The sequence below is a fragment of the Thermobia domestica genome, chromosome 9, assembly GCF_964235325.1.
Source record: "Thermobia domestica chromosome 9, izTheDome1.hap1.1, whole genome shotgun sequence".
Lineage (NCBI taxonomy): Eukaryota > Metazoa > Arthropoda > Insecta > Zygentoma > Lepismatidae > Thermobia > Thermobia domestica.
The window spans coordinates 198,030,882-198,102,970 of record NC_137462.1 but is presented as its reverse complement, the minus strand read 5'-3'; the positions used below and the strand labels follow the sequence as shown (position 1 = coordinate 198,102,970).

Here is a 72,089-nt window from a genome sequence, read left to right as displayed (position 1 = left end):
ACGCTTGCGTAGAAAGTGGCTCTGACTCACCTTACGCACAAATCACAGTTTACACTAACAGAGTACAAGTAGCCTACTTGATCTGAAGCACTGAATGATAGCCAATCATCCGATAACTGGCGGAGTAATACTATTCTGCAATGTTTACATTAGGATCAGAAGATTCGTTGAACGAACTTTAGTTGGCATTTCTTTATCTTTTTTTCATTTTCTCCTTTTTCTTCATCTTCACTTTGAAAAGGTTTTTTTCTGTAACACTGTTAACAGTTACAGCAAGCCTGTTAACAGCTTTAGAATTTCGTTCAGGGGCCATTTTAGTTCTATGTGGAGTTGGTAGTAATCCTCCGAATGAATTCGATGGAAATTGGTAAACATTACATGGTTCTTGCAAGATGCCAGAATCTTCGAGAGCGTGTACCAAGCTCAGCTCTTAAACTGATGTGTAAGGTGAAACAGAAGATACGCCTTTTGGTCAGGAGTTATGTCAGGACGAAATGGATAAATTCCTGTGGTTGCGAAACCAAATTTTAAGTTTGAAGATGTGGCAACTTTGTTCCAAACACTCGATCCAAAACGTTTTGTTATCACACTACTCGTGTATTGTTTGAGGAAAAGTAATACCGCCCGGTTCCACTAACTTTCAAAGGGGACAAACACAGATTTGTCTATAAGTTAAAGCTCAATAGTTGTTTGGCTCGACAAACAAAATAGGGTTATTGCATATTTCTCAGTTCCGACAACAATCGAATAATACAAATGACTTGGCACCATCAAATGTAACAAGACAATTGAATCTCTCTCTCACTCTCTTTTTTTTTTTTTTTTTTTTTTTTGCAAAACAACAAGTCAAAAAAAATTTTTTGAGAAAAATTAGAAAAATTATACGACACAGTATAATTTCTCCAGAAACGTCTATTTATTTATAATATACCAAGTGTAGGCAACAACTGGACAGGTGTAGATATCTCACAAAATGTGTATCTATGCGTAGCAAACACAATATTGTTGTTAATTTCGTGTCTGACAAAACTTGACATGTGTCGATTATCGGTTGGTTTGTATCTCGAAAAATTCCACGAAAATTTCACACGTCATGTTTCGTTTTTGGGTTATAGCTGCAGTGCTTCCAAGAAGCAAACTATCCAATCATTCTGACATCCTTTTATAAGAATGAAGTGTCTAAGCGCGCTCCTACAAGCCACAATTGATACATTTTCACCATGTTCTTGTCCTATCAAATGAAGAGCTTTTGTGCCTTTTTTCTGTGTACACGTATGGCTCTTTATGCAAAAACAAACGGCTCCCTTTTCCTTCGATATTATAAATTAATTCTGGTTTACTCACTACACCTATATCGGCCATAACCTTCTGAGCTTTCTTAAAGTAATCCCCAGCAAGAGTACAATTCAAGTTTAAATCCATTCCTCCATTTAGTTTTTGGCACTTGCATCGTCCGATTTCTAGGTGGCGAGATAAGAACAGCTGCAATTAGTCCTATTCATTCTTTTTTTTTTTTTTTTTTTTTTAAATCTTGACTAGACCTATGCTTCAACTTTATATTGTTCACAGAAAGGTAAACACAACTTCGGATCACTTTTGATGTCAACAGATAGTCAATATTACCTAACCTTATTATTCTTTCACATAATCCATTCTTAAGTTCAGGTGATAAAGTACACTTTCTTCCTATTTTTGAGGTTGTCCTAGTCTTAACAATATAATATCTTAGTGTTCTTCTTGTTATATTAAAATGTTTTGCTACACCATTCACAGAGCTTTTATCTTCGCGTTCTTTTCTAGTAGTTTAGTGGCATCTAAAAGTGCCACTGCACAAAATATCTTCTTTTATCGAAGGGCCAAATGCAAAATTTGGCGTCGTTATCCCAATTGAGGTTGGCACTACAACCCCTAATAAACACGTTTCTCCTTTGGAATGCGAAATGCAAAACAAAGAGAATTTGCTACTAGTATATTTGGAAAATATAGGTACCCAAGCACAAAACTTATACAAAATGACTACATTCTAACATGCATAATAAACCTCAGGTCAGTAAGAACTTACCTCCTTAATTTTAAATCGGGACTTAACGAAAATTCGTTTTCAAGACTTAAAAGCACAATGACACAAAGAACTACCCGTATCTTACGTAAATCCGTCAAATGGCTGGTTTAGTTGCTAGTAATGCACATACTACATACCGAATTCATTAGAAACCATCTGAGAAATAGCCACTTACGTTATTTTCTCGATTGACGTTATTACTCCGAGTCACTTTAGTATTTTGTTCAACTGAATGTCAGTTAAGCAACCCATGGTCGAAACTTCTAGTTTTGGCAAGTTTAATTTATCGACTTTCTTAACCATTATGATGATACTATATAAATTTTAGAGGCTATAAAATGGCGATTTTCGTTTTAACCAACATTTTCCCTATCCGACCACCCGTAGTGGTTGGTTAACAGGCATCTACACGTCGGTCCAGTGCCAAAACCGCGAATGTGCAAATTTTGCTATTTTCACCTAAGTGCAGTTTCATGTTACTTGGGACACACAGATTCCAATATATCAAAATCCCATTTGTGAAATATGAGTATATTAGAAGTTATCGTCAATTCCTAAAACATGTACCTAGGTCTGTATTCTGATTTTTCGGGGTAAGTTGAATATTAAAATGCTTATGACTCAAAATCAAATTTAGCACATTCGTGGTTTTGTCATTGGATCGAGGTACTCTCACACTATAGTAGCTCTATTTAATAAGTTAAGTACTTTAGTATGTAAAGTATAGTCAATAAAATTACGCTATGCACGTAAGTAATCGCTGTTTTACATAAAATATTAAGTGCAGGCGTTCATTAAAGAGTGTGTATGCGTGTGTGTGTGTTTTGTCGCCCCTCCTTTCCCATCCCTTCGGAAATTCTGCGGGCATTCCTGGTTCATTTATTTATTTTTTTAAAAAATATATTTCTTTAAATTACTTCAAGTTGAAGTTTATTTGTACGGGTTATAATAATCTTCCGTGCTTTTACTTTTATGTAAATGAAGTACCTCCATTATAAGTCCAACTGAAGCCAATGTTCATGTTGTGTAAAATTTTTTGCATAAAAGAGTAGAACAAACCAACCGTTGCACTTGCATGTATTATAATGTACAGTGTGCAATTATTTATTGTATAAAACAGCATATGCTCGCACAATGTTATCCCACTGAAGATCGGCTAGTCTGAATTTTCCACTTTTTTCCTGCATCCGGCTAGAGTAGTAACAGTGGACAGGTGAGTATATATACCTATCTGTGTGTGCGTGAGTGTGTGTGTAAAGATGTAGCACTCTATAATGGGGCAGAAGCAGGTGTTCTCGAACAATACTCAAAGGGCGGTCGATGCCACAAAAGAGCAAAACGCATTGATGTATGATATTGTCTGTTGTGGTAGACAATGACATTCAACAAGAAAAACGGAGGTTAATAAAAGGAGAAAGATTTTTTTTTAAAAAAAAAAAAAAGAAGGAGGATGAGGAGGAATGACAGAGGGCAAGATAAAATTGAATAGCCAATGACATGCTGTGAGTGTTACCTGTGTATGTGATTCTTTTTTCTTTCTTTTTTTTATGTCAGTTTCACTCATTGGTCATGGTATTAATTTATTTCTAGTACTATATTTTATGTTCAACTCATCATGGCAGTCAGTGCCATAATACAACCATAATATAGTCTGAGTCAAAAGTCAAGTTACTTATCTAGATGTGATATAAAACAATGTTCTATATAGCCATCAGTGGCGGATCTAGAAGGTAAAAACTGGGGGAGGCAGCCAGAACCCAGACTATGATAGGTATATCATAAGTTTACTATAAACTTTCAAACATTGCTTCAATATTTTTTGTCATTCGAAAACTGGGAGACGTACTGTAGCTCCCTCCTCCGGCTCCGGCTAGATCCGTCATTGATGGCCATGACTAGTTGAATGTCTGCTTCCATTCAACATACCTAAAACATGAGTAGGTTAGGATATTATTTGAACAACGACTTTTGTAATCCTTGCTATCAGTTTATTCATGTATTTATTTATTTATTTTGTCATAATGTACGATGATACGTACTTCCCAAAAATACAAATTTTACGCGATATAGATCCGTTGATATTAGTGTCTCTTCTGCCATACCTCCATGTTCTATCAACTTCCTACGAACTAATGATCCAACCGCACACTTACAGGTTAGTTTTAATATTTGGGAATTATTAGGAATTCAAACTCCGCTTCTAAATATTACAATTAAGTTTATCTCGACACTTTCTCTTTGTGTGGATCAGACAAATATCGGGATGGTGCCCTTCAATATAAATCCTGGGATACTTCTTTTCTATTGTTGTTGTTGTTTTGTTTGTAAATGATTTCATGGAAAAATTGTCTTTGTATGTTTTATCTGCAATCTTGTTAAATAAATAAATAATAATCTTGTAGCCGAAATGGGGTTGAATACCACATAAGTAAACTGTAAAAACTGCTGGACAAACAGCGTGTGCATGTGTTTTCTCGGGTTATCCCGTTTTCTCCCACTTTCTCCATTCGATCATTTCATTCTCACCATCATTGTCTCTTTTAACCTACATGGTATAACCGAGGATCGTGAAAGTAAAATATTTCATTTTATTTCACGGTTTTGATTATGAGATGCAGAAGTCCTAAAAAAACATGTATTCTAAGTGCACAATTCCTATAACACATTTAGATACACAAATCCTCCTAAACTGCAGAAAGCCTACAATTTAGAACGTCTGCACTTCTAAACCTTCTAAAATTGTCGTATGTATTTTAAAACGTGTGAATGTCAAACTACATATAAAATGCATAAAAGTGTTTTACTTTCAGAAGTTATCGTATACCGTATAGGTTTTTACTCTGCAGTATGTTCGATTAAGAAGTTTTAAAACAAAGAAATTTCATAAGAACGTAAGGTCAGGAAAGTGAATTAAATCTGCAGGTTACTTTAACTAATGAGTGATGAGTTTTCAATAGATTCTAAATATTTCTAGATTTTGTGCAGCAGTCAAATTGACAATTAACCTTGAGCACTGCTCTCACATTCATCTGTTGGGATGTAATATAGGCAGAAAGTGCGTAAAATTGCACGTATTACATACCGTTATATGCTGGTTGTTACGGAAATAGTATGTATATTGTTTAGATCGAAAGAGAATCTAGATTATGTTGAGGTAATATGTATGGTTGGAGATTATTTAATATATATATATATATATATATATATATATATATATATATATATATATATATATTAGTTACAGGCAGTAGGGATTGTGTATCCGGTAAAGAATACTTGGATAGTTCTACCAACGAAAGGTTTGGAATAAAAGTGATACTTTGTGCAGTGATACTTTGTGTTTAAAGATTATCAACATCATCAACCCGCTAAAGCATTGCCAACATGCTGATGTGAGAGTCCGATTCGAGTAACATTCTGTACGTCTCAACATATCGCAATATTAGACTACTTAAAAGTAAATTCTATCGAAGATTTGGCAATAGCGTGACGTGAACTTATTAGTTCACGACTAAAGTCAGTTTTGATGCCGTGTAGTATAACATAAAGTCTCAGTTCAATTTTGTCAGTAAATGATAAATATTAAGGAGTGTTGTTTAGCAAGACTCCTTGATAAAACCGTGTCTGTCCGTGTGTTTGTCCGTCCCTTTGTCCGGAGACAAGAAATCTCAAGAACTACCAGATGGATCAACATTAATTTTGGCCAAGTTGCAGAGGATCAAAAATTAGGAATTGAATTTATTGATGGAGGTGATTCATCCACCGAGGTGGTACAAATCAATCATTTCCGGTTTTAGCGTTCATAATTATAGATCAAAAACGGTATTATATAGCAAGAAGCTATTTCCTTACATCGATTAAGAGTCCCTATCACTGCGAAATTAAAATACCGCTAATTTTACAGTAATTATGTGATATCTTCAAATAGATAACAGATAATCGAAAAGTGAATCAAGACCTCCCTAGACGATGTTATTTTGCATGAGGTACCGTTATCACGAGTCACTTAGTAGCTTTCCGTTTGCAGTTATTTAGAAACGCGGAAATTAATGCCGATTTTCTAAATGGCTGGAAATCGAAAGCAGATAAATGAGTCATGATAACGGTATCTCACGCAGAATAATATTGTCTAGGGAGGTCTTGTTCCACTTTTCGATTATCTTTTATCTATTTGAAGATATCACATAATTACTGTAAAATTAGCGGTATTTTAATTTCGCAGTGATGAGGCCTCTTAAGCTCTTCAAGAATACAATTCATCTCCATCCTTAATTCTCTTTCAAACTGTAAGTGATGAAAATTTAATAAAAATTCCAGTTTCAATATTAATTCAGAAAATATCACGCCATTCAAACCAAACATCTTGTTGATTTACATAGTTGTTGAGTTTGTTTTAGTTGATTTTTAGTTTAGCGTCCCTTTCAGCAGCGAAGCTATATGAGACGTGGACCTGCTGATTAACGTGGAATCCGAACCACATGAGCTCCTGCCGGGAATCGAACCCGGGTCTCCCACGTCAAAGGCGTGTACGCTAACCACTTAATGATTTACATAGAGCAAAAAATGATAAGAGATGGCGAAAAGTGTATTTTTTTAAATCGGTTTATCGTTCTAGGAATAGGTACCACCTTCTCTCTTAACTTGCTATTGAAAATGGAAGTGGTAGAAATCAACCACTTCCGATTTTAACGTTGATCGCTATAGAGTGAATCATAGAAAAAAAAGTCGTATTTAAAGAACTGAAAGAAAAATAGAACCGTTTACATTTGTAATTACATGAGCATTGTCACTATACCCACCAACATTGAGAACATGGCTAGGAGCTGCAATTCCTCAACATGGAAAAGCACATTTATAACTGTATCGCTCCAATCTTCTCGTATTGTCGACAATTAGTTGCAGTCACTTAACACCCAGCACCAACCTACTTCCATAATTTCTACGTAGTTGCAAATTTCTCCACTTAGCAAGGATTGATCCGACATTTCTTTACCTCTTGTGGTCAACAGGGCAATGACAAAGAGGAGAATGAATGACCAAAAAATGTTTATTAATATATTTATATAAATATGAGGATAACAGGAGTAAAAGTGTGGGGGAACGCCGTCCCCCACATCGAAAAAATATGTACTGCGGCCACCAGTTTCTAAAAAAAATACAATGGGCAAGAATAGGTAGGGGGAACGGCGTGACGTCATGCCGCTACCTACCATCCCCTTACCTTTTCAGATCCACTTGTATTTTATACCAGTGGAGGGTAATGGTGGTGATGCAATTGAATTTCTTTTATATTCATGAGGACAGAGAAAGGTCGCTCATAAAATGTTTCCAATTTATATTTTGAATTCTCGTATAAAAAGTCCAATGTGTTGTATTATTTTCAGAGGCGGCTCTTGAGAGACGTCACACTAGTAAATAATTAAAGTTTTATCGCTTGAAAGTAAGGGAATAAAGGTCATTTAATGTGTTAATTCTTGTATACAACAATTAGTATACAGGGTGAGTCAGAATTCCTTGGATACCCTTATGATTTGAAGCCGGAAGAGAACAAGTGAAAAGTGAGTATGGCAACTGATATTGGGTGAAGGACCGCAACCTTTGGGATGTAGGTCGATCATGGCCGCTATCTTAGATTCAAGTCGATTTTTTAAAAATGGGAAGGGGGCATGTGACATATTACATAACACTAGCTCGAGCTCACGAATGCAGTGGTATAATTGATTCTTTTGTCAATGTTGGAGGCTACGGAAGTTGTGAAGGCCCAAAGTTGGCAAATTTCCTCTCAAGTGCATGCTACAACACAGGTTCTATTTGATATCTATCCTGTACAATGCATAACTGTAGTCGCTGTAACTACTCTGTCTGCACACGGATGAGAATGTAGGATGAAATTTGGTCACAGACGTGCTGGATGCGTTCCTCAATGTATCTCAAATCAAGGATTCTCTCGGCATACACAATCTGCTTAAGATGTCCCCACAGATAAAAATCAAGGGGCGTTAGGCCAGGGGATCTGGGCGGCCACACCACGGGACCACAACAACCAATCCACTTACTTCTCTGGCACTTGAAGTTGTGTATCTAACCATTCACGCACACCAACTGCATAGAGTAGAGACGCTCTATCGTGTTGAAAATAAGATGAGAAGCTGCCGTCTGCGTTCAGTATGGAAGAAAACACAAGGTCCTGTAGCAACATCAGGCGCCATTAAGGTGTTCGTAATGAAAAATGGCCTAATGATGTGGGTGTCCCATATGCCACACAACACCATTATCTCTTCTGGACTCTGTTCGCTACTCGGGTCAACCCAGTGCGAATGTTCGTCACACCAGTGCCGATTGACCTCCCTGTTCAAAGAGAAGCACGCCCAGTAGTCCACATGCAGAACAGCAACCGGCGATCAGGGTCGTCCTCGTCAAGTTTAGGTAGCATGTGCAGTTTGTAAGGATGCCATTGATTGGTGCAATATATGGATCACGGAGGATTGGCTTACTCTACATTCCAATGACACACGACGGGTACTACGTTTGGGACTTTTCCCAAACAATGCTATCACCCCCGTTGCTGTTTCCTCAGTGGTGACAGTCTTTAGTCCCCACTGAGAACTTATCTTCAACACTTTACGGGCTTATCTTCAACAAAGGCAGTGTCCTGGAATTTGGTGATTTCGTGTGCGACTGTGCTGTGCGATACCGGTACTCTGTCTGGGTGCTATCATTACAATGAATAAATATGGCATCCGGCATATGTTCCGCACGACTTGATATGCAGGACTTCACTTTGTCATTGAATTTATAATTTCTTTCGCACATTCTTGTTCGTTGATGTAGCTGATAATACGTTCAATTTTCTCTTTGAGGTTTCGTACTGTTCAGGGTTTTTTTACCTTTGAGAAAATCTTTGAAATTTCAGAAGCTCCAACAGGAAATAGTAGCAAGGAGTAAGTTCACATGACGTAGCTGATCAGTTCTAGACATCACTTCAAAAGAGGATTGCCCTGGGAATCTCTTACTCACCAAGACAACCATATTGTGTGAGGTAGCGTCATCTTGTTGAAATCACTTACGTTCCGTTCAAATGCAGCAAAAGAAAATAAATAAAATAAAATAAACTGGTGTCCATATTACGCTACCATTCTCCTCTAACTGTCATCCACCCTATCTTGAAAAGAAATACGATCACATTACTCCAACAGCAAAATTGCACACCGCACAGTTACTTGTTCGAACAGTGTTACCAACCCAATCAAAAGACATGTTACCTCTTTTTTTTTTTTTAAATGCATTTGTTAAGCACATCAAATCCTTCACTTTTGTTGTGACATCCTTTACTTAATATACCAATATATATTTTTTTGTAAGCTTAGAACAAGTTTATAAGTTGCTGTAATTTCAGCATCTCAAACTTCAAGTCATGACGGTCGAGCTATATTATTAGTGCGTAAAATAGACGAAATGAAATGAAACCTTTGAGTTTTACGCCCCACGATTATGCCGGCTAGACTAAAGGACACGGTGATGATAAAAATTGAATGAAATGGTGGAATGAAAAAAGTGAGAGGAAACAGGAGAACCCCGAGGAAACCCACGCACATGGTGTTTGTCCACCACAAAGTTCACTTGCGCGAGCTGGGATCGAACCAAGCGTAAAATAGGTGTTTTGTTTATAAGAGGGAGTGCTGACTTCTTTCTAATTTCGTTCACTGTTTTCTTTTTCTATTATTTTTTTTAGAAAGAAAGAAAGTCCATAATTAAAGAAATTCTTAAATATAACCAAGCATCAAATAAAGTAAACGACTAATCAACATTAAGACAAGAAGGTTTTTTTTAATACTTTTTTTCCCACTCTTTCCCTCTCAATATGGTTTGGCGCCAGCAACCGTTAGAGCATCATGTAATAGTGTATGCTTTGTCTCTTTCGTTCTGTTGCTGGAATTGGGCCGAGGTCGTCGCCATGTTATCGGTCAATCAAACGAACGACGAGGATGCTCTCTCTTCCCTCCCAGGGACTAGCAACTTCTTCTGGTGTCACAGGAGTTTGTCGGACGACGCCAATATACTTACTACTACCAACAAATAGAGACGAGAAAGAAAGTGAATGATCTAGACCAACAGAAAGGAGGTAGATATAATATTAGAAGGACTTCTTTTTTAAATTATAGCCATAGAGCTCCTTTGTAACTATGTGGATAATGTACGCGTCTCTGAAATATGAGGCCTGGGTTCAGTTCCTGGCGCGAGCTTATTTGGTCTCTCCTATGTTAAGCTGTAGGTTCCCACTTTAAATAGTCTCGCTGCTGAAAGGGATGCTAAACTCAAATCGAATATTTAGCTCCTTCGTGGCTAAGCGATTAGCCTACGCGTCTTTGGTGTGAGAGATCCGGGTTCGATTTCCGGTGGGAGCTCATCTGGTTCGAATTCCACGTTAAGCTGTATGTCCACGTCCCTCGCTGTTGAAAGGGACGCTAAACTAAAAAGACATCAAAACGAATGTTTTAGTCGTGAGCAATAGCGTATGCAGAATTTCTTCAAATTGGGAATTCAAGCTTCTAAGTTCTTATCCTTTCAGGATTTTCGTATTCATATTTTAGTGTGTAGATGTTAATTTTTTTATATTATCTTGTTCAAGAGGTAAGGTTAAAACACGTAAACCCTCTTTGAGTACGCCACTGGTCATGGTACTAAGTTGTTATAACACTGCAGAGCACGTTTTTCTTTCATCCATCGATAGATTGTCAGACCACAGTGGCTAGTGTTCCAGACAAGAACTGGCTATTTTCTTGTCTATGGCTAGAGTGACTAACCTGGGCACCGATCCCAGGGAAGACGAAGGGACCCGCGTTTCCATAAAGTGTGTTTGGGCTCTCAGAATCTGACTACATTTGCTTAGATCTTTGCTTGGAAACCACGGTTTGCATAGAACTACCATTTGGTTAAAGAACGCTGGCGCCTTACAGTTGATCAGAGCATGTGACGCGTTGGAGGTACTGGTAGTAAAAGCTCTGCAGTAATAGACAGCTACCCTGGTGATGAACCTAGAACGTTTAACAAATCATAAATCAATAATTATTATAATATTACAGGACGGTTACCAACGTGTGATTTTGAAATAACAGTAGAAGAGTGGGAGGCTGGAAGTCACAAATTTTACATGTACACATATATCTTCGTTTATTCAACGATTTCAAGTTTCAACACTGCAAATCAAACACTGAACATTTCCCTTTTGAAGGAATAAAACAATAGTTGATTGTAGCCTTGCACAATAAGAGAGAGATTTCTTTTCTTTTCTTTTCTTTTCTTTTTTTTTAACAAAGAAGTTTGCATGTGATGATTTGCCCTGTTCAGTATATTGAAAGAGGCAATTTGTTACATGAGAATATTAGAACTATTTTCTTTAATTATGAAGACATGGAAAATACTTTTCGTGTTTAGTCTTTCTAAAAAAGCCCAAAATAACTGGGAAAATTGCGAAATAAAACCCCAAAAATGGCAGGTAAAATGGCTAAATAAAAGCAAACAAACGTGGGCTTTTCAAACAATAGGTAGTATGAAAATATTTCAAAACTATAATCATTTGTAATTAGTTTTACTAATGAAATAAAAAAAAAAGTATCGATCCTAAGAAATAAAACTTTTAAAATGCAGTTAGTACTTGCAATTTAAAATTTGTGGAAACTTGCAAATTGCTCAATCCATGGCTGACCCGAAGTACGATTTCAGTCACTTACATGGTCCCTATAGTCACAATTAATACTTGTGATTTTCAGCTCTTCTCTTCCCTATTTGGAGTATTTGGCAGAAGAACCAATATTGAAGTACCGGCAACACTGAAGTCAGTGAACAGTGGTGGTTGCTTAGGAACATTTTCAATGAAAACTACGAAAAGCCCTTGCTTCTGTTTTGTTTACAGCATTTTCAGTTTTCTGTCAGGCGCCAGCTTTACTTAACGGCACTATAGTGCGCGCCGGAGTCATGGTGGCTTGGTAGTGGAGCCCCCAGCTTTGATATGAAGGGTTCAAGGTTCGATCCCAGGCTAGGGATATAATTGTGATGGTCAACATCATGTTCGAAGGTTCTTAAAATTCTCTCGTTTCTTACTATATTGTCATTCTACCTATCCTTTCATAAGCATTTAATTTCATTAATCGTCCCTCTCCTTAAACCGAACAGCATGAACGTGGACAACTAGAAATCTCATTTCATTTCATTTTCATTATAGCCGAGCGCTCTAGGCTAAGTATTCACGGGACAACTAAATCCCTGTAACTCCGATTCTGTTGAAAGTTTGAAAATAGATTTATTTCTTAAGTTACAAAGCAACAAAATTATTGAAATAAAAATCTGAAGTAATGCAGCTTAAACCTCATGCTTAACCCTTTACTTTCCAGTTAGATACATGTTGTATTTAACTGACAAAATATGTCGTTGCTTCTGTCCTTAATCGTCTCGTCAGTGACAAGGTACTACACAAGAGCTGAGGTGCATGTTCAGACATGCCTGGAACATGGAGGAAAAGCATAACAAGATTCTTCATATCTTATTGTTTCAGGATGCATCCCGAAAATCCTAGCTCGTCTGGTTGTAGTTGCACTAACGAGAGAGCTGTGCGAGAGTCCAACTGACAACCGTTATTAAATGAATAAACAAATTCCTTTTTTTTTTTTCATTGGTTTATTGTGACTTTTGAATATTCCCTATACCTGTTTGCTTGAATATGTCACTATGTAATGTCAGAAAGACCTGTAATTCAATTTTATTATACTTGAAAAAATTGATATATTTGTAAAATTTGAAAAAATGAAAAGAGAAAGATCCCGGTGGTGATCGCTTGTAGCGCCAGGTTTTGTAGTGATAAAAAAATAGACAGCGGGTTTTGGGTTTACATTCCGTCTGTCCCTATTTATTTCCTTGCACCACCGTTAAAGTCTTCGTTCCCCGAACTAAAATGGTTTGTGACTCGATAAGGATTGATTTTACGGTTAGGAAATCCTATCTCCCCGCGGTGTCCCAGGGCTTTAGGGAAATAAGATTTCTCTAAAACCGTGTAAGCAAATGAAACTTGATATTATTCGCATACGTATTTAGAATTTACATGCTGCAACGCTGAAAGAGAATTTTGCTCTAATGTTTGGTTTGTGTGAACGAACTAGACTGACTCTCACTTTCCAAGTGGACTGAACAATAATAGTAGTAATAAGAATAAAACCAGAAAATAAACGAATATTTAGAATTTAGAGTTTAGTTGAAAATTTTGAAAATCAGTCTAATCCCCACTATAGTTGAGAAATGCTAATATTGCCTAATTTGCCTAACAGATCCTCTGGAAACCAATGATATGCTTTAGGTTTGGGATACAACTTGTTTATGAAAGAAAAAGCTTACGAATTTGATTAACAATGTAATAAAAGTTTTAATGAGCAAATGAAAACAATAACAAAAAAATGTTTTTTAAAAAAAAAATTAAGCAAGCTGAAGGTTAATATTGAATTTTGGGTTTTTTGACAACAAATGTTTAGAATAAGGCATAAGGCCTTAACACAAAAAGAAATTAATTTAAGTAAATTACCTCGGGGCTTTCTTTTTTGAACTATGTAGTGAATGAATTGTTATCATTAACCTGACACAAATAAACAAACTGTGGAATTGATGTTTATAACCAGTGCTAGATGCAATCTTACATTGTTTACATTCTATATAGAGCTTTCCTGATTTACATAGATATTATACCAAACTGGTTAAATTACAATTTTGCATTTGAAAAATACCTAATTATTTGACATCATATGCTAAGTATATAGTTTATGTTGATTAGCTGATTTATTTTGACTATAACCTTTTTAATATTTACGAGATTAAGATATTATATAGCTAGACGGAATTTTGAATATAATAACCTATATTTTATTTGGGTGAAAACTAAGTATTGAAATGATTTAAAATGAGTTAAACTAGTTGAAGTAAGTGGAAATGAGTTGAAGTAACTTGAACTAAAATAAAATAAATTGAGAAACAAGTCATGACTTTGATTTGAGATTTGTGGGAAGTATGAAAGAAACATAGAATGATTTAAAGGAGTTAAATAAACCTACTGCCTGACTGCTAACCATTTCTAATTATTTAAATTAATAACTGAGAATGAGAATAAGTGCACTAAATATGCACTTTGAGATTTATTTAACAAGCATACACTATTAAATACATAAAATCAATGAGCGTAGCATTACCATTTTGTTATGCATAAAGGCTATATATATATACTCATATTAACACAAGTAGAAAATTAATAGACACAAACATATATAGATATATATATATATATATAAAATCATAAGTAAATACATGCATACATATATAAAAATTAAGTAACATATGAATATTAATAATAAATGTCAAGACGTCTCTCGAGATTCTTAATCTGAATATATTGAGTTTTTCGTGATTTTTTTTTATCATTAATAGGATTGGTATACGGCCGAACATTTTTATGTATTCGTCTAGTTTGTTCGTCTAGTTTATGCGCATAAACGTCTGATCGCTCGATTGTTAGAGGATCAGACTGACGTAATAATTGCGGCTTTACTTAGCCTACTTTGTATTTTTCATCTATATTCTACCTGACTGTACTAATGTCGGTTCCGCTTTATTTATGGATTACGTATCTTCAACCAAGAAAATGATTAATTGCGAGACTAGTCGCATATACATCATAGTTACTAATTAATCCTTTAGCTCTCTTACGTAACATATTTTTGATGACTCATTACAATATTATTTATTAGAGTTTTACTAGTATATAGATCGAAATAGACTCATTTAGTACGTTCACTTTTATGCAAAATTACTTTACAAACACTATAATCTCTGGACAATTAAAGCAATGTCTTGAATATATTTTCTAGGAATATCTATTATGTCTTGTTTAAAATTATCTTAAAGTTCTCATATTACATGTACATAGCGCAGATGATGCATTTTTACTTCATACAAATTTCCATATGTTAAAGGAAATACTTTTTTCATCGTTAAAGATCTACAACCTGCCATTTGATCTACTTTTAAATTAACTTTCTTTATATGTTATTAAAAAAATCTAAGTGACAAATAGAGTGATGGCCTAAACTACTATCTCCTTAATAAAAACAAAGACATATTCACTAAAGTCACAGAATATATATATATAGAAGTATCATTTTAAAAAGTATCTCTATTTTTAATAAGCCTTGCTCAAAAAGAAAGAAAAAAAAAAGAGTTTTAATTGTTTAGCAATTACAGTTCGAGTTGGAAAATCTTTTCTCCACGCGGTGTAAATACATTAACAGTTTTCAAATAGTTCCGACTTTATATCGCGAACGTCTTGCATTTTATTTAATGACGAAAATTTCCCTTTTGGAATCAACAAAAAATAATTTGGATGGGTCCTACCTTTCGTCGTACACACTGCTCTCACCACCAAGCTCACAACACACATACAGATGTCCCTGCGTTTACTGGCTTCCTTCTTTCGTGAGAAGTGTCCTGGATTTGGAGTTCCTCTCTTCGATTCCCGCTGCGTCCTCCTCTCAAACTGGAAGGGGCGTCGCTCTTGGGCGTCTCCTGATCCATCAAGGTGGGGCTTCTGTTGGTCCATTTCTGATAGGATGCACTCTTACTAAAAGCACTTTTAGACGTCTCACTGCACCGACATCACTCTCGGTGTTAAAAGTGTAGTGTTACACGGATAAACAGTGTTTATTGTTTTTAAGCATTGTGTATAATACTTCAAAACTGATTATGTATGATTAAAACTAGTTCAAGTGCTTTCGGTGCGTATGTAGGTTATTCTAATTGTCTGTAATAGCTCGTGATTACGTTTATAAGTACGAAACTCTGTCACTCAAAAAAAACAATGTTTGTAGGCGTTTCGCGATCTATATATATATATATATATTAGCAGCGTTACAAAGTTTATATATATATGTTTATATATATAAATATATTTTGAAGAAGATCAATGTGTAGGTTACTATGCTAAGGAAAGATTGTAATATCGTACACTCGGCTTCGGTGAGTTTAGCCGCACATTATTATTGTGAACTTAACTTTTGATTATGAATGTAGTGTGTGTGTAAGTTCCGGGTATGTTTTTGTGTTGCGGTGGTACGCTGTTTCCCGGTGAAGAATTATTTTACGACTGATTGGAGTTTTGAATTTTTAGCCTGCCGAACTTTTTTGGATACGCCTCTAACGGTGTCTTCGATTTCGTCTCTGCTCTCTTATTCGTTAAGTTATTTTGGTGTCCTAAATTTTGATTCTCTTGGTCTCCGCCTATTTACGGTTTTTCGGGCGTCGTTTCTCTAACGTACGTGCTTCCTTCAAATTTTACATGTTATATCGAAAATTTTTATGAGAGTTGATTTGGCTCCTAGTCGTCTCGTGCATGGTTTTGGACCATTTCACAGTTCTATGTTAAAATTTTATCTTGGTTTTGAGTGGCGACATATGGTCTATGCTGTGATTTTGACAAATTTGCAGAGATTATATTTCTACTTGGATTTTATTCAACGTGTTAGGACTTTATTATTTTTCTCAATTTCACAAAAAGATGCTAAAAGCTGTTTTGTTCTTCTTTCTTGCGTTCACGCCGGGAACTCTGCTGTGTGTGGTCTACGTATGTGGCTTAGGCAGTGGTATTGAGAGACAATGGAAGGGTTTTTCAACTGTCCTCGCCGCACGGACAGGTATACAGAAAAAAATAAAATATGTTACTTCTCGGATAGTAAGGGAAAATAAAGAGAATGTTCTTTGGCTCTTTAAACAAACAAAAATGAAAATGAAAATTATATGCACTAATGTTCATAATTATACGCAAAATTGAATTTAAAAGATTTATTTAAAAATTAAATAAAAATGGTAATGATGCAACTGTCACAGTTATCCCCCTCCTAAGATGGAGCAGATGATGCAACTTAGTTGAAGCAGATCTCCATCCTAAGAGAAACTTTGTGATTGACATTGCATCATGAATTCTAGGTGCAAATTGAACATTACATAAAAATTTGAACCCTAATCAGAAATTTCAAAGTTCACAAAAATATTTTGAAGTACATGAAAATCCTTCATAGAAAAGTTAAAATACATAAAAATCCGAACCCGAATGGTTTTTACCTCGTGTGCTCTGATTTGCTAGTGGATGATAGGTTTTAGGTGTCGAGTTTGTGGTTAGTTCAAGCTGCTGGACACAAGCTTATGAGGCATGTTTTAAGTAATATGACTTTTATCTTAATTGTTTTTTGGAGTTCTTCTTTAATTTTCTTTCTTCTGGTCTGCATCATTGCAGGTGTAATAATTGGAACTTTTCGTTATTTTATCTGCGCGGGATACGACTTCTTACTTTTCTTCCAAAGTGCTGGCTGCCCTAGGTAACAAAACAACAAAACAATAATATTATATCATCTTTAGCGTCTGGGATCATCGGGAAAGAGAGCATTGGTTACAGAGGGTGGCATGGAGCTTCAATTCCTCCATGTGCGAGGGCAAAGCCACTGCTCGCACTTTTGCTTTTATCCTTCGGCCATGATTTTTCTTCAGTAACACAACTTTAAAATATAAGGAGAGTAAAATAATTAAGGCAAAGTTTTATGTCTCGAACATTCAATTGTGGGAACTTGCAAACATTTTGGTGGAATTGTCATCTGCTCGCAGCTTGTAGCTCACTATTCTTTGGCTCGGCGCGTTTTTGCAGGTATCATCACCAAGGGGAAGGGGTGCGTTGAGTCTCTGCTTTAAACGCAAAACTCCACTTCAGAGAGCTCAAATCGGGAATCCTTCTCTACCGATTGCTTTGTATATAGGCACTTTTTCGTGCATAACAAAAATTATATCTCCTGGGCCGGTTTTAATGCTGGGTTGCGCACATTGGTGAACGTCTTTTTTCAATCTTCCTCTGTAATTTTTATTGCCTCACATCCGGTATCTGAAATAAAGTTAAAGTAAATACGCTGGTAAACAATTTCACTTCTGGGCATTATGCGTTCATATAATTCATCTTCTTATTCTTTATGTTTATTTTCTAGGGTTAGCCACTTGGATAAAAGATGCAGTTACATTCAAATGCGCTGTGCCATATACAAAATTCACTTATATTTTTTTAATCAGTTTTCTGCTAAGTTTTCTTCTCCGCGCTGATATTTCAGTTTTCAATTTTTCTTTTCTTGCATGATCTTCTTGCAATTCTTCTTCTTTACTTCTTGCATGCAATCATTCTATTTCTGGGCTTCCATTTGTTTTCATGCCATTGTGTATTTGAGGTTGTTTTCTAGCAAGCTGTCACGTGACCTTGACTCGAACCTGGACCGTTGCAAGTCAATTTTTAGTAAACAAATGTCATAGCCGGGCGAATGGTAACAATGCAGATACCATTCTTGTCATTTTTGGGGTTTTCCTCTTTATCTTTTGGGTACCTCCAATTGTCATTACTCACTTTTTGAGTTCTCACCACTTTGATAGGGACAATCATTGTATCGTCTCGGCCATCTTTACATCGTGCGTCTAACTTGTGTTCTCCTCTCCTGGTACCTTCATCCTGAGCGGTAATACATGGCGGATTTGCTTCGTTCTCCCAGTTATCATCGCTCATCTCTTGTGTTTCATTTGGTTTGACTTGACTGTGAATCTCTTGTCGGTCACATGGACTTTTCTGGCCGTTGTAATTTATCCATGAATCTTGGTCTTCGACTTCAAGTATTCCTTTTCCTTCTACATTTCTGGAGTCTTCTGCCCATTTTCTCCATGGCTTTTGGTGATTATTCCTCCTGCATAAGGTATGGCGGCGTTGCCATCCTGGACGTTTGTCGTGGAAACATTTCATTCTTGCATCCTTGTGCCGTATTGGCTGTATCCTTGTCTTCCCAGGGACCATTCTTCCACGCAGTTTGCGTTTAATCTTGGATTTCGGAGCGTTCACAGCGTTGGAAACACTTGTACTTATCTCTGCAGGTGGGTCAGTCTGTTTGGCCTCCTGGTGTGTATCTTGCACAATTTCTTTTGATGGGGGTTCCTCCAGTACCACTTCTTCCGGTTTGCTCCTTTCTACTATTTGACTGTGCTGTTCTCGTTCTGGAATAACCTCAGCGTCTTGCATATTTTCCTCGTGAAGTGGTTTTTCTCGAATTTCATCTGTCTCCTGCTTCCCTCTGCGCTCTTCTCGTTCTCTTCTCATTTCTTGGATGTTTTCGTCAAGCTTCTTGTTTACTTCTTTTATTTCTTCTTGTAGTTTTCTTGATTCTTTTTTTCGTTCTTCTTTTTGTTCATTTAACGTCTTTTTGAGTTCTTCTTTTTGTTGATTTAACTTCTTGTTAATATCTTTTTTGTATACATCTAACTTCTTGTTCTGCTCGTCCAACTTCTTGTTGATGTCTTCTTTGTGGACGTCTAATTTCTTGTCGATATTTTCTAGGATTGCCCGCAGCATGATGGACATTTTTGGACTTAAGGAACTTCCGTTTGAGGTTTCTGTATGTTCCCCATTGCTTGCTGTTTTTCCAGTGACCTGAGATCGCCTTTTCTCGATGGACGCCACTGTTGTGTTTAGTACGCCGCATGTAACACATTCCAGATTGGAAGATGATGGGGTTATTTCTTGCTCCCAGACATCTTTGCCGCAATCTGGGCAAATCTGTTGCTCTCCCGTCAGCATTTTGGTCCTTATTTCTTCTGTCTGTGCCCGCAGTCTTGGCATCTGAAACTAAAAATATACGGCTTTTGCGCCGAATTATTTTTGCACATACACAAAAATATATTTCTTAATTACTAAATTAATTTTGCAAATAATATTCTTGCACTCCAATATTAAAATATGAAGTTTCGTCGCTTATAGTTATACACACACAACACGTTTACGTTATTTATTTATTATTCATGAAATAAGCCTGAGTGTACGATCTTTTGCAATAATTCCAAAGCATAGTAATTCACACCTTAAATCATCTTCTCTTAAAATTTACTAAATGCTATATTTATCCTACATTAGTATTAATACGTTTCTAGCTTAACCCTATACATATTAAAAATTCAAAAAGTAAACGAATATATGCATACATCAAATATAAACTAATAGAAGAAAAGTTATTCCTATATAAATATATGAATGGATATCTTACAAATACATGAATGGTAGCAGGTTCGAGTTGATTTTAGCAACTTGTAGTTATTATCCTATTTCTATTTTCCTCACCTGGTTACCTTATTTTTCTTCTTTTTCTTCTTTTCCTTGTTCAATCACCCATTTTCAATACAAATAAATTCTGCAAACTGAATATTCTCTACTGCTAGCTCAACGTAAACGTAACTTACATTCTTCTGGCTGAAAAAGAAATGAAATTGGAGGGGAAAAGAACGTTGATCGTTCCTAGAAGTACTGTTCAACTTGCGTTGAATTTAGTTCGATTCCAAGGCTCATTATGTAGCTGATGATAATCTTAGCAAGTAGTTACTTTTTTTTTATAATGAGTTCTTAAAAATAATGGAGTTCTTTGAAGCGTATTTGTCGAGACTGTAAAGTAATTATCGAGTAATTATCGTGTTTGACGATTAATTATCGCATCTAAAAATAAATTATTGAATCTGAAAGTTAATTATCGGGTTTAAAAATTAATTATTGGGTCTGAGTGTAAATTATCGAGTTCGAAAATTTATTATCGTGTCTGAAAATAAATTGTCGAGTTCGAAAATTAATTATTGAGTCTAAAAAAATTAACTATTGAGTTTAAAAAAATTAACTATCGAGTTAAAAAATTAACTATTGAGTCCCTGTTCGGGCGCCATATTTGTAAAATTTGAAAAAATGAAAAGAGAAAGATCCCGGTGGTGATCGCTTGTAGCGCCAGGTTTTGTAGTGATAAAAATAAAAAATAGACAGCGGGTTTTGGGTTCACATTCCGTCTGTCCCTATTTATTCCCTTGCACCACCGTTAAAGTCTTCGTTCCCCGAACTAAAATGGTTTGTGACTCGATAAGGATTGATTTTACGGTTACGAAATCCTATCTCCCCGCGGTGTCCCAGGGCTTTAGGGAAATAAGATTCCTCTAAAACCGTATAAGCAAATGAAACTAGATATTATTCGCATACGTATTCAGAATTTACATGCTGCAACGCTGAAAGAGAATTTTGCTCTAATGTTTGGTTTGTGTGAACGAACTAGAATGACTCTCACTTTCCAAGTGGACTGAACAATAATAGTAGTAATAAGAATAAAACCAGAAAATAAACGAATATTTAGAATTTAGAGTTTAGTTGAAAATTTTGAAAATCAGTCTAATCCCCACTATAGTCGAGAAATGCTAATATTGCCTAATTTGCCTAACAGATCCTCTGGAAACCAATGATATGCTTTAGGTTTGGGATACAACTTGTTTATGAAAGAAAAAGCTTACGAATTTGATTAACAATGTAATAAAAGTTTTAATGAGCAAATGAAAACAATAACAAAAAAATGTTTTTTAAAAAAAAATTAAGCAAGCTGAAGGTTAATATTGAATTTTGGGTTTTTTGACAACAAATGTTTAGAATAAGGCATAAGGCCTTAACACAAAAAGAAATCAATTTAAGTAAATTACCTCGGGGCTTTCTTTCTTGAACTATGTAGTGAATGAATTGTTATCATTAACCTGACACAAATAAACAAACTGTGGAATTGATGTTTATAACCAGTGCTAGATGCAATCTTACATTGTTTACATTCTATATAGAGCTTTCCTGATTTACATAGATATTATACCAAACTGGTTAAATTACAATTTTGCATTTGAAAAATACCTAATTATTTGACATCATATGCTAAGTATATAGTTTATGTTGATTAGCTGATTTATTTTGACTATAACCTTTTTAATATTTACGAGATTAAGATATTATATAGCTAGACGGAATTTTGAATATAATAACCTATATTTTATTTGGGTGAAAACTAAGTATTGAAATGATTTAAAATGAGTTAAACTAGTTGAAGTAAGTGGAAATGAGTTGAAGTAACTTGAACTAAAATAAAATAAATTGAGAAACAAGTCATGACTTTGATTTGAGATTTGTGGGAAGTATGAAAGAAACATAGAATGATTCAAAGGAGTTAAATAAACCTACTGCCTGACTGCTAACCATTTCTAATTATTTAAATTAATAACTGAGAATGAGAATAAGTGCACTAAATATGCACTTTGAGATTTATTTAACAAGCATACACTATCAAATACATAAAATCAATGAGCGTAGCATTACCATTTTGTTATGCATAAAGGCTATATATATATACTCATATTAACACAAGTAGAAAATTAATAGACACAAACATATATAGATATATATATATATATAAAATCATAAGTAAATACATGCATACATATATAAAAATTAAGTAACATATGAATATTAATAATAAATGTCAAGACGTCTCTCGAGATTTTTAATCTGAATATATTGAGTTTTTCGTGATTTTTCTCTTTATCATTAATAGGATTGGTATACGGCCGAACATTTTTATGTATTCGTCTAGTTTGTTCGTCTAGTTTATGCGCATAAACGTCTGATCGCTCGATTGTTAGAGGATCAGACTGACGTAATAATTGCGGCTTTACTTAGCCTACTTTGTATTTTTCATCTATATTCTACCTGACTGTACTAATGTCGGTTCCGCTTTATTTATGGATTACGTATCTTCAACCAAGAAAATGATTAATTGCGAGACTAGTCGCATATACATCATAGTTACTAATTAATCCTTTAGCTCTCTTACGTAACATATTTTTGATGACTCATTACAATATTATTTATTAGAGTTTTACTAGTATATAGATCGAAATAGACTCATTTAGTACGTTCACTTTTATGCAAAATTACTTTACAAACACTATAATCTCTGGACAATTAAAGCAATGTCTTGAATATATTTTCTAGGAATATCTATTATGTCTTGTTTAAAATTATCTTAAAGTTCTCATATTACATGTACATAGCGCAGATGATGCATTTTTACTTCATACAAATTTCCATATGTTAAAGGAAATACTTTTTTCATCGTTAAAGGTCTACAACCTGCCATTCGATCTACTTTTAAATTAACTTTCTTTATATGTTATTAAAAAAATCTAAGTGACAAATAGAGTGATGGCCTAAACTACTATCTCCTTAATAAAAACAACGACATATTCACTAAAGTCACAGAATATATATATATAGAAGTATCATTTTAAAAAGTATCTCTATTTTTAATAAGCCTTGCTCAAAAAGAAAGAAAAAAAAGAGTTTTAATTGTTTAGCAATTACAGTTCGAGTTGGAAAATCTTTTCTCCACGCGGTGTAAATACATTAACAGTTTTCAAATAGTTCCGACTTTATATCGCGAACGTCTTGCATTTTATTCAATGACGAAAATTTCCCTTTTGGAATCAACAAAAAATAATTTGGATGGGTCCTACCTTTCGTCGTACACACTGCTCTCACCACCAAGCTCACAACACACATACAGATGTCCCTGCGTTTACTGGCTTCCTTCTTTCGTGAGAAGTGTCCTGGATTTGGAGTTCCTCTCTTCGATTCCCGCTGCGTCCTCCTCTCAAACTGGAAGGGGCGTCGCTCTTGGGCGTCTCCTGATCCATCAAGGTGGGGCTTCTGTTGGTCCATTTCTGATAGGATGCACTCTTACTAAAAGCACTTTTAGACGTCTCACTGCACCGACATCACTCTCGGTGTTAAAAGTGTAGTGTTACACGGATAAACAGTGTTTATTGTTTTTAAGCATTGTGTATAATACTTCAAAACTGATTATGTATGATTAAAACTAGTTCAAGTGCTTTCGGTGCGTATGTAGGTTATTCTAATTGTCTGTAATAGCTCGTGATTACGTTTATAAGTACGAAACTCTGTCACTCAAAAAAAACAATGTTTGTAGGCGTTTCGCGATCTATATATATATATATATATTAGCAGCGTTACAAAGTTTATATATATATGTTTATATATATAAATATATTTTGAAGAAGATCAATGTGTAGGTTACTATGCTAAGGAAAGATTGTAATATCGTACACTCGGCTTCGGTGAGTTTAGCCGCACATTATTATTGTGAACTTAACTTTTGATTATGAATGTAGTGTGTGTGTAAGTTCCGGGTATGTTTTTGTGTTGCGGTGGTACGCTGTTTCCCGGTGAAGAATTATTTTACGACTGATTGGAGTTTTGAATTTTTAGCCTGCCGAACTTTTTTGGATACGCCTCTAACGGTGTCTTCGATTTCGTCTCTGCTCTCTTATTCGTTAAGTTATTTTGGTGTCCTAAATTTTGATTCTCTTGGTCTCCGCCTATTTACGGTTTTTCGGGCGTCGTTTCTCTAACGTACGTGCTTCCTTCAAATTTTACATGTTATATCGAAAATTTTTATGAGAGTTGATTTGGCTCCTAGTCGTCTCGTGCATGGTTTTGGACCATTTCACAGTTCTATGTTAAAATTTTATCTTGGTTTTGAGTGGCGACATATGGTCTATGCTGTGATTTTGACAAATTTGCAGAGATTATATTTCTACTTGGATTTTATTCAACGTGTTAGGACTTTATTATTTTTCTCAATTTCACAAAAAGATGCTAAAAGCTGTTTTGTTCTTCTTTCTTGCGTTCACGCCGGGAACTCTGCTGTGTGTGGTCTACGTATGTGGCTTAGGCAGTGGTATTGAGAGACAATGGAAGGGTTTTTCAACTGTCCTCGCCGCACGGACAGGTATACAGAAAAAAATAAAATATGTTACTTCTCGGATAGTAAGGGAAAATAAAGAGAATGTTCTTTGGCTCTTTAAACAAACAAAAATGAAAATGAAAATTATATGCACTAATGTTCATAATTATACGCAAAATTGAATTTAAAAGATTTATTTAAAAATTAAATAAAAATGGTAATGATGCAACTGTCACATATTCAGAATGATGAAATTGAATAAATTAAGAGAACGCTCAGCCAATCCCACCATGTTTTAAACAACTCTATTAAGACGTGAAAAAACTTACTGCATTCAGTTTAGGCTTAATTAAAATAACAGCTTTCCGCTTCTGGGAGACAAGAGAGTTCTAAATGGACTGTGTTCATTTCATTACAATTCAGTTGTTAATTATTAAGGCTAAAATACACAGTTCAACAATTATATAATGAGATTGATTTTATTGAATGAAATAAAAACAAGCTGTAGCTGTTTTTTAAATTCAAAATTCGTTGCTCCTAAATTGATACAAAACGAATGACACACGATCGAGTAACCACTGGAACGATTTCTTATGAGTTTGTGGTATGTCCCGAAGAGTTGATGTCACAGTCCTTTGAATGTCTTGAACATAGTCAAAGAGTTGCCCTTTCAACAGTAATTTCAGTTTGGGAAACAGAAAACAGTCACAAGAGGATACACGGACGGATAGGGCTGGTGATTGAGAATACGCATTTGCCTTCGGATCAAAAACTCCAGTACGGCATTTGCCCTGTTGCCCAGTGAACGAGAGCATTGTCATGAAACAGAAACTAACTACCTGTTGTTGAGTATTCAGGCCGCACATATGGAATCCTTTTTCGTAATACTTTCTAATACACTCACGTAATAATTTGCAGTGACGGTCCGTCCGTCTGGAAGAAATTCATGGTGAATATTTTCTTTGCTGTCGTTAAAACAAAATAGCATTGTCTTCACTTTCGACTTCTCCAATTAAACTTCCTTTATCTTTTTAGAGATGCTGGTGACTTTCATTCAGCACTTAGGCGTTTTGTTGTTGGATCATAGCGAAAATACCATGTTTCGTCCTGCGCAACGATGGAATTCACAAAATTTATTTTTCTTTGATAGTTTCAAGGATATTCCTTGCATAATGAACACCTCATCTTTATGATGGTTAGTAACGAATCGAGACAAACAACAATTTTCTTGCATAAATCTTGCACTAACATGTGATGGATCGTTTCCTGCCTTACACCAAACTCCTCTGCCAACAGTTTTACAGCCATACAACGATCTGCTATCAAAAGTTATCTCACTTTTGTGATGAGATTGTCCGTGCGCACTGAAATTGGATGACTAGATCTTTCTTCATCTTCAGTTGATTCCATACCACTCTTAAGTCGTTCATACCATCTGAATATCTGTTGCACGAGAAAAACAAGCATTCCCATCATTTCCACGGTCTCAATTGCACTTTTGGCGAGTTTAAAACATAATTTAATAATATTCACTCAGTGGTCCATGGCAGAGTTGGCGTGGGTCAATGAAAACTTGACCCACGAGCCACTGACCCACCACCCACCGTGACCCACGACCCACTGACCCACCACCCACCATGACCCACTCTGACCCACGACCCACTCTGACCCACCATGACCCACCACCCACCGTGACCCACCACCCACGATGACCCACTCTGACCCACCACCCACCATGAACCACTATCATCCACTGTGACCTACTCTGACTCACCAAAATCCATCGTCATCAACTCTGAACACGATCCACGGCCTCTTTACTGACCAAAGAGTTTACACTTGTAATAAAACAAAACTGTGAAATTGTCACTAATCGGAGTTTGAATTTCTAGTCAATCGCTCAAGCACCACTCTGTTACAATAACGGTGGATCTGATCTTTAGGATGTAAAATGGTAAAGTGTTTGTCAGTGAGGAAATTGAAACAGTTCGAGGTGGGGGGAAATTAGTGTGAGCCTAAAATATACTTCTATTAAGAGAGTATTCTTGCAAGTGTTAATTTCTGAACGCGTTCCAAAAGAAACTTCTATTCGCAGGAAAATATCCCTGTACAATATGGAAAAGGTTATGGTTTCTCAGTTCACAGTATTTTTCTCACAAAAGACTTGAAAAATCAGTTGTTCATAGGGTACAAAGGTGCTCGGGTACCCTATGTAAGAGCATCTCCATAAAGTATGCTCATAATGTAATTTGTGTAATCACTAAAACACCACGTTACATTTAAGTTCCAAATATGCATAATTGCAATTATTATGAATATTTATTCAAAAGTAGCTTACCTAAAGCAAAGAAGAGAGTTACTAAAAATTAGGTACAAAGTTGAATAACACAAATAAGCCATTAGTAATACAAGTATACATTTTCCGTAACTCGTAATTTTCCACCTTAAAACAAATCTGAAATCGGATTTATTTCCTGTTGGTAACTTTTAGGCGGTAAATCATCCGCAGCGGAATGATGTCCATCCTTCAGCCAAGAAATAACTAGCTCGTCTACTTTGAGCCTCTCTAGCGGTGGCCATTAACATTGATGAACAACAAGTTAGACAATGTTTGAGCACTTAGTCTATTTCTAATATCAGTCATCTGTAAATTCATAACGGGAAATCCCCATTCGTACTCTGTCGTGGAAATTGATAATACTTCTACCCGATTTCTGCAACTCCTCATCGGCAATCTGCTTGTTAGACTTAAGTCTGATAACGATTTTTCTCTCGGTCAGTTTTGAAATACTCAGCAAGAAGTATAATCTCTCTATCACCATACAACATTTTTTCCATATCGACCATGTCAGGGTCATGATATCGGCAATGTCGACCCATGTAGAACAGAAACTTCATCTACCATGCCTTTGATAGGGAATCTTGTGAATAAATTATCAATTAAAGCCTGATAAACTGATGATTTCTTATTTGTTTATAAATTTAATTTTTGTAATTACACATGAAGGTTTGATACCATTACCAAGTTTCCTCCCCCGTCTAGAAAGCGAAAGGGAACGAGGTTTCTGGAAAGTATTCATAGGTGAATGGGAATTTCCCTTCTTCTTCAACTTCAATTACCACACTGCTGTTTGCCATGTGCCAAATTACGATGAATTTCAATTAAATTATCATAGTATAATTATTTCTTTGTTGAATTATCAATACTTTTCAGTGGAAAAAAGGATGAAATTCCAAAGTTCCAAATCAAAGTAAGTAGACCAACGTAAAGGGAGAAAAAGTGTAAAATTTTCCATACAATTATGCGTACAATCCAAACTTCAAATTTCCGTGTAATTAAGCTTGTAGTACAAATGTTATGCCTATTTTTCTCACAACTTTATGGGTTGATTGCCCTGTGCTGTAAGCGCTCCAAATAATAAACATAAGCTTCAGCAATTATTATAGCAGAAAGCAATGGATATATGAAGCCAAGCACTGTATTTTTTGTTTCTGATTTTTTTCTTAAATAACATCGATCGTTTTCGATCATTTTTACAAACCAACTCACTAAAAATTTTCCATATATAGAAAGTCCCCCCCCCCCCATCCACATAAAGGAGAATTAAAAAAAATGGTAGGACACACACTGTTTATTTTCAATAAAGAGTTAATACACTGAATTTCAGCTCCGTAAGTTTAACGGCTTGCGAGATACTCATTTTTTTCGCAAAAATTCGGATCCTCACTACCTCCTTAGGATATTATGCATTATAGTAAAAGCAATATAACATCCCAATTGGATTAAGGCCTAACTATAGACCAAAAGTAATTTCATTTGACGTTGCAATTTAACCGTGATGATCAGGCACACATAGTTACATTCAATTTTTTATAAATAATTTATATATTACAGTGATTTAAAAATGTATTTTTTCTAGTAGTTAGCTCTAAAAGCCCACAGGTCTCGAAAGCCAAGTTGTAGTGTAAGTCCTATTGCTATTATTACTATTAAAAATATCAATATCCAAAAGTACCCGAAGTTTTTTTTCACTTGGTTAGATATACTCACCTCAGGTAAGTAGACAGAAACAAGTGGAAAAGAAAGGGAAGGAAGGTCTTGAAAGTAAAACGGAGACAAATTTACCAGTCTTCAGAAGATACTGTCTACATACAATGCAGTGAGCAGAGAGGGTCGGTAGATCATACTGAGTCGGTGGGTCGCAGTGGGTTACGGTGGGTGGTGGGTCACAGTGGGTCATGGTGGGTGGTGGGTCACAGTGGGTCACGGTGGGTGGTGGGTCACAGTGGGTCATGGTGGGTGGTGGGTCACAGTGGGTCACATGCTGTTGACCCACGACCCACTGACCCACTCAGAAAACTTGACCCACTTGACCCACTGACCCACCGACCCACTGACCTACTCCATCTCTGGTCCATGGCACTACTGTGATGCCGTGGACCGCGCTTCTCCCGCTTCTGACTGAACATAACATCATAGTTCCCATCATGTTCAATGTGCAATGATACAATTTTGCAAGTTCATAGACAAATGTTGTCTTTTTTTTTTTTTTTAACATACAATCATTATTTTCTAACATCTTTCTTTTCTTTACAATAAACTCAGTTTCATTATCGGATTGTGAGCATACACATTAGCTTCCGATGTGGTGACATAAAAGGTAAAATAGATTTATACACATTATAGGCAACTTATTCAATAAATAGGTTGCAGTTATATCAGAATGAAGAATAACAAAAGATCGAGGTAAAAAATCTACTACACACTTACTGTTTCAAATTATTCATGTTTCGTACATAAATCATAACAAACTATAACTTGGACTTATGGTTAGCTACAAAGCTATATGGACAAACTTTCAAACGTTGATTCCAGCAAGTTATTGTTTTACATAGGATAATTGCTAATTTTAAGATAACTTTATAAGTTTGATGTCAGCTTGACACTCATAACTTCGTGACCCGTTCTATCATCGGCGCGGCGCGGCGTGTCTACCCAATTTCTTCATATATTCATTATCGAATGTTTTTTTTTCTCACATCCTACATCATCTGGAACACGATTAGGAAGAAATATTGAATTCACATTCCTTGACCCAGCATCCAAATTTGGTAAATACAATTCTCTTAGAGACGATTAATTTATTGTCGTGTATATTCTTGCATTTATAACCGGTATATGTATGTGACATGTAGCACATTTCACCTTCTTTGAATATTTACCTTTCAAATGAGACCATTGAGTTTAGTTTTGTATCTTGCATCATTGTACAACATCGAAGCTATGAAGGACCGAAACTAGTCTTAACGTAAGCTCTGAACTACGACCAGGATTTGAATCCAGTGGACTTGGCAGGTGCACACACAGACTATCATACAAGATCACTCTTGACGGTATTTGCCATTCGCCACCACACTATCTCTCCTTCGAGAGAGCTGGATCAAGGGACCATACCACAGTAATGTTACAAAATGTCCTGATCTACTGAGAATAGTTTTTTTTTTTTTTTGTCTTAAACCAGACTTCTTTCCAACTCAAGTCAGGACGCAAAAATATTTTTCTTAAACAGTTATTTTGTTAACCGACTTTAAAATAAAAGAAAATTATCAAGTTGACGCATAGGCCTACTTATAAAATATTATTGGAAACCCGTAATATTCATATATGTTAGTCTATATGGGCATCTAAACAAATGTACCAAATTTCGTGAATGTATGTATTTATAGGGTATATGTTTGTCCACATATTTCTCAGAAACTACAATCCGATTGTGATAGTTATTTTTGTGGTGATCTTGGTATCTTTCAACTTAGGGAATGGTGCACGTTCCATTAAAGTTGAATCAATAGTTTAAAACAGGGTTTCTCAACCTGGTGATCGGAGGTTGCGAGAAGTTTTTATGGGGTCGTGAAGATAAGCGGAAGAGATAAATATAATTAGAATCTAATACCGAGAAATATTTTTAAATATTATTTTGAATTTTATTCTGATAAGCATATTTTTTATTTTTATACTTAGGCCTACTATTAAGAACAACAAAAAATAGTATTAAACATTTTCAACAGGAGCAGAGTTGTTTAAAAATCAGTTTAAATGAAGAAAGTACGATATGAAACTAATGATAACTGGATGTTAAAATACCAGAAAAATACAAATGCAACAAAACCTACACATTGAAATATAATGAAAATTGAAAGCTAATGAGATAGGCTACCTGAGCATGATGAGATTTCACTAGTGCGCCAATGTCCGATTCAATCTTCGTGACGCACACTATTAAGTCATTTAAAATGCTCAACATTTTTTTTTTAACAACTGTCCAAATTTTTTGAATCAAAATTAGAAATCACTTTTTTTTTTATCATATGACCCAAAATTAAGGAAGTTATAAAGTTTTAAAAATTTCAAACGGCCTCCATTTTGAAACAGTATGACGGATCGGACTCGATATTGTAATATGAATGAACTGACCAAATTTGGTTTTAATCCATTCACTTTTAAGAAAGTTACTGTATCCACTATATACAAGAAATGGATTCTATTATGGAAATGGATATCGTGAGATTTCCGCAATAGGTATATTGAAAATCGCACACAAGCTAATTACAAACCAGAAATTATAAGAGAGTCGCTGGCAACAGGATGTGATAAAATGGGGGTTGTGATAAAATGGAGGTTAGGTTGAGAACCACTGGTTTAAAAGATATGAACTATTTACTGTCACCATGAAACTAATGTTTTCTGTGTTCTTAGCTAACGGAAGCTAGGTAGTTAATGATATAGTAATTGATGATTACTTAATTAGAAATATACTTAGACCTATATTTTATACTGTAACTACAGCGTATACCTCGAAAAATTTTAGTATAGGTACTTTTTTTTATTAATATTTGTGTTTTAAAATAATTGTTATTTCTTTCTTTTATGTTTCGCATTTTTTATCTCCTTATTTTAAATATTTGCCGTCTATAACTTATACGTTTTGAAGTCAGTTTAATTATTTTTTAATTAGTTTTACTTTACATAGTCATTTTATTTATTTATTTATTACTAAATGTAGAAGGCCCATTGTAGCATGTATAATTTAAACCATCACATATACATATTCTATCTATAAATACTAATATATTTTTTAAATAGAAATACGATAGACCTAACTACTCTGTGGTGCTGGTAAAGAGAATCATAGGAAACCAGAAAGCAAGTCATTGTTTATTATATTTATATATTACAATAATACTTCTGAGACTTAAATGAAAACTGTAATAGACAAGTTTCCCTCTCATATGAATTCAGGGGTAGCCCGAGGGGGGAATATCTCCCCGAAAAAACTTCCTCCCCTCACCTCCCCCGGAGAAACTCGAAATTTCAATCACAAAATGAAGGAACAACAGGTGTTGCATTATTTGAAATAGCACGACTTAAATCATTTTTTGGCATGGGAAGTACTAACAGGCGTTAGTGTGTTTTACGATTGTAAAAATCAAACACACCTTTTTTAAAACTAAATTGAAGTCAGTTAGAGAGATTCAGATTGCGTAATTTAGAGGGATCAGGGTAGAGCAGTTGTCCTCCCTGGGTTTGAGAGTTATGTAGATTTTATCAACAGAATAGTAGTATATCAGTGAAAGATTGCTATTGAAGGTGACGAAGATCGTTGAGGATTTCATGAACAAAGTTATTGATGTGTATGAAGCGAAGGAACCAAGGCGAAAATACTTGATTTAGAATAAGAGGTGTGAGAAAGAATGATAACTTTTTCTGAAAACATTTCTATGTATATTTGTTTTAGAAAAATTAAAATATGAGTTACTTTAAATTTTCTTTTACCAAACTTGTACATTAATAACAAACAGTAACTACTGTAAATAGCAAATAATAACAGAAATAACTACTGTAAATAGCAATTAAAGTTTAGTCTAAAATTATTTTTATCAGTCTTTATAATTATTTAATGTTTTAGATAAAATTAAACGATTGTTTTTTAATTACAATCTTACATTGAATATTTATTTACAATTAGTCCCAATATTAGGTAAGATGTGCATGTAAATGGAATTGTTAAATATGCTGCTTTCTTGCAAAATACAGAAAAACTCCCCTCCTACGAAGAGTTAGCATTCTCCCCCCCCCTTCCCCCGTGGGTGAAAGTGTCTGAATTAAACACTGCTCATATGTGACCAAAATCACATCAGACAATAGCCGGGACGCTTACCGCTTTAATTTGTTGCAACGCAAATAATGATGGGAATCAATGGAGAGTACAATTTCAAGATTTTTTTTAAATATCTCATTTTAATAGTGGTTTGATAGACAAACTCTAATAATAATAATAATAATAATAATAATAATAATAATAATAATAATAATAATAATAATAATAATAATAATAATAATAATAATAATAATAATAACAATAATAATAATAATAGCAATGAACTAAAAAAATATCCAAATATTGCTAAGTGAAATATCTCACAGGAATGGAATTCCAACAAAACTCTTATTTGGCGGAACGAAGTTGCTGTGCAACCGGGTCCAATTTAAACCTTATGCTTCTAGTCAAAGTTTCACGCTAAGGTAAATCGCCAATAATTGACGTGTATTCTTAACTTTCTATCATTCAGTAGCAAAGTTTCAGGAAAATGTTCCAATTTCATGCTCTGACAATATTTTAGCCTACATCAGACACCACGGCTAGATAAACAGTTGAGGGAGAAAAAAATATGTTTGAGGCACAAGGGTGATAAATTAAAAAGAGAACCCTTTTTTCTGAAAATCTAATATTACCGATAGTCGAATCTAATTCCTAATCTTTCACTTGTGAGCCTATATTCTTTACAGCCTTAAATAATCGAACAATATGCAGTAGTTTGGGTAATTGATCGATACAATAATGAAAAGTGATAATTTGAATTGCATTCAATATGTTGTGGTTTATGCTGTATGAGCGTCTATGCAGTGTGTAACATATGTTTCATATTGTAATACACCCTCCGGTATTCTCTTCGATGTGAACCGAGATATCTATCTTGAGGGAATCAACACAGTTCGTTTTCAATAACGTCCACCGGCCATCAATTACAGAGTAGGCGGAGGAAAGCCTTGCCGGATATTACTCAATTGGCCAGAAACCAGAAAGGACGAGAGAGACCGTCACCCACTGTCACACTGACGAGCATTAACCATACAAACAATGGACTGGCTAATTACCCACGAAACGCACAAAATCTGCAAATATTTACGTCAGTGACGGAACAAGGGAAAGATAAACGTTTAAAACTGAACAGCATAAGAATAACAACACATTTAAAGAGAATAATAAGGAAATTAAATCCAGGATTTGATTAACAAGAGTTTTTACTACAATTGACCACCTCTATAAATAAGAGCTGCAGTATTTGTGCTACTTCTAACTGGACGCTTTAGCGTGATGTAGTAATTAAAAAATAACTGGGTTTTTGGGATAGAGTTTTTCCCTAAAGGTCGGCTTTTTTGCGAATGGAGAGTTTTTCATAAAAAGACGGATTTTGCGGGAAAATGGAAATTCTTGTTTTTTAAATATATATGTTTTTTTAAATATATATAATTTTCTTATTGAAGTTTCATCCTTTTTTTCTCTAGCAAATTCTACAATTTCAGAATTGCCTTTAGAACATCCACTACCTATAGCTCCTGTGTTCATCCGGTCCTGGTTATTTTTCTTGATTTTCCAACTGGTATTTCATTGGCAGACTACAAGTATAAGTTATGCAAACCAACATATCACAAACGTTATATTGGATGCCTAACTACCTTATAAAAGTTCCTGAAAGTTATAGCTACATCTTGTCGTGTATTGTACAGGTGTCTAATTTGAAATTGGCAAAGAAGAAAAAAGGAGTTATCATAAAACAAATGTTATGGAGTTATCAGATTCAAATCCATATTTGTTTTTATAATTGTAATCTTGTAATATTGCCCTCCAGACGAGACATACGACAATTCTCGTCTCACTTTAAAAGTGAGACGAGAAATTTCAGGAGTCTCGTGAGGAATACTAGTTCATCCAAGTCTTAGAGCTCAAACACATGATTCTTGCACGATTAAATTGATAACATAATTGATTCATACTATAACCTTTGTAAAGTGATAACATAATTGATTCATACTATAACCTTTGTAAATTGATAATATAATTGATTCATACTATAACCTTTGTAAACTGATAACATAATTGATTCATACTATAACCTTTGTAAATTGATAACATAATTGCACGAACACAATGAAGACCCTTTATTAACGTTTTATGATACAAAAGTCCTTACACAATATACACCAATAATATATGTGGTTTAACCTTTAAATTATCCATGGATTAGCTGTATGATCAATGACGAAAAATTTCTAAATTGTCCATATAAAAAGCTTATCTAGAACTAGAATCGAGACGAGTCGAAAAGTAATCCTTCGAGAATCAAGAAGAAGTGAGACTTCTACCAAAAATACAAGAGATGATACCAACAATTAATTTCTCATGTAGTCTCATTTCGTGGGCAACACTAATACAGTATTGTAGAACTTATGAAAACGTATTAAGTCTATTTTTTTTAGCATTAATAATGTTTTATCACCATTTAAAGAATAAAAAAAAAGATCTTGCGGGAAAATCTCATTTTCAAGTAGCTACCTCACAGACTAATCTTTTGGTTTGTAGTCGTGTGCACAGCTACCAGTTTATAAATGTAGACGATTTGTGGGCTTCAGAAACGTATATACATAAAGAGAGAGAGAGAGATGAAGCGAAAGAGACACCGAAAGCTGCGGAGAGAAAGCAAGTTTAGGCAGAACAGACGAGAAATAGCGAATACGTAGAAACCAATATTTGGAAGACGAAGAAGGTTGTTATCTGCGGAACAGATTTCTCCCTCAAGATCTTTTACTCTCTCTTTCTCCTTTCTCTCGTAAAACTCCCTGAGGTTAGCCGCGTTCGAAATGGCCTCTAATATCTTGGAAAAAGCAGTTAACTCTAAGAGAGGCAAAAAGACCAATAATTCAGCTGCTGTTAACGTGATATTGAGAAGTGGTAATGATTATAATATACATGTCCGCAATCATAAAACATAGAGTTACTTTACTGAACGTATCACTTCTTGAGAAGCTACTAAACTTCCATCATCTCTGTAAGGATGTGGCCATGGAAATTATTTTTGTTTATATATCTAGAAAGAGTGAGAAATGTGTTAAACTTCATTATTTTTATGGATATACGAACACAACTTTACCCGGATCATCACCCGGAAGTCAGTACATATTTTAGCTCACTGCCTTAACTACTGCGCAATGAAACGTTACATATTATAGATATTGTACTGGAAGATAGAGTAATGTTTCAGCTATAGCACAAGACACTGATTCATTTGGTTGTGTCTCCTGATATCGAAAAATGTAACAAATAAAAGAAAATATTTGATTCGTTTTACAATGAGCACACAAGATGGTACTTGCTGTAAGATCTTACAAGAAGTGCTCAGTTTTATGAAATGTTTATTTGTATGTGTAAAGTATTTTAAAGTAACGATCTTATTACGAAATAGATATATTGTTTGACCGTTTTTCGTGTTATGTTTCATATTTTATTTAAATATTAATTTACATTTAAGGAAATAGATTTTGAGATAAAATTTGCGCAGAACGCCATAATGCGTTGTTTCCAAATTTGTACGTTTACTGTAGTAGTCACAATGAGAAAATTCCTGGGTTCTAACGTTGCAGTTCGAGAAGCGGAATTGCGGTAAGGGTCAAAAACTAATTTCTCTAATAAGTATCCAAACAGAATTCCATGATTACTTCCTTTATTATCTGGCATCAGTAAATACTCGACGCTATCTGGCAACGCTACACTATTTAAGCAGCGTTTAGCATAGCACTGAGAACACCTAGTGATCCACAATTTGAAACAATTTGTACACTTCCAAAATTTTTATATAATAAAAATATTTTTTAATTTTTTTTATTTTAAACATACTAACAGTTACACTCAAAAAGGGCCGTGGTAGTTCGTGGTAGAAGATGTAGTCAAAGACCTAGGCGTGTGCATTGATCCGAAACTAAAGTTCAGTGTCCATATTGAACATATTACCAACGAGGCATTTCGCAATCCAGGCCTAGTCATAAGGTTAGGTGAAGAATTCGAAAATATCAATACTTTGAAATCATGATACTATGCGTACGTACGCTCAAAGCTTGAATATGCGTGTACAATTTGGGATCCTCAAACCACTAAAGATAAGTTCATGCTCGGAAAAGTTCAAGCTAAATTTCTGAGATGTTTAACGTTTAAGGACACAGGTTTTTACCCAAGTAAATTTAGCCCCTCTACCCTGTCTAGTAACTATAACATGTTAACGTTGGAACAAAGAAGATTTGCAAATACTCTTTTATGTTTATATAATATTTTATATTCGAAAGTCGAGTGCCCAGAAATTGTATCCAGCTTAAGTATATTAGTTCCGTCGACCAAAACACGGAACATGAATCATAATTTCTTTAATATCAATAAGTCACGCACTGACATAATGGCTAAGTCACCGATAGTAAGAATCAGTGCTGCCTACAATAACACAGTCAAATTATGTCCAAAAGTTAATGTATGTACATACAACATCCGAACATTTAAGAGAGATATTATACATATATTCTCATAAAGCAATACACCAAATAAGTAAACAACTAATACTGATAATCGACACATTATTCAGAATATTATACTTTTACTGTAGTAAGAATTATGTATAGTCCGAACACTGTAATTGGTATCTATGCTGTTGTGTTCTATTTAATAAATAAATAAATACGCTTAAAAAATGCTTATTCTAGGGCACAACCCCACTTACACATTTTAAATTACAAGAAGGTAAGCTTCGCTTTGATTTTGTATGTGAACAAGAACGTTATATTTAATGCAATTTGAGGTCATTCGTTGCCATTCTTGTGTGGAATACATTGCATTCCGTATATGTACGTAAAAGAAAAAAAAAACAATCATTTTAACTGTCGGCTTGTATACGTACAAGTTACTATCAGAAGCGATTGCGCTGCATGCATGTTTTGGGCGTGTATGCCAAAAAATCTGCTTTTCACACGACCGTTTCTGTGTTTGCGTGCTAAATGAAAGATGGCGGAATGAGTACACAGCAAAGTGATCTCAACCAGCAAGAGCATTGATCATAGACGAACTACGTCATTCACTTTTCTGCATGATCTGACAATTAAAGTTCGCCGTATCACGTAACGCGCAAAGAATAGTTTAACAGAAGGAAAGAAAAGTAATTACTTGGGAAAGACTATGCAAATTGGGAGATTATTTATTTCTACAACAATCTCTATGATAGATATTTCGTAGTTTAGTGGTTACTTCGTTGGAGTCGCGTTCGCGTGGTTCCGGATAGAGATGTGAGTCGGGTAAATACCCAGTGGGTAGGTAAATAAAAAATGGGTATTTACCCGCGTATTTACCCCTTTTGTATTTACCTACCCAAAAATTGGGTATTTTACGGAAGTTCAACTATTATGAAGTTTTAAGAATTGTTAACCATACCGGTGAAGTTTTTCTGGATTTTAGGGTTTCTCGAGCGTGATTTCCCGTTCATTCACTATAAATATACAAAATAATAACAAATTGACCCCGTTCAAGTGCAGTGCGGTTTTGCAGGCAATTTTGACCATGGTGCACCCGCGGTACAATTTTGGATATGTTATTCTAGGTTAAAGGGACATCTAAAACCTATTTTTTATTTTTTTCTCGAAAGTAATCATCATAGGTATAGATGAGATCAAAATATTGAAACGAATTTTTTTGGAAGGAGGAAATAGTGAGAGTGAGCTATTACAATTTTCAGTCGATGCCCTCGTGTACACCTATACATACATCTAAGTTTGAACAATATTGATAAAGCCAATCTTGAGAAATAATTCACACAACTTTTCCGATTTTACGTCATTGCTTACGAACAAATCAGAGTTGAGAATCAGTCAGAGTTGGAACTTGAGGGATTAATGTCTCCTCGGGGTACCTTCATTACCACCCACTTTCCGTCTCAAGATTGATCTGGGGCTATTTTACTAATCCACCTATGCCCTTTCTTCACCAAAGTGTGAACGGTTTTTAAACTTGAATTAGTTTCACCAAGACTTAAAAAAAATTAAGAAATTGTAGTATGACTTCAAGCCTGAGATTGTCCAAACATAGAAATCATATATAAACCTTCTTTGTTGAATCTTTGGGAGACAGCCCCAGTTTTAAATGTAAAGTCTCAATACGCCACCGATTTTCAAGAACCCTGTCAAGTTATGTATTTTTATTTGAGAACAGATGTATTGAGACTCCTTCAATCCAACAATTTTTCACGAAATGTGAAATTTTGAAATTTTAAAATTCTCGTAAAACAACTCAGACACCCGAAAGACAAATAAAAGATAAACTAAAGCTGGATCATGTATCTAAAGCATTACATATCAGAGGCTACAACTAGTTGAATAAAAATGAGCATAATTATCAAAATCTTTCCAAGTCGAACTTTATGGAGTTCAAATTAATCATGAAAAGATTGTGCCTTGTGTCTACTAGTTTCGAACTTAAAAGGACATTTTAGAGTAGTTTTATCATGAAAGGAGAAAGTGAGTTCGATATGTTTGGTATAGTCGCATTTATTATAAGAAGAAATGCTGAAGAGAAAACTATTAATTTTTCATCAAATACAGACTTTTCTGATTTTTTTTAATGGCTTCTTAGGTTCAACGTTACTATTTAGGAATTTTGGTAAAATCTTGATGTTGGTGTTTCTTAAAAGATATACCGACGTATAGAACTATAACGAAGTCTTACAGGAAGTGTTGAACGAAAGCCTTGCCAAAGCGATCTTCGTTAGTGGGTGTCCCCTGTCACTTGTTGATCACCCTTTGTGGGTTGAATTTTTAAAGAAAATTCTTCCTTTGTATGCTCTCCCATCAAGGTATAGCCTGGCTACGAGTTACTTGGATGCTCAATACAGTGAAATGCAAGGTGAAGTTAAAATGAAGTTAGAGGAATCAAGAAACCTACATTTACAGTGTGACGCTTGGGAGTAACTTGAGAAATGAATCTATCATTTATTTCGTCATTTCAAAGCCTGAACCTGTTTTTGTTGATTTCGTGTTGTCGAAAGACTGGACGTAGTTTCGCCAATCACTAATAGATGGTGTTGGAGCAAGCTTGCCTTGGTGAGGACATGGTGTCTTTCAGTGGTAGATACGCACCTTTTGTGCCAGAGCTCCCTGATTCGTCCATATGAGTTTATAGTGGACAACAAGATAATGTGTCTAATGAATGCAATAATATATTGCCGAAACTCTAATACAGGTTATTAATAACAAGCTTTTACTTTGGTGAAATTTCATTTTTATTTATATAGTTCGAAAGTTAGAATAGGTTATTTTCAGGTAAATTCTCCTGAAAAGCACACAGTAGGGTCTACTTAAAATGTGAATTTGGGATGCACTTATACGGGTTATATAACATATATTCTTCTTATATTTAGAATCGTGTATAATATAGCACTTAATCAAAATAATCAAATAGTAACGCATTCAACTACATCTTAGTAAAATCAAAACCTAGCACTTATAAAATTGTATGAATTACCAATGTTTTAGTACATTTCTAAATATCGTAGTGGTGTTTTAACGCAATGTATTTCTTTCGCTCATGGTGTAACTTAACGGCTAGCACATGTATCTTCAAGGCTCGGGCATTCAATTCGATTCGCACAGGTAACAGATTTTTGGGTGCCAATCCAATAATTATTTCGAGGCACTTGGGTGCTGATTGAATTATGAGGCATAAGATTCAATCTAGAAAGCTAGGAATGATGATCTTGGAAGTCGATCACACACTACTGAACATGCTCTATCGACTGACTCTAGGGCCAATTAAGATTCTAAAGCCAATTAGTAGGGGCACGAGTTTTTTGCACTAAGAATTTGAAATTTTCGCGTTTCGTTTTACATATTTCTCGTTTTGTCGCATTTTCCAAATAAAGTTTGCATTTTGTAGCTCTTGTGGAAAAGATATACCCCGACATTTTTATAATTGTTCCTTCTACAGAGGTTGTTCAGCCTACGTTTGAACGAATTCGTTCCTTCCCTCTCCCAGGCAGAATGGACTCACCCGATCTGGCTCGTGGCGTCCTGTAGTGTTGTGCAGTGGCTTCCTGGGAACGGAGTTGTTTTCCCGCGCAGACGACAATAACGCACAAAACAGGACCATTATTGTGAGTGTTGTGTTAAATTTGTTTCTAAGTGTGTGGATTTCCGCCCTGTGACCAAAATGCCGCCCAAACTAAGCCGGTTTTTGGAAGGCTATGTTGCTGCTCTTTATGACGCCCACTTTAGTGTTTCTGTCATTATAAAACAGTGCAAGAAGAATGGTTGCAACATCAGCTTAAGTGGAATAAAAAATGTTATTAAAAAGTACAAGGGCAACGAAGCTCCACCATTTGGATCACCAACGAAGTTGCCTAGGAAGCGGGAATGCACCAAGGCCACCTCCACCATGCAGAGGAAACTTTGCAAAATGGCAATGCAAGAAAATCCGCCAACACAAAGGTGTATGGTTAATCGTCTTGACGTGTCTTTGGGGACTATGAGCCGGACGTTACACCATCAACTCAAGCTGGAAAAACTCATGAAAGCTCGCGGCTATCTTCTCACGGATGCCCACCAAAAGAAACGAAAGTGTAACGCCCGGAAGCTGTACGAACGTCATCTGGCAAAACAAAGGTGGATGTACGTCGTAACACTCAAATGAAGCATGGATTTACCATTCCGACTGCGGCAAACCGAGAGCCATCATGTACCGAGAGAAAGGCGCCAAGAACTTCAGAAGGTGGGTCCGTGTTTGTAAAGAATCCTTCCCAAATGGGTTCATGGTCGCTACTGGCTACTGTTACCGAGGTAAACTGAAGATTCATAGGGTGGCGAAGAACTGCAAAATAAATTCGCAGTATATGAGCAGATCATGCGGCCGATCTACGAGCATGAGAGTCCAGCAATGTACGGAAATGACGCCAATCTGGTGCGCATTCACATGGACAAGGCCTCATCACATACCTCACGATCGTCCCTCGCATTCTACAGGGAGATGGAGGAGGCAAGTGGTATACAGGTGATACCTTTCAATGAGGTACCTGTTAAACCTCTAGATGAAAGTCCTATGGACTATTGTGAATTTGGATTGCTGAAGAGTGCTTTGAGAAAACGGCGTGTGATATCTGTGGAATGACTTTGGAAAGCTGTGCAAAGGGAATGGGACAAGATTCCCCTTTCAGCTCTTCAGAGAAGCCTATTACAGTGGAAATTACGCTGTCGGGCTATTGTTAGGAACCAAGGGAAACACATCGAGCACTTACGGACCTGGCGCCATGGATTCTTCTAAATTTTTTAGGTAAGTCGAAATTGGCCAAATGTAGACTGAACAACCTCTGTATTCGTAGGTCACTACAGAAATAAACCATTAATTACCTAAAAACAAAATACACTGAATATTCAACTTGACATTGTGAATTTCCCTTATAGAAAATTATATTTTTTAGAAACAACCTGAAGGAAAATCAGTAACTAAACTTACTAAGAGTAGGAAAGTTTTACTATCTTCTGAAACACATAGGGACAAGTTACATTTAACCATTAAACATAAGCATGTTATGTATTTCCACGTTTTTCTCCTTCATTGTTGTACGTTTGTCACTTATCACCAGCCTATACTTGAAAAAATCTCACAATTGGCATTGCTCGTTGGAAGCTATACATATGTAAGTGCATTTACAACAAATTTCAAACAATCATCAGTTCGGAATTTTTGTCCATTCAAAATATTCATTACACTGCACTTTCCAAATGAATCACTTGTCAAGAGTTCATAGAGCACTTTGTAAAACTCCAAATAGGTACTTCATAATCAGATGTCTGCATTTTTTTTAAAGTGAAAGTCAAGCTTTAAAAAACTTCTTTAACGCAACAACGTCTGGTTCACTACCACATGCAATTACAGAAGGATCAAATAATTTTCCCAAAGCATCATACACTTCTATAATTTTGGAGTCTTCTCTTTGCGAAGAAAGCTTTAAGGATGATCTTTATGCATATTTTTTAAAACTCACATTATAGAAACATTATAGAAACATTAAAGTCACATTATAGAAAGTCACTAGCCCTCTTCTCACTTGGTAACATCATAAGTGTGCTTTAGGTTTGTTTGTTTGTTTGTTTTTTTAACCAAAGAGGCCCTGCAACGTGTTTTCTGTCCTTATCACCCAAAATGCACCGTTCATGCCACGTTACATCGTTTCGACAGCGGAAAACTCTCGTTTCCAAATTAATGAAAACGTATTTTTAAAATTTCGCATTACATCGCGTATTGTTAGAAATTTCGCGCAAAACTGCCAATTTCGCGTTTCATTGCGCAACAGAAACCAATGAAAATTCACCTAGAATATCATAAAACGCCAAGAAACTGAAAATTACTTAATTCTGACGCATTTCGTTTTATCGCGCATTGCGAAAAACTCGTGCCTATACCAATTAGTTTATATAGGAATTGAGTTTACCAAAATTCCTTTATTTTTTATCCTGTCCATCCACATGGGTGTCCATCTGTCCGGGATGTAAAAAAAAAGTTAAAAAATTATTTCATAGATCACCATCAATTTTGGCCAGGATGTAGAGGATGATGGTGAATGATGAAGTGATCCATCCATCAGAAGTCGTAAAAATCGACTATTCAGGTTTTAACGATCACTATTTAAAAAAAAAAAAATACATAGCAAGAAGCGGTTTTCTGCAATCGATTACCTGTCCCAAAAATACATTTCATCTTCATCCGTAACGCTCTACTAAAGCCGGAAATGATACAAATCCACTTCAGCATTAGGTTTCAATATTGATGAACATATAGAGCAAAAATGACAACTAAAAGCGAGAAGCATTTTTTTTTTTAACAATCGACTTTTAGCGCTCTAAGAATAGGCGCCATCTTCTCTTTTAACCCTCTATTCAATCCGAAAGTGAGACCCGGGTTCGATTCCCGGCGGGAGCTCATGTGGTTCGGATTCCACGTTAATCAGTAGGTCCACGTCTCATATAGCCTCGTTGCTGAAAGGGACGCTAAACTAAAATAAACTCAACTCAATCCGAAAGTGGCAGAAATCAACCATTGAATTTTGATTGCTATAGAATGAAAACGACAAGAGCGAGAAGCGGTTTCCTGTAACCAATTAAGCGTCCCAAGAACATGTTCTATGCCCATTTTGTGGTGGACAAACACTGTGTGCGTGAGTTTCCTCGGGGTTCTCCCGTTTCCTCCCACTTTCTTCATTCCACCATTTCATTCATTACTCATCATCACTGTCCCCTTTAGCCTAACCGGCATAACCGTGGGACGTAAAACTCAAAAGATTTCATTTCATTTCTCTCTATTAGAACAGGACTGATAGAAATCAATTATTATTTTTGGTTCCAACAGTAAACTGACGAAAATCATGTCATACTAACTAAACTTCTTCACTTGGTGTAAACGTGACTGTCCTGTTTGCTGCATACCTTATGAAATATTTGCATTGCGTATTAAGTTCATTTTAAATAACGCAGTGGTTGTTAAAAGGCTGTAAGTTGGATAAGAATAAGATTTCTCTAACAAAACCATTTACGCTCGGAATACATTTTAAAAACTGTGATAAGTTCAGCTTGCGATCGATCATTATTTTCAAATATCAATAGCAAAAATCATTACTGATTGGAATATTGATACCTCGATCTTCTTGATATTTCAATAGTTTTGATATTGTAATAGTTCGATACCTGATATTTCTACATTTTCGAGAGCTCTCTCGTGGTTACGCGCGTAGCGTACGCGTCTGTGGCGCGGGAGACCAGGGTTCGATTCCCGGTGTGAGGTAATGTACTTCTGATCTCAGGTTGAGCTGTAGATTCCCGTCTCACATAACTTAGCTGCAGAAGTGGACGCTAAACTCTAAAAAGCTAAACAAAACTTCCAACATTTTCGATAATTTGGTACGTAATAATTCGTTATTTTTCATTATTTCGATATTCTCAATATCCCGATATATTTGATATTTTGGTATTAATACATTTAAAAAAAATACAATATTCTGATACTTCAGTATCTTGATTGTTTTGATATTATATTGGAATCAATTTTCGGCATTCAAATCTGGATCAAATGGCACTTTAAGTTACACAAAACTTAAGTATCTATTGTATATTGTATTAGTAAATTTTCATGAAAAACAATCCTACCAATAGACGGCAACAAATAGAAACACAACTTAAAACCCGTGTCAATAGCTTTGAAAAATATCAAGACGCTGTTTAATTTTTAGTTTGATATTTTAAGTCTGAACACGTCCGCGGCACCCTGACAATTTCTGTCTACACGTAACTTCAACAAAGTTTCACAACATATGTAAATTATTTTTTGAATTATTTTATCAATTGAAATATTTTGACTTGTTACAGAAAAAAATGTAAATATGTATTTCAGGCAAATTCATTAATTACATTTTTGTTATTATATAGGTTTTTTGGGGGGCATTATAAAAAATAGGGTGGACCGGGCATTTGCCGAGTGGTCCAGCAGGCCACAATCCACCCCTGTCCACCCTATAGATCAAATAAATTGCTTCGCGTGATTTCAGCTAACTGAAGAGTTCTTGTTGAAACAATCTAATCTCAGGAATCGAATCATGAATCAAAAAAAAAAAAAAGAGAGAGAGAGAGAGAGAGAGAATCAATCGATATCAACGCAAATCTATTGCACTCTTTATTAAATAAATGAAATGAGCTTATAAATATTTCATTGTAAACTGACCATCATTGTTCATAATAGTCATTTAATACGGTAGTATGATTGCTTTTTGTATCTCACTACCTTCCCCACCAGCATCCTTTCCCCTTTTTTGGTCTGTTCGAGGGGGTTTTAGCTCACGCAACAATAGCCAGAGAAAATAAAAGACTACTAAATGCTGGTCATTTGAAAAGAAAGGAAAAAAAAAGCCACTCGAAAACAGAAGCAAATCATTCCCACGCTTCGTTTGATTCCCTCAGTTGTTCACATTAGCTCTGTCTCTCTCTCCTCTTCTCTCCTCCAACCACCTGGAAAGACGATCTATAGCAGGTTTGTTTAACAGCTTTGGTTTCGCATCGCTAGATAGCTTTTCAACATCCGCATCGGACTACATTACTCGACATATATATATTCAATCTCTATCTTTCTTCTTCAATTAAAATTATTTTCGTATTATTATTATTAACATTAGTAGTAGTAGTAGTAGTGGTAGTAGTAGTAGTAGTAATGGTAATAGTAGTAGTAGTATTAGTGGTAGTGGTAGTAGTAGTAGTAGTAATTGTAGTAGTACATATGATATATCGCAAGATCTCGGTACTATTAGTGGAGCGGTCTTCCGAACGCACACTTGGAAAAACGTCAAACATCAGAGGTGCAACCAAACCTTGAAGACATGCTGAACGAGCAACAAAAAATATTTTTTTAACTATAACACGAATAGTAACAATTATTCGGATGGAATGGGAACAATAATAACAACAAAAATATAAAACAACTATATAACAACAATTATATAACTATATAACAACAAAAATAAACAAAATGAAGCTTACCGCCAATCCGACAACACTGTAACCTCGGGAGATGTTCTCCATATAGCTACGCGAGAAGACACTAACAAAATTTCATGGATGGGATTGACAATAGAAGATACCCTCACGTTCTATTGGGTGCTGATATCATTATACCTAGGTCAAACTTCACGACTTCTTGCCCTCATTAGAGTAGTAGCAGTAGTATTGAAGAATACGTTAACAAAACTTCCACCATTTGACTCGATCGGCATTTGTGTGTCGATCTGTTTTCCACGATAACTCCTGTAAAACTTACACGATTTTCATGAAATTTCGTTTGTCTTCCTTCAACGTGCAGAAATAAGCCCATTGTTTATACTTACAATGCATCAAGTATAAGGAGAAAAGAGGGATAAAATCAACTCCATGTTGCAAATTTGCATATATACAGTACTCTCAAAACAATTTTACAGTAAAAATTATGTTAGAATTATTCGATTATGAAAGAACATAGCGTACAACTCTGAGGCATTGTGATCATCTCTAAACCTTGGGAATAAAATTTGATAATAATGAAAGAATGAATAAACTCTTTCATCAGTTTAAAAGTGTGTTTCACAAAAACTCGTAAAAACTTTGTCTGATTTTGAACCAATATGGGGTGTATTTTCTTTGTGGGTTTGCATTCATCCCCTTAGGGTTGAGTTTTAAAAATACTGTAAGTGGAAAATAATTGTAATTTGACACAATGTAATAGACCTATGAAATGTTTATTGAGGGTTTTACACAACATCCACAATTTAAAATTAGTCCATAATGAGAATTCATTTTACTCCTCCCCAATTAATCAGGAGGATCCAGGCCCGTATCCTGGGGGGGTCTGGGGGACGCCCCCCTAAATTTTTACTGGCCCCAATAAAATTTTCACGGTAGGCTTGCAAATGAACTATAATATAGTGCGATCGGGCCCCTTAACTTCTACCGCCCCCCCTACATTTTTGGGCTGGCTACCGGCATGAGAGGATCATTAGCGATCTTTCAAAATCACTGTTCATCACCATCATTTTTTATATACATATGACTGTATTTAATGTAGATGATTAGAACCTGTAAACCTGTACTTGATTTATAAAACCTCAATTGAAGTTATGAAAGAAGAAAAGAACTGATCATAGGTAACCGTTTCGGCAGGAAAACGTTTCTTATTGAAGGGTACTAGATTTAATAAAGGAAAGGGCAAAGAGAAGATATGAAGGGTATTTTAATTTTATTTTTAGAGAATGAATTAAAATGAATCATGAATTCAGTTATTATATCTGTACATATTGACAATAAGTAAAAACATGGAAGTTCTTGACTCTATACCTCACCTTGAAACATGAGCCATAGAAATTAACTTGTGTTTAGAAAAATAAGGGAAATTTTCCGTGCAGATCAACAATACGGGAACCAACATTCTCAAATATTATTTTTGTTGCTTTAAATAACATCTTAATGCAGACGCGGACCCAGAAATTTTTATTGGATGGAGTTCAAGCTTTAAAGGAGGGTCCAATATCACAAGTCACTACTTCTATGTAGTATTAAACGGGTATTATTCTGCACCCGAAAAGACGATAAGTAATTGTAAATTACTTCCACCTATATTTTCAGAAAAAGAATGATACAACTAGATTACCTTTATAAGAGAAAGAGTACAGATGAAGTGTAAAATCAAATTTTCATACTATATCGTTTTCCCGCTTAATTGAGAAAGTGTACAAATGTATGTTGAATTAGGAAGTTATGGGGAGTGGATCCACCTTAGATGCGCCACTGCTATAATCCATTCTACAGTAGGAGTTCTGAACTTTCTGCACTGGAGTACCATCGTAAGTCATACGTACCACCCGACAGCTACTCGTGTATTACAGGTTGAGAAACACTGTTCTAGAGTGTTACATTCAGTTGTAATAACTAGTTACTAAATTTCCATGTTATTGATTTTGTTTTCAATTATATACCATGCAATGGGTATTGTATTGCGTTTGAAACAAAGAAAGTCGGTTGAACTAAAGGTAAGGAAATGAGTTGCTGTTTGATGAATTTCTTGTCTTGTGTTTCTTTCAAGTATTAATGTTATGGCAAGAATTTAATTTCCTCTCTCAATGGTACGCAATCATAAAAGAATGTGAACATCTACAGAAGTGTTACTGCTTTTGTTGAGAAAAAAACAAATAGTTAATTTTATATTTGACTTTAGTGTGTACTGTGTCTAAAAAGAATATTGGTGTTTCTATATTTTGAAAATACAGGCTCATCTCTCAGTTTGGCGGACTTCGACTTGTCGATCTAAACAACGGACAAAATGGAACGCCGACCCATCTATGATTGCCTTTTTTTTTTTTTTTTTTTTTTCAAAGTAAAATGTTGGAACGCTTCATGCAGTTTGCCATCTTTTCAAAGCAATATGTAGGGACACTACATGCAACTATTCGAAAAAGAAATCAGAGTTTATTTTGTCGTAATAATGTAATATAAGTCTTTCTATAGTGAAAACCAAATTGTATACACCTAATTGATAAAAGGAATGTGAGACAATTTATATCAACAGGCCTTGTAAAATAAAATATATAAGCCTAATAAAAATATGGCCAATTTGAATAATGCGTAGTCTATGAATAGGCCTATATGTTACGTGCGTAAATACATCCAAAGTAAAAATTAGAAATAGTCAGAAGTGAAAGTTTAATTCTTTTAGATGTAATAAGAGTATATTGAAATACTTGATTTATTCTATCAACTATCTGATACTTTAATATATAGTTTGGAAGTTTGGCTAGGGGCATATAATTTGAAGTACTCACCAACTACCTCTTTAAAAACTGTTGCGGAAGTACCGCAGGATTCTGAAACATGGATATTTTGATAGTACACATACTAGTTCTAAAGTGAAGTTTTACCCGACCATGGTAGGTCCCATAGTATTGGAGGTATGAACATTTAAAGTTGATTTTTCATGTTTTCTGCAGCCTATAACTCCGAAAGGAATCATTTGTGCACCCAGGTTGGTCTATCCTTTTTGTCTTCTCTTGGTGTCAGGATTCACCTCCCAAACGTTGTCGGTGCTGTTTGGAAACAACCTGTATATTTGTTTTAAGAAGGCTATCATTTGTTACTGCTTCAGGTGCTGCCACTCTTATGTCTACTGCTTCTACTGATTCTGCTGCTTAGATTCCAATGTATATTTCTTGTTAGTTGTTGCTACTTTGAAAAATTGATCTTCAGTAATACAAAGGGAGCTTAGACTTTCTGTTGCCAGTCACATTGCTGAATTGTCTTAGAAGCTACAGTCCTGTTAGCGACAGGAACTGTTGTTATCTGTCCTATGAGCGACCGATTCACTTACATTGAAATGATGGAAGATGATGATTCCGTGTCATAAAATATGTTTGCCTCTGGTGTGATTAGCGTCGCTATGAAAAATGTACGTGCCAGTGATATTGTTCGACAAATACATTTACCCTCTACTGTGAGTGCAAATAAAACTTATCTTAATTTTGAGTCAAATTTAACATAAAACATATCAAATAACTTAAAGTGAAACGGGGATATTTCCTTGAAAAGTATATTCCTATGTAATTAATTATTGAAAATAAAATTGCAATATCCCCTTTCTTCAAAGCTCTGCTCTCTCTACTTAATTTAATTAAAATCGAATTACTCACTAAGCAACGCAATATATTTTATTTTGGAAAACTTAAACGCGTAACAGTTTCGCCAACTATCTATTTAGACTACCTAAGACTATATGAATAAAATTAGAAAAACATTTCAATAACAAAAGACAGCTTTTGAGATCCTTTACATATGTTGTTGTTTGTAATTGTGAAACGGCTAGAAGAAATGAGACCTCTAGAAATGTAAATTTTTCATAGTACCTTTTGTTAGGTTCTAAATAGCACTAGCGCGAAACAAGTTAAAGAAGAGGGAACCTCATCTTCTTCCTTATCTTAGTATGAAGAAATCGGTGACTCATAGACCAGTTAACAGATGGAATTGGTCGCTTATAGGACAGTTTACAGTTCCTGTCGCACATAAAACTGTCGCAAGTAGGAAGACACCACATTATTACCTCCCTGCCAGGCCGGTAGCCAGCCCAAAAATGTAGGGGGGGGGCAGCTGAAGTTCAAAGGGGCGATTCAAGCGTATTATAGTTCATTTGCAAGCCTTCCGTGACAATTTTAGAAGGGTCGGCCCCCCTAAACCCCCTAGATACAGGCCTGCTCCTGCCCTGTTGCGAATTTCTCTTATTTTAAATGCTCTGTATAATAATATGGAAACTAAGTTCCAATACTAGTAATTAACTAGTAATACTAATAATTACTAATTTTGTCAATAGATATGAATGTCGGTACATTTTAAAGTTCCGACAGAGTCACGTTGGAACTCGGGACATTGTCTCCAAAATTGGGACGGGTAGCAACCCTAATTCAGTCTGAAATCCTTAATTTAACTTAAAATATTGAATTTATTGTATTATAGTATATTTTTACAATGTACCACGTATTTCACCGTTTCAGAATGGATAGGTTGTTGATCAGAAGTACAGTACTGAATTTTTACTTTTTCTCTAATAATGTAATTGTGGATATTACTCATTGCGCACATAGTGTCGAAAGTTACGGACAATCGGCAACTTTGGACCGTTATTGTTGAGTTCTTGTACCTTAAAACTACTGGGCGAGTGTATTTGTGTGAACCAACACAATACACGTCTTTAAAATACCAGCTTTGAATAGTTATCGATAGCTTCCATTAAATGAAAAATGACTTTTTAGAACATATTTTAAATGGTTTAACCCCATCTTGCCTATTCCCATCTCACCTAATAGCTTATCAGCCAACTGATTTCTCCAAGATAAAGATTTCCGTCATTTTTACCATTTTGCCTAATCCCATTTTGCCTAAAATTGTACCAAGCGAAATAGCTAAAATTTCGCTTTGCATTCGGGAGGTCGTGGGTTCAATTCCCGCTGCCAACCATCCTGACTGGGGTTTTCCAGAGTTTTCCTCAGTTCTACCAGGTAAATGCCAGGGCGGTACCTACTAAACAGATCCTGGTCAATACCTTGCCAAATCCTTTCCATTGTTATTGTTGTTAGATATCCAGTATAAAAAGGCCTCTGAGCTGTATCTGGTGATTATTAAATAAATAAATAAAAATAAATAAATAAATAAAATTGTAATTGGGGAATTCCTATATAATGAGAGCATATTTATACTATTACATTAATGACCATCAACATTACAAAATTTTGAAATCTTAAATACATTTGAAAAAATTTAGACTATATATCAATCTGTATTAGAGATCGTACATATGGAAATTAATAGCCTAATTTCAATATTAGCAGTTCTTTTCAGCTCACTATGACCATGAAAGAGTAATTTCTTAAATACAAATAAAATTGTTAGAGTTGGTTTCGAGAAAATAGAATTTTGCTTTACGATATGTTACTCTTATTCTTGGAGAAAAAGTTGAAAGCCGAAAACCCACTGTGTGGAATCTCATAAAGACCTCCAAAGTTGGTATCTAGGTATGTTTACATACCGATGAATGGATGGAAAAAATAGACAACTGACAGACAGACATATATAGATCAAAAATACTTTCTCAGCATATATAGTAATTCCATAACAATGTGAATAGATCGAAATATCGAATTCGATCTTGTTTACTTATCATTCCTATTCTCGTTCAGAAGGCACAAGTAAAAATTTCTAATATGCTGATTGAAATCGAACAAATCTTGCTCGTGTAACAAAAATGATGGGCAAACTGTTCAAGGCATGATTTGAAAACCTCAGAAAAACACAGATACGTATACTGTACTAAAGTAATCGAAAATTTTATTTACAAAATTTATCGTTAAATACTTTCTTTCTTAAATAAATAATTTCTTTCCTTAAGGAAGGGTAAATTTAACCTTTTACTCTGCTCTGATTTTAACTTCATGCATGGGGGAATCATTGAGAAGACTCAAGCAAAATACGCGTCATATTTCTTTGAAGTCAAATATATTTTTAACTTAAACTATTGTGTAAATTATTGTTAAATTGTGGGGAGGGAGGTTAATTCACCCTTTCATTCTTGACAGACTAAGATGAAGTACTGAGGATTATTGATATGCATCGAGATAGAACAATTTTGATGAAAGTATAGAGGAACATTTTTTATCATATTTAAATTAGTAAATTTTCGAAATTTTGGAGAACCTACTCCCTTGTACTCGCTTATCCATAAACGATTTCAACCGTATTCAGTGAGCTTCTAAAGTAGTGTAGGTTGGTATTATACAGCTAAAAAAAAAAAAAAAAAAAAAAAAAAAAAAAAAAAAAAAAAAAAACTTTATTTATATGTCCAACTGTAATAATTCTCTACAACTGTAATCAATCTTAAACTGTGATTTGAAATATATGTTTCTTCTAGTTATATCAAAATATTGCACTATGTAGATTGTGAATATATATGTACTAGCACAAAGGCTAGTCTTTTAAAGGGTTACGCCCTTCGTTTGAAATACTTAGTTTTAGCCTGTGTGCAATATTTCAACATCGGCAACGAAATATTGTGATTTCGTTTGAGTTTCTTAGTACGCATTGCTAAATCTAGTACATAATTTCCCTCATTAGTATAAAAATTCCCTAATCACCGTTTTACACAAGATGAGAATTCCGGATTTCCCATCTCGCCTAAAATGGCGAATTCTTAGTTTAGAGATATCAGTGGCTGGTAAAAGGTGGGATGGTAGAACATCATTTTACATATCATAAAAATGAAGTAATAAATTACAATTTTAAAATATTTATTATGCCATTTATGGCAATGCAATGCTGTAATAAATAAAGGTATTCGAAAATAATACGTCATACCATTTAGACCTAATACTATAAATCTCTGAGGTGATGGGCGATGCTGTTTTTCAGATGTCAACTTTTGTATGCCTGCACAAAAGTGGATAATTTTGGACGTAGAACTGGCTTCGCATTAAGTATGTTCATTTATTTTTGTTTCATATGTACGAGATGTCAAAAGGTTGCCTCGCACAAATGGCAGTAGATGACTTTTTGGGAATTTCGGGGTAAACAGCCGTACAATGCAACCAAAACTCCAGTATCGATAGCGAAGGAAACAGTATTTTGAACGTGAAATCACAAGACAACTCAATACATTTTTCTTCTTCAACTAAAGAAAGTCCATATTCTCAGTCTAGAAAGGAGATTAATGAAATCATTCCTTGCGTTGCACAGAAAAATCAGTGACAAAATGTTAAGAAGATTCAAACTATTCAAAATGTCCACCAGATAAACAAGACCAGAGCCGTGTAAAATCGTTTAAATTGTGTGTTAATTCAAATTTAGAATGAACGAGGAGCAACCTTACTTCGTCACTTACCCCGAAACAGGTAGTGAATTTCTGAGTGTAGTAATTAGTGTTTCTGGTCACTTCTTATGTCAGACCGTAGGCTTCATAAAATTGACAATTTTTGCTGCCTCATCAAGAATGATTTTGGAGGGCATGCGGCGTTTACCTAATCTAGGTTATTAATCCGAATGAATATGTTAGACCAGGTACTGCTTGCGTATTAAAAGCTTAAGTTCTTGATACTACTAACATGTGTAAGATGTGTTTGCATTTGTCTTTCAGTGTTGATCTTTAATTTCTGATTTTATCTTTTTGTATTCTATTCTTCTCAGTTGGTTGGAACATGGGTGATGTACACTCATGTCCAAAATGATTGTCGCATATCTATAACTGTCTTCTTGTAAGAATATAATTTGATAATGATTTTGCAGGGTATTTTTAATACTGATACTATGTATATAATCAGGAAATGTATATTTGTGGTAAATTTCATTCGAAAAGAATTATAAATATGAAAATTATTATGAGTAAAACAAAATGTTGCTAAATGGAAAAGAAAGATTTACCTTCGTTTTATTGTTCTTATTTACTGCCCTTTTGACATGAAATTTGCTACATACATGTCTTTGCCGATAAGGAATACCAGGCGGATTCCTTATCAAATTATATTCGTACAAAAACATATTTATAGACATGCGACAATGATTTTGGACATGAGTGTACATTATAAGTATACCCGGAGTGAGTAACATTATAAGATAAAGTTAAATTAAATTAAAATATTCCGGGCTGCGGTGGCTCAGTGGTAGAGCGTTCACATCTGGTGCATGGGATCCCTGGTTCGATCCCAGCTCGCACCAAGTGGAGTTTGTGGTGGACAAACACCGTGTGCGTGGGTTTTTTCGGGGTTCTCCCGTTCCCTCCTACTTTCATCATTTCATTCATTTCTCATCATCGCCGTCTCCTTTAGCCTAGCCGGGATAAGCATGGGACGTAAAATTGAAAGATTTCATTCGCTTTCATTTTTTAAATGTTCTGTGGACTCCTTAAATCTCTTGCGGCCCGCCACACTGAGGAAAAATTGTAGGTGGCGTACATTAAAAGGTAGGTTACATGCGTAATTCCTCTAGTTTTTGGACTTAAGAGCCGGCGGGAGTCAAGTGACCTTGACAAATCGAGGATAGAGTTTCTCCTTGCAGTTCAAAGTGTTTCCTTATTTTGGCAACAGATGGGGTTGTCGCTGAAATGCCGTCAAAGCAAATGCACCCGTCCTTTTCCTTCGTTTTCCCCTGCATGTGGTCAAAGTTGGACAGCGTAGGAGGGGGTTGGTTACGGCTGTAAATGGGATAGAAGAGTGAAATTCTTTTCTTTTGGCTAAAAGAGAAACAGAACTGAAGAAACAAATAAATAAGAGGGACCAACATGATATCAGCCGTCAGCTCCCTGTCAGAGAGCCACTCAAATATCTACAACGGTCACAAACATACCATAGAGAACTAAAGCACTTGTCGCATGTCTCTTTCTCAAAGGATTCTACCTATGGTAAATAACAGAATAGTGCGGGAAGAATCTGATATAAAATGAAGAACCATGCCAATATTAAAAAAAAAAAAAAAACACACACACACACACAGGGGAGAGTCGATATTCTAATTTATTTAGGGCCTTCGTGGTTTTTTTTTTAAAAAAAAATGGAATTGAAAGGCAGAAAACCCAGACAAAGATTTGAAATGTATTGACAATGTGAATCATTTTTTTTAGTGGAATCCATTTCCTTATTTTCTTTTCAAAATATGACCACCAGATTTACCCTCTCTCTCGCCTTCACATTTGAATGGTCCTGGGTTCGATACCAGTTGCTGACCATCCTGAGTTTTTCCTATTATAACAGGAAAAAGCCGCAATGTTACATTCAGCCTTGGGGGCCGGCTTAGAAGGACAGGAGGGAGCACATGCCCTGCTTGATGTTGGTTTTTATTGGGGGAAATAGACCACTTCATTAACAATAGAATTAAAAGATGTGTCACTCATGTCCAAAATTATTGTCGCATGTCTATAAATATGTTATTGTAGGAATATAATTTGATAACGAATTCACCCGGTATTTCTTATAATGTTAGTATGCGTACAATCGGCAAAGACATGTATGTGGCAAATTTCATGTCAAAAGAGCAGTAAATAAGAACAATAAAACGAAAACAGAACTTTCGTGTCCATTTAGCAACATTTTATTTTACTCATTCTAATCTTCGTATTTATAATTACTGTATTTTCCTATGAAATTTACCACATATATTTCCCGATTGTACACATAGTATCAGTATTAAAAGTCTCCTGCAAAATCATTATTACATGATATTTTTACAAGAAGACAGTTATAGAAATGCGACAATCATTTTGGACATGAGTGTACAAGGATGTAACAGGTGTTTGTTTCAAACATTAAATAAGTGTTCGTATAAATTGAACTTATTTCCTGACGTCATAGAACTAAGAACTGTTGCAGAGCGATGTAAGTCCGGTGACAATACAATATTCCATTCTTACTTTCATACTTTGCAATATATCTATTTATTTTAAAAGTAAATTTTAATATGTTTTTATTTTCAACTTCCTTATCCTAAAATAAATACTAGCCTTTAACCAGCCCTGGTATCCCTGGTTGCATATCACTTTAGGATTTGGAAAAGGTGTCCAACGAATTAAAAAAAATGATAAGACACCTTTTAAAGACATTCTTTTGTTAATAAATTCCCACTAAAAAGTTAAAAATAATTTTGTTTATGCAAGACTAAATAAAAAGAATGGAGTGCGTTATTTTAAGAATTTATAAAGTAACTGTAAGCCTATATGAGAGCGCATCCCTTTTTTAAGTCACGCATAAACATTTTTTTTTAAAACTTTTAAGTGCGACTTGATTAATGAAAGAATATCTTTAAAATGTTTATTATTATCTTTTTTTATTATTGTTAATGTTTGCGTCCTTGGCATAGGGTGTTTATTTTGGTAAGGTACCGTATGGTACGTTTCTATACTACTAGAATATATTAAAATTTAGTTTCCTATGCGTTACTACATACATTAAAAAACATTTTTTTTTAAAGAATTACTACCGAATATTACTACCGCTCCGCTAATAAGAGGGAGACAGATTGAGGATACCAAACACCCCTACCGTTGATTGAGAAATATTTAGGTGTCGACACTGATGAGCAACATCTACATATGAATTTGAATGTTTTATGGGCTTTAGACAATTGATTCAGACCGGGAAACATGGGGGACAGAATGTTGGAAGCAAGTAGTCCAGTCCCTAGTTTGAATGCCTGGAATGAGTAAGGACTCTTCCCCCCTTGGTAAAACCTGCCGAAATTGGAAGCAATATCAAAGAAGCACTGCTTCGAAAAAAGAGGGAGCAAACATGCATAAATAGTCAGAGTCGGATTTAGGTTTAGTGGGGCCCCAAGCTGTTGAAGGTAATGGGGTCCTTTATGTGTCCAGATGAACATACGCACCCTACATACAGCAATGAAGAAACTAGAGATAATTTAGGAAGCAGACTGGTAGAAGGAGCCCTATTAATTACACGAACGTAGGCTACACAGCAGGAAGTACTGTTGCTACGTATATATAAATTTTACTTTATTTTTTTTTAATTTTCTTATATTTTAGAAATCCAATTTTTCTTTAGATTTTGGGGCCCTCAAGAGAGCGGGGCCCTAAGCTATAGCTTGTTTCGCTTACACGTAACTCCGGCACTGTAAATAGTATACATATACAGGCGCGGATCCAAGGGTGGCTATAGAGGCTATAGCCCCCCCCCCCTTGACGCTCAGGTATACACTGGATAAAATGGGCTTCAATCCTGTTTACTCTGGATAAAGAGGCAAACTATGGTTTACCTCCTCCCTTGATCATATCCTGGATCCGCCACTATATATATATATATATATATATATATATATATATATATATATATATATATATGTATGTATGTATGTATGTATATAAATGTGTGTGTCTAGTATGTTGTACGATGGAAGCTGATGAAAGAGCTTTATACCATATTATTCTTGATTTTTTGACAGGTAAACAAAGAATATTTCGGGAATTAATCTATCCTAAAGATTATAATAATGTATCTTATTTTTTCTCTTGCATGTATATTCTTAGTCCTGCAGGAAGTTTTCATTTCTTTCTTGGAATAGATAAACGAAGACTTTGGTTCGGCTTCTCCTTCACAAATTTTTGTCGAAAGGTTGACTTTATCGCTACAAACACAATTTACTTCTTCTCACTGAAACCATCTACAAAAAACACTGTACTGCTGAAACAGAAACCATCAACCAAAGAGGTCATAAATTTTGCCATTCCTCGTGTTTGAAGTTCCCGTCCTTCACAATGATTTCCTTCCTCCCGCCCCTGTTAAGAAGTTCAAAGTAGATTTTCAAAAGGACTGGCTCCCGCTGAGAAGGAAAGGGGGATGAGGAATGACTATAGTGCCATCTAGCAGTTATACGGCCAAGCACGTGAACACGAAAAAATCTGATTTCTGATTTCTGTAGATTCAATTATGAAGGATATAATTTCTCATCGATTGTGAAATGGATGTCTTTGGAAACAGCGAAAAAATAGTACAGTAGCGCACAAATACAAAGATTGTACTCCATTCTCAAAAAAGTCCGGAGTTTTTAGCTCTTTTCCTTACTGTAAAAAAACAGAAGACTTTTCCGTCTGATTTTGATCATTTTCTTATGGGAATTTGGATTATAATTATCTGTATTTATAAGAAGAAAATATCACGCACAGCGTTCAAATTGCACCTTTAAAATGAGATGCATCATATTTAGTGCGCTACTGAGACATTTTTGCGAAAGAACGAAATGAAACCGTGATTTGCCTAAAAAATGGCTGAGATCCCATGTTAAATTGAACACCAATATTCCGGCCGCTGTGGCGCACTCCTTCTCCCTCTTAACGTACAGCAGACGTATAACTGAAAACGCATGTATTATAATACTTCCCGTATGTTCCATCTATACCTACTTTCCGTATGAAACAATATAGACGGTCAGGATCTTATATAGGCCTACAAATGGGCGTATATAATATATAGCTGAGGAATGTAACATAAGCATATGCATGTGATATACGGAAAACTGTTAATGTCAGACATCCTGCAACGGCATGATGTAACATTTAAGCGCAGTGCGTATGTAGCATGTGGATATCGTATACTCCATACTGATTTGTGTAGTAAGCAGGAGGATTCCGTATATTTGTACAATATACCGCTGTCCGGAGAACAGGTTTTTGTCAGTGCAGAAGTCCGCGGAAAACAGGTTATGAAACACTAACCTATACTGTGAGGGTAGAGGTATGTTACCCACCAACTGCATCGAATTCAAATCCCGGAGATGAATCGGAATCCACGTTAATAGTAGGCTCTGTCCTTCACAGGCCCAGTGCTAGGGGTGGTCAAAGGGGCTCCTCCACCTTGGGACCACCTTCAGGTCCCTCTCAAACTTCGAGTTGTTTGTTTAGATAAACATATGTTCAAAATATAAGCAGGCAAAAATTTAAAGTGAACTCAAGTCAGATCCCCGAAACTTATCTCGCCCACTCCCCGTCTCTTAAGAGCCTGACATACTAAAAAAAATTTTTTAAAAATACCATTTTTGCTTGTTTTTCGTAAGTGAAAGAAGATAATGAAATGCAACTTACCGCAATCATAGATAATGTTATTATTCTACAACAGAAAATATGAACCTGAAGAATTTTCAGTGTTTCCATCCATATGAATTACAGTGTTGTCAAAATAACATTTCCCCCAAAATCTAAATTAAGCCAGAGACTAGAGGAGCGAACTCAACTGCATTTGATTATGTATCAAGTTGTTTTAATATCCTGTGAAATACTTTTAAATAACATTATCAGTTAATAACTGTACGTTAAAACTATTTTGTTTATTACAAAATAATTACAACTATTATTTAAAAAGTAGTATACAGGATTCCAAGAGCTCGTTTCTCTAGTCGCTGCCTTAATTTAGATTTTGGGGGAAATGTTTTTTGGCAACATTGTAATTTCTATGGATGTTAACACTGAAAAATCTTTAGGTTCATATTTTCTGTTGTAGAATAATAATATTATCTATAATTGTGGTAAGTTGCATTTCATTATTTCCTTTCGAGGTTATGAAAAACAAGCAAAAGAAAAATGGAAAATTTTGTATTATTTTTAGTATGTCAGGTTCTTAATGTTTTGGCTATATGCTAGGTTCTTCATAACCTCGTTGTTGTATAAGGATGCAAAACACATCAAAGCAGTAGCGTCAGCCATTAGACCAACCAGTGAGAAACATCCATTAAAAATTTTCCGATTTTATATTCAGTCGTGTCTATTTCACAATAAATTGCTAAATCAAATGAAGCTAAAAGATTCTTTTCCCTTCAATTCATACACACACACAAACACATATTCAATGCAGTCACACACACATATATACACTCAAAATATTGATATGTATATATCAACATAGCAAGGTATGAAATTTTCTGGGAAATCCTGTTGATAATGAACGAACATTAAATTTTCCGTGAAAACGCCCGCCCGCCCAACTATTATTAACAGCCGCAGATAAGCATTAATCAAGTGAGATCAATACGTGACTGACGGAGGCCAGACGAGAGAACACCCGAGTTTATAGCGAGCGAAGTGTTGGGCTAATGGCTGTGCGATTTTCCGAGGGAACCCCTTTTGAATTGTTTGCTACAGCAGCAGAAAAAGATATAATATGTATTTGCCTTAATCGTTTCGTTATCTATCCCTCCATTTGTTTTCGTATTCATACACCTGTCTGTCTGTGTTCGTAAGAAAATTATCTATCACCCTATTTATTTTAATAAAGAAAAGTTTTCCACTTATGTTATATAGGATGATTCAAAAGTATCTGAAATGTTACGTATAATCTGTCAATATTGGCAATGGTTACTTTTAGAAAATAGCTTAATAACGCAGAAAAGAAAGCCTAAAAATGGCTAATTCTACCTTGAAGTATAGCTAATTTTAAAGTTAAAAATTTAACAACAAAGGAAGCAAAATATTTCCTAGTTTTACTTTAGGGCCTACACCTATAATATGTTGTAACATTCTTCCTAGTATCCTTAAATTAAATATACTGTACTAACATCCTTAACCTGTAACGAACTAATTAACTCTATGGCCTATGCATTTGAAGGTCCATTCACGAAAGCTCTCCATTGATTTCTGTCCTTAGCTAATTGGAGCCAGTTTATAATTTGTATTACTATTTCTGCGAGATCCATCTTAATATTTTCCTCCCATCTTCACCTAGGTCTATCTAATGGTCGTTTCCGATTGAACTTTCAGTTAAAGCTTTGAACGCGTTCCTGCTTTCTTCCATTCTGGCTACATGACCTGACCACCTTAGCCTCCTAGACTTAATGGCCCTAATGATGTTACATAAACCGAACAAATTATACAAATTCAAATATTTTTGCTTTATATTTGAGGGACAACCTTCTAATTTCCACCATAGAAGCAACACTAATCCATCTATAATATATCTTGAGCATGGTCTGATACTTGTGGTCAAACTTGGTGTAAAATGAGGAAAACCAAAATCGGGCATAGGGATGCGTTCGAGTCGAGTCGAGACAGAATTTTCCTGACAAAATTCGAGTCGAGACACAGCTCTTCCAATAGAAAAATATATATTTTTCGAGTCGAGACATCACTTTTACAGCACATTTTCGAGTCGAGACAGTCTCAAATCTTGTCTCGTGCGCATCCCTAATCGGGCATGCCTGGGAAATATGCAACCTGCGTTGCGATAGAAACGGCCGGCACGAATACTGTGAGAAGTCAAAAATGGTCGAGTTTGAATTTCTAACACATCATAAATGGCTCTACATGACAGTATAACTCTCATAATCGTACTTCTTCCAGTAACAGACTGAGAGCACCAATACCATTGATTTTCAGCCTGGCTTAGTAGGATACCAATATTTTAAATCGTGATTTATAGAAAACAACGTTTTTGATTATTCCTACAAATAATGTATACCAATATATAACGTACAAAGTATTATAATGCACAAGATGATGATAATACAAAAATACTCAAAGTGTTTTTGGAATTTCTTTCCTATATTAGAAAACATTACAAGGAAAAGGAAGGACACAGTATATAGAACTTTCAATCTTAATCACTATGTGTGTTTATTACTGGAGTGACAAGACCGGCAACGCACAATTTGCTTAAAATTTCTGTAGGGCGAACTATCTTAACAAAGTATCGAGCACGTGAAAGGTAATAAATGTTTGAACCGACATATGAACAACGTCAAACTGTTTGATTGCCATGTGTACATTCAGAATAATACCGCTTTAGACCTGAATACCCTAACAAAATCAATATCCAGTATTTGGAACAAAATCAATATAACACCTGTATGTCAGTAGTGGTATCTCGCAAAGGTAGTTTAGCCAATCAGAGAGCGAGTTGATTCATCTGGTATTGAGTTAATGCTATTTATTGCTATTTATGAGTGTTTTTTATGTTATTTATTGAGTGGAAATATGTGTTTATTGACAATTTATGGCTGTGAAAGTTGAAATTCGTAGAAAATACAATTTGACTGAAGGTTATCTTGAAAAAATAAAACTTTATTGATGTTTTTGGTACGTTGTTTGATCATTTATTATTACCAATATGTGAAACGATGTTGGAAAAAATCCTTGACACCTGAATTCTCAGAAATGAAGCCTGGAGCAGTCTACGACTTGATGGAAGGCTAAGTTGAAAATAAAGCTTTATTATTGCCCATATACGAATTCTTTGATGAATTCTTTAAAGATTTATCTATCTTTGTTATAGGATATACTTGTGATTTTGTGTTGGTATTTATGACGTGAGACCGTCCTTCACCCGAAAGGAGCCGTGAAAAAAATTAGGATTGACCGTTAGATACAACCATCAGATTTAATTACAGAGTGGCCTTCACATAGATACCAGAGTCCCCCTCAAAAAGATTTTTGGAACACAATTGTGCAATTTAGTTAGTGTTAAAAAAGAAACTGTTAGGGATTATTGTCTACTTTTTTAGAGAACTTTGTGAAGATTGCATTCTAGATGTCCTTCAAGAAATTTTTTACTCCCTTACAGAAAAAAAAAGAGAAAATAAAACCCAATCTTGACATTGAACTTGGAAAAGCTTTATGTATTCTTCCCCTTTTACGTAACAGTTAGGTTGTTACATGAATTTGTTTTCTCGATTTTTGTAAAGATTGTATTGAAACGAAATATTCTTTCTTTTATTCCCTAAAACCGCTGGAAAAGAAAGAGAGGCGCCAGATCGCATATTGAACGCAAAGGTGGAAGGGATGGAGGGGTGAACTGAGTTGCCCAAACTTGTTTTGGCGGGAAGACCTGTTTATAAAATTGTTATTCTGAATAAATGAATATTAACTCCTACGATTAAAAAATGTATATGCAACGTGTAATGTCCATGATGTATGATGAAATCATTTCATGATTTGTAATTATTGTGCCGTATGATTATATCACCTAGGTTATCTTATATTAGTTTACTCTTATATACTTCATATCATAACAATTATATCATAACAATCCCCTTATGGTAAGTAAAATGTTGGAATGAAGAAAGTGAGAGGAAAACTCATGAGCAAGGTGTTTGCTCACTACAAATTTACTTGAATGGAAATCGAACCAAGATATCTCAAGCAGTGGAGATGTGGTTTGTAGCAGCAATACACTAAATACTTAGAAAATGTTTAAATAATTTGTGTGACCTAGGATTTACCAACTATCAGAGAACAAGACTTTTTTCACTGTGGTACTAGCCCTTAGAAAGTGAGAGGAATCTTTACTTAGATATTATTGATTGACACTTGTTTATGTTGAGTTTAGTAAAATGGTTTTGACGAGGAAATAAACCAAGAACCTCATATACTAGAGAACTCTTTACCACTGAGACTATATGAATATATTAAGTTTATTGTCAGAGAATTATTCTGTTAGATTAATTTATATGAATCCATTTTTTTTTTTCGTCGTAATATTCCCTTTATGAAAAAAAATTAGCGGAATGAGGAAGTGGGAGGAAACGGGGAACTTTAAGAAGACTTATGAACTTGATGGTGAATAAATCAATTTATAGAATATACTTTTTGTTATAAGAACACTAAAAATGATATGGACATGCTTGACATGAGAAAATCCAACAGCAGAGGTAGATGCTCTACCATTGAACTAGTTTGTACCATTATTAATTATATTAATTGGGTTTTGCACGAGACGATTGGTACAGAATTTTTATAACTAGATTTGATTTGTGTTGATTTTAGATTAGTGTGTCTTTTAGCAGTGCAGCTATATGAGACGTGAACCTACAGTTTTAACGTAGAATCCGAACTATATACCTCCACCGTGAATTGAGTTGATTTTGAGTTTAACTTTCCGTTTAGCAGCGAGGCTATATGAGACGTGAACTTACAGTTTTATCGTAGAATCCGAACTATATACCTCCACCGTGAATTGAGTTGATTTTGAGTTTAACTTTCCGTTTAGCAGCGAGGCTATATGAGACGTAAACCTACAGTTTAACGTGGAATCCGAGCCGCATGAACTTTCCCCGGGAATTGAACCCGGTTCCCTACGCCAAAGGCTCCAGCCGGGAATTAAATTGGAAACGTTACATACACTATTAAAAATGAAGTTAGGACCACATGTATTAAAGGCATGCATGATGTAAGGAAAAAATAAGTGTTGAATGCATGGACATGTATGTCATGTGTACAGTAAATGCAATACAATGTTTGTTATGAAATTGATTAAAAATACATACTTGGTGAGGTTCTTAGAACATAATTAATTGCCATACTTTAATGAACTTTAGTTACACATATACTAATTATATAATGAGAGAAAAAATACTCACAGAATCTATAAAACCCGATGGTAGACTATTGGGCGTCTTATTGCAGTTTGAAGGACAGGATTTTTTTACCCTCGGAGTAAGAGGGAAGGTAGAATTGCTTCTTTTTTCTTTTAATGTTGTTTGCAAACCGTCCCGTTATTGCTATGAGGACTTATTGACCATATAGAATTCCAGAGAAAAAAAAAAAGTGGTTTACAATCTTTTTAGAGGACTCTTTTTTATTATTATTGTATGGAATTGTGAAAATTGGCGTGGGTTTCTTCTGTTCAATATAAAAACTGAATTTTGAAGATTTTTGTCATTTCAAGTTAGTTGGATAGATTGTGACGGTGTTCTTGCTTCGAACTTGTTTTTTATCGGCGCTACTTCATCTGTTTTTATATTTGAAAAGGTAAGTGGACTTCTGTCTTCTTAAATATATTCAGATAAAAATTCATTTTCATTAATTGATTACAAGATATGAAACATTTTTAATATTATTATTATTGGAAAATTTATCTTAGAGTAATTCTTGTTGATTGTATGAATTCATTTAGAAATCATTATCTTCTTTTTGTTTCATATCACATTTATTTTATCAAATACATGCAAGCTGACTTATAGTATCCTGAAAACATGGCATTTTGAGAAAGAACTGGATTTTTGTTCCTAATTTCTTAGACTTAGTTCATTGAAATGAAAAAAATTCTTCATTTTCGGAAAGAATTAATTTTATAATAAATATTCATTTGATTTTTCTTAGCACTGATTATTTTTGTATTAGAAAAATTCAAATATAGTAAATTATTTTTTCTTTCTTTTAGATTATACCACTTCCAAAGTACGGACTACGTTCCAGAAAGAATTACCACTTCCAAAGTACGGACTACGTTCCAGAAAGAATTACCAGGTAAGAAAAATAATATATTTCTTATTATCATTATATAATATGTAATGTTGAAGACATACGATTGTTTATTTTTCATGGAAGACCACAGAATGAAATCATTTATTAGTTGGTTATTAACCGTGTCTAGAATACATATTGCTTTTAAAGTTTAATTGAAAACAAACATTTATTATTATCATAGGTATTTTGCCTTTTATTGATAGGGCACAGCTGAGAAGCTTCTATGCTCCACCGCTAACCTTTTTTGTTTTTTTGCGTGCGATCTTTTACTTTTAATATTAACCCTTTCCCTCTTTTTCCAGTTATTATACTCTCTAGGACATCACTCATGATAGATTCTTTTCTTAGGCAATGTGACAACCAATTTTTCTTCCTAATAATGTCTAAAAAATATTCTTTTCTTACCCAACACTTCTAACAACCTGTTATTTCTTTTTCTGCTTTACCCAAACTATTTCTTACCATTTTTCTTCACATCTACATTTTGAAGGCTTCCAGTTGATCTTTTCTTCCCCACTTAGGAAAGCGTAACAAGCATGAGGAAAACGTAAATTACAAACAGTAGACACCAAATCCATGTTTTATAGCTATGAAATGAAATCATTGCCGAGCTTTTACGTATTAGTTGAATTGATATTTTATATTTGGACTGATCGGAAGACAAATGGTGTATTATTAAACCATGTTTTATATACGAACACATTTATAAAAATTATTGAGTTATCGAATTAATAGCCTTTTCACAACTAGAGTATATGAGACGAGGACCTCAAGTGAAATCTAACTTTTTTTTCGTGAACCACGTTAGGATTTTTTTTATGTTAACAACAAGTACAATAACTAAGTACGATTTTTGTGCAATAACTAGGCTATATGAGACAGGTCCTAGTGATTAACATCGAATCTGAACTACATGGCTTTGCCGAGAATTGAACACCGCTCTTTCACGGTAAAGGGATGCCCGATAACTAAGAAGTTACGAGGAAATTTTATGAAATTTTATGGAATGTTTTACAGAAGATTAAGATCGAGTTTTGAATTATAGGTCGGAATTACATCTATTTATTTTGATACCTTTGTACAATATTTTCCTTCAGTGAACGTACTATTTGTGGAAAGATACAAAGTGATAGTTGTTTGTGTGTATGATGGACCAAGATTCGAGCATTTATTTGTTCTGAATGAAAGAAATCTTTATATTATTTTGTGAAAATGGTAGATGTTAGATACTGTATGTGATTACTAGGTTGTTTGAACAAAATATATCATAATATTTAGTGAATTTATCAGAAAGAGTAAAGAATTATTCATGGTAGATTAATTGATTTTTCTTTTTATATTTGGTCTTCCAGTTGGTGTTTTTTCCATATATTGACAGAATAATTAGATTGATGAGTAGATTTGAACGGTATTCATCAGTTATGGTATATACTGATGATGTAAATTTAATAGTGATGATAGGAGAACATTAGAAATAAATGCAGAGATCTTATGAAATGCTTGCAGGGACATGGGTTTAGAATAAATGCAGAGAAAAGTAAATACACAAAAGTGCGTTGGGACCGTAATACGGCAAATTGTGGAGACGTTAAAATATTAAATAATACTTTTGATAAAGTGGGTAGTTTCAAATATTTAAGATCAGTATTAACAGAGGAAAAAATCATATTCACGGAGAAATTAAATGGCGACTAAAACCAGGGAATTCGTGTTACTATTCGGTTCAAAATCTCTTGTTGTCGCAAATTCTGTTGAAGCTTAAAATATATAAAACGTTAATCATGACTGTTGTTTTGTATGGTTGCAAAACATGATCGCTTACTCTGAGGAAGGAACATAGACTAAAAGTATTTCAGTACAAGATCCTGAGACGAATATTTGGACCCAAGAGGAAGGGGAATGGTAGAAACTTCATAACGAGGAACTACATAATTTATATGGTTCACCCAACATTGTTAGGGTCGTCAAGTCTAGGAGGCTTAGGTGGGCGGGTCATGTAGCTAGAATGGAAGAAAGTAGAAACGCTTTCAAAGTCTTGACTGGAAGACCAATCGGAAAACGGTCATTAGGAAGACCTAGGCGCAAATGGGAGGATGAATCTCGCAAAGATAGGGATACAAAGTAGAATCAGTTGGGTATGGATAGAAGTCAGTGGAGAGCTTTTGTGAACGTGGCCTCCGGGTTTCATAAGCCATAGAGTTAGTTAGTTAGTTAGTTACTTGAATAAATAGATACTTATTAACGATAATAAGAAAAAATTTTTAAGGATATTATTTCACACTTTTTTCTAAAATAGAACTGATTGCTAAACACATTTGGATTGTTTGTTGATTTATAATATGATACCGTATTCTTAATTTGATTGACTGATTTACATAATTTTCATAAGTAATTATTTCCCAAACATTTTAGTAATGATATTGTGAGAAAATGAAATTTTTAGTTTTGCACCATTATATTAGATTAAATTATAATGAAAGTAGAAAGGTTTCCTCTGAGAAAATGTAGAAGCATGATGTTTGTGGAAGATCTAAACTGAAAACATAAATTAAGTAATCCTTGTATCAGAAACGAAGGCTTTACCATTGATTTTTGCGTCACCCTTACTCATATTATTATTCTTATTGAATTAGGAATATAGTTTGAAATATAAACAGTGGTTAAATCACTCTACAGAAGACAAGATTTCCTGATCTTTTTATCATCTAAGATTATGTTATAGCGTTACGTCTCATGACATGTACACAATCCAATGAAAGGGTATCTTGACATATGTTGCCTTGCATTGCCTTTCGATTAAATGATTTAACAGTATATATCGTAGAAAGGTGTATATATCATTACATGTGGGTATAGAAAAGAATTTCGAAATTAAAATATAGAGTTGGACATCTAAACTTATTGTGCCCCTTGAGGGATGACATCTCTCGGAGAGAGAATAATCCGTGAAAGAAAATGTCTGTATAATCCCTACATGTTAGGCTACCCAATATGTTTTACTGTACTGTTGTATAATCCCTACATGTTAGGCAACCCAATATGATTCACTGTAGTGTTGTATAATCCCTACATGTTAGGCAACCCAATATGATTTACTGTACTGTTGGGTTATCTAATCTGAACGATAACTGAGTTTTACGTCCGATGGTTATACCGCTAGACTAAAGGAAACTGTGATTTGTTGAACCATCACTTTACAAAAAGAAAGCTCTTAAAAGTATATAGAACCCCAACAAAAGCTAGGCACACGGTGTTTGTCCACCACAATTTATAAAAAAAAAAATGTGTGCAAACTTAATGTTTGATATCAAAATGATGAAATAATTCGCGGAGGCTGGAATCGAACCCGGGACTACAAGCACCAGAGGTGAACGCTGTATCACTGAATCACCAAAACCCCCCCAGAAATTATTTGAATTTACTAAATTTTAGTTATTATTCTAAGCTAGGATAAAACACTTGAAAATAACCTGTGGAATAAGGAAGAATTGTGCTTGTTTTTTCGTAACGAAATAATTTGATTGTACTGTCCAACTGATTTGATTATTTTCTTAAGGTATAAATATATGTAAATTAACGTATATTTTATTCCAAAGACCAATAAGAATGATACGTTAGATAATTAAAGGCACTGGTCCGTACGATACCTTCATATTACAAGTCCAATATATGAAATTAAACTTACATAGACTTTTAATTTGTAGAACTGAAGTTTAGTTTTGAAATTTTGTTCACTTAAAAGATCAAAAATTAATAGTATTAGAGCTAGGGTATTGGCAAAAAATGTTGAGTTCTGATTTTAGAGGATATAAATTTACCTCTTTTGTGATAAATGATTAGCCATAAGGATACTTAAGTTAAAATAAATAGATTTGTAATTTTAATTATTGATAATTTTGTTTCTGTTATTTTGCAGGATGGCAGAGGGTAAATCTACCTTTCAACTTCTTCAATCAATTGAAGAGATTGATTGTATTTTAATAGACATTGAGGAAGAAGAAAAAAGAAGAACATCAGAAATGGAAGAAAGCAGAAAAAGGAAGGAAAGAGAGGAAAACGGAGAAGACGAAGAAAGGAGAAAAAGAATGAAGGAGGAAGAAGATGCTTTATGGGAACTGTTCCCATTAGATGAGGAAACCATTATTAATATAATAATTATAATGAAAAGAGTTGAAGCAATGGAGAAGTTAAGATTAAAAAAGAAAAAGTGAAAAAAAAAGTGTACATAGAAATCAAGATTTGTAAATAGTTGAAAATAAAGTGATTTCTAATTTAAAACTAATTATATTGAAAATTTGATGTTTTTATTTCAAGAAAATGAGAATCGTTCTTTTCCCATTTTAATATATGTGAGTTATTTTAAAATATTGTTTTCAGCAAAAAAGATTTTTGAGACATGCACCTGCAACTTATTATCTGATTTTAATCAGCTCAATTTGACTTGTTTTTTTTTTATTTTTTTTTTTAAATTTCAAACCTATTTGAGACAAGAATCTACAGAATAAGATGATATCCGAACCACATAAACAAGTTGAACTCAAAATTATCTTCGTCAAATGTGGATATGAAGAAGATCTATTATTATTATTATTATTATTATTATTATTATTATTATTATTATTATTATTATTTTATTTAACAGTTATGATCTTTAGGCTAAACTAAACTATTGATTAAGGAAACTGAATGACAGAAAAAGTAACTTTGTGCTCTTTTGGCAGAAATCGAACCCAGAACCACGTGTACCAAAGGCACATACACTAGCTACTTGACCAATTATTATTATTATTATTATTATTATTATTATTATATTGATTTGTAATCATATGAAACTAGTACGGTTATTGAAGGTGCCTAGAAATTTAATGGAAGAACAAATCCTGAAATTGGTGGTAAGTAAATTAACTGAAAAAAAATATTCTTTGTTTACATTTGCTAACATGGAAAGATTCAGAAACGTTTCCCCACCATTCATAATTTTAAGGTTCCCCATTCATAAACACTTCACACACACTCTTAACCACTTGAGAAGAACAAGTTTTAGTTGAATACGGTAACCTTTCGTTTCCTCCTCTGCCTTCACCAAACCTTGAGCGGGGTTTTACTGTTTGGGTATTTTTCTAAGAAAAGAGGGTCTGGTTTTGGGACGTGGGATTCTTTTGAAGAAAGTGAAAGTGGTGGGAATAGCCTTTTAAGTATAAAATACTGTTAGGAATGAGGGAAGGAATTCTGAATGTCTATAAGATTTGAAGATTATCTTTTGCTATGAATGTCTGCGCTTTCCAATGTATTTTTGTTCTTATAATATCATAGCAGAAAAGTCTAACAGGGTCTTTCAGATTTATGTTGCTATTAGAAATGAAGAATAAAAATATTTAGTTGAACTTGAAATATACAAATCACACGGTATCCTGTAACACTTGACCCGATATTAAAAATCTTATGTGAGTCTTTCATTTTGAGATTGATTTGCAAAAAATTGGAATCGAATAGGATTAAGATTACGATTTAGATTTTGGTCTTTTATCATCTAAGACCATTTAGCCCTTCATGTTTTGAGAGATGACGTCCCTTGGCGAGCACACAATCCGGGAAACGATCTAAAAACTATAAGTTAGGTATCATCAAGACATTTAACTGATGTGGATGAGAAAAATCCAAGAAAAATTCATTCAAGGTAGATGGCCTTAAAGTATTGTACACTTTTTTTTTTTTTTTTTTTTTTGACCGAGTGCCTCCCACTGGGACTGCCTGCATCAAACTGGAATCGAATCATTGTGTCCAACTACATGAATATTTCATGTCAGTCTATTATTTTTCTCATTCTATATTAATTAAGTAAAAATATGCTCGTTATTCCATATGATTGAGCAATAAATATTCTTTGGATCGGTATAGAATTTTAGTTAAAGTTTCATGGAGAAGTCCATTGAAATGAATTAGTGCTATAGCTTGTGATTCATTAAATTTTATAGAGAATCATGTGGGGGTTTTTGAAAAATACTATCTTCAATCAATCAATCGGTTCAAAGCAAATGATTGATCAATGATTAAATTACATACATTATGACATTCTTTGTAAAAATATGTATCTTTTAACGTCATTTTAAAAATGTGACTGTAAAGAAGAATGATAATTTCTGAAACAACACAAAATCTTTTAATGGTGCTTGTAGAACGAAAAAGTTGAGAAAATTTGACACCTTGAGAGACTATATTACAGAATGTATATTACAGATAAAACACAATTTGAATAAAAAGTATTAGTTAGGATTGAAACTGATGAGTTTGAGTATTGAAACTCATGGGTTTGAAGGATAATATTCTTTAGGGAGCACACAATCCGGAAAACAATCTGAAAACTATAAG

At 34.7% G+C, this 72,089-nt stretch overlaps 1 protein-coding gene across 1 annotated transcript; it reads left to right on the top strand.

Annotated features, from left to right (window-relative positions):
* Positions 1 to 35,740: 35,740 nt before the first annotated feature.
* On the top strand, positions 35,741 to 69,939 carry LOC145661121 (uncharacterized). Its single transcript, XM_081726569.1, has 4 exons — positions 35,741 to 35,831; positions 65,140 to 65,222; positions 65,635 to 65,720; positions 69,637 to 69,939. The coding sequence occupies exons 1-4, from the start codon at positions 35,741 to 35,743 to the stop codon at positions 69,929 to 69,931; spliced, it is 555 nt and encodes a 184-aa protein (XP_081582695.1). The 3' UTR covers positions 69,932 to 69,939.
* Positions 69,940 to 72,089: the final 2,150 nt, after the last annotated feature.

What these genes read in the sequence shown, in the direction of transcription:
- LOC145661121 (XM_081726569.1), top strand. Translation starts at nt 35,741, where the DNA reads ATGGCCTCTAATATCTTGGAAAAAGCAGTTAACTCTAAGAGAGGCAAA. An exon ending in TAACGTGATATTGAGAAGTG is followed by an intron (nt 35,832 to 65,139) that starts GTAATGATTATA and finishes TGTCATTTCAAG; the next exon opens with TTAGTTGGATAGATTGTGAC. An exon ending in CTGTTTTTATATTTGAAAAG is followed by an intron (nt 65,223 to 65,634) that starts GTAAGTGGACTT and finishes TCTTTCTTTTAG; the next exon opens with ATTATACCACTTCCAAAGTA.